Raw genomic sequence first — 72,089 nt, forward strand, 5'->3', positions numbered from 1 at the left:
TACTTTCTTACTCCTTGTGGGATCTTAATGAAGCTTTTCCTGTCCTGTTTGTTTCACTTTCCCCTTAATCTAAACATTCTCTTTAACACGGAATAGAGGTTCTCTTTAAGACAACACAGTCCTGCATGTTTCTCTGTTCTTCCCATTCAACCTACAGGCCAGCAGTAAAGACAACACAGGTGTAACAGCCTAGCTTGCCATAGATCATTAAGATGAATGGATCATTTCCTTCGAGCTGTTATGACCCCAACAAAGGAAAATAAAGAATGTCAGACATTACAATTCTGCGGTCATTTTGTTCTCCTGGGGGCTTAATATTTACAGGAAACTGCAGATCTCTCCGCTGATATCATAGTCATACCATTAGCAGAAGTTATAAAGTGAGCTAATAATAAGGAGAGATATTGGACTGCATCACAGTCGAAGTCTGAGCCGAAATGACTCACTAGGGAGCCTGCGGATTACACGCTGGCCATGTTGTGATGGCCCAGATACCATGTTTTCAGTGTCAATTCCATTTTGAAAAGTCACTGAAAAAAAAAAAAGAGACAGCCTTCAGCACATTATAAACCCTTCATTTTATGCACCATTGCATATTTTGATACAAGTTCTTCTCAGCTTTGCTCAATAACCAGCCCTTCTTTTATCTGAGACAGAGAATGGGCCAATAGTATGGTGACAAGACGAAAAGATACACAGAAAGAGAGAGAGAGAGAGAGAAAGAGAGGGAGAGTGTGAGAGACATAAAAAAAGTAGTATGAGGAAATTATTTACTCAAGGATGTATGCAAATACCCCACATCATTGATTCAGCCCATCTGGTCACATAGCCGTACTTTTTAACAACACTGCATCGCTGGGATGCAATAAAAACCATTGTACCTAGATTTGAAGTACCAGTGGTACAACTGTAGGTAATCACACATCTACACATATGCAATATCATACTGTAACTTTGTTCCAGCAATGGATGAGGAAATGGCCTATCATATCAATTCCCAAATAAAGCATCTTGTTCCTTCTTCCATAACATCCTGTCTATCCGTAATAACGGATAATTATCTCAGGAAAACAAACAAACAAATAAACTTACCAAAATACTCAAAGTGGTAAACATGAAAACATACAATTTTGAAATGCATTAAAAAATCTCACTTCTGTGAAGTCTTACTGACACATTGTACTGAGAGTTGCATGTTCTGATAATTTACACTGGGTGGGTTACATATATATTGCAGGCAGAGTCTACAAACGTATGAGACCCATATTCTTTGGAAAACCATTCTCTTCTCTGCGTACATACAATGGTCAAAATTACAATAGAGACCTATAAGAGGCAATACATTTTGAGTTGCAGACATATGGTGTACAGGAAAATTTTCACTTTAACCTACTTCACCTGCTCAGCCTTATCAATCATTTCTTGTAGTACAACAAACACCACCATTGCTCAGTTCCAACAGTCTTGCCGATAAGCCACTGGCACCAAATGACCCTCTCTATGATAATCCTGGCACCCTGCCCTTTCTTGGAACAGGTGAAGAACAGGATCCATCATAGATGAAGGACAATCTTGTGATTCTTTGCTTGGCAAAAGCATTCTGTTACAACTTCCAACTAAACTCCTCATAACTGACTAGACTTTGCTACTAAAGCCCTTTTTACACTTGTGTTTCTTAACCCCGTACTTTCTCTGACCCAGGACTATCGTTAGTCCCGTACCAATTTTTTCAGCTTTTTACACTCGCCAATAAATCCGTACTAAGCTCTTGTCCTGGGCTGAGGAGAAAACTGACCTTTTTACACTCGTATTTCTTAGCCCCGTACTTTCGAAACCACATGAATATTCATGATTACGCTGTGCACTGTACAAGTACACGCACGCACCGGCAGCACTTGATTACCTCATTTCTGATTGGTCAGTGGGGGGTCGCACTTCGTCTCTGTCGCTTAGCCCCGGATTATTTTTTCGTTCTGTTTACACTTGTTCGCTTGGCACCGCATTTGCGGGGTTAGCACCGCAATTTCGGTGCTAACCCTGCTATTTTGCAGGACCAGATAGTACGGGATTATCGGTGGGGCTAACCCACTTTCGCAAAAACAAGTGTAAACAGAAAGTGGGCTATGGAAAGTCCGGTACCAACGGAGGGGCTAAGGCCCCCCCCCCCCCCCCCTTAGCCCCACCGTTGGTACAGGACTAAGACAAAATTTGCAAGTGTAAAAAGCCCTTAAGCAACTCTCAACTACCAAGGGCACCTCTGTCTTAGATGCTGATCATTTCCAGGAGGGAACTGGACAGCAGGCACACCAAGATGTCTAGAATCTTTCTCTGTGCCATCCTGGTGTACTGACAAGTTTACAGCTTTCATCGATGAAGAGGAAGAGGATAAGGAGACTAGTTGTCCAGAGTCAAGGATCAGTCTAAACACGATGAGGTCTCCTGAAGCCTCCAAGAGTCTTCTGGAGGCATCATATTGGAGTCCTGGAGGATCCACTACCATCAGCTCCAGTTACTCTCTGGCAGTCTATGGCTCACCAGGAGCCACGTTGGCGAATCTCCAAACCTTTCGGTCTGCCAATGGCAGAGATCACACTTGCAGATCTTTTTTTTTATTTTCCATGTCTCCCTATCTTTACTGCCTACTAATCACACAAAACATAGACGTGGGATGTAGACCAAGAAGCTGCAGGTGGAACATGCTGATTCACCACAGGGGAGATGATGTTACCTTGACATCTCTAACCTGCAAGATGATTCCATTTTGTGAGCACCACTTTCCAGTTCTCCTTAACAGTGATGATGTCCATGTTCATCACCACCTGATGTCCCTTTTGGAAGCAGTTGAGTAATGTGGCATCCACTCCTAACCAGCTGCCAGCATTGTGCACAAACACAACCCTCCTACACAGCATCATCTGTAGAGTTAAGTCACACCTTTAGATGCAGCATTGCCAATGTTAGTGCATTATTCCAAGTCGTGTGTTTCTGATCAACAGTTCAGCTGAAGGAACAGCACTGGAGGAGGAGGGGTGATGGTCATTTCTCCTCCGCTTCCTTTTCCACGTCATTCTGACAAATGTCCTGCAAGGCCTGCAGCTTGTCGGCCAGTGCTTGACCGAAGGTGAGCCGGTATTTGGGACTGTGGTGGTCCAGTAAGGAGTAGATGGTCTCAAAGTAGGAGCTGGATATATCCTTGGAGACAGTGTCGAAGCTGTGTCCAATGATCTGCATGAAGAAGTCAGACAGAGAAATAAACAAATTACAATCTATAAAGGCGAGGGGTACAATGGGCACATATTTCATGAGCTCCAAAGTTGGAATGCAAATAAAGGTTTCATCTCCCCCAAAATGCTAAATCCTGCATTCTTTTTCAACCAATCCCTATTCTTCTTTTGTTTGCATATTTAGAAAGAGATGGCTACCTCAGTATGCATGACAGACAGATGAAGATAAAATGACAAAGAGTTGGATCTCCTGGTTATTAACAAAGTGGAATGAAGTGTTCATCTTGGAAAAATTTACATTATTTCATGAAATAGCTCTCAGTAGCTCTTAGCTTAATTTTTTTTTTTTTTTTCATGCATATTCTGAATTACACATTGGGCCGAATGCATAAACGCTAGCAATTGCTTGTGCTAGCCTTTTACTCGAATCTGTATGCATAAAAACAAGCAATTGCTTGCGAGCAGAAGCTCTTGCTAGCAAGTACAAGCAATTGCTTGCTGTCCGCAAGCAATCAAGCAATTGCTTAGAGACCAAGCATTTGCTTAAAAACGTATGCATAAAACATACCTTTTGCTAGTTCTTGCTAGCAATTGCTTACGATTTTCCAAGCTCTGTAAAATGAGTTTGAGCTTTTGCTTATCTGGGACGTTCCCTTTTAAGTATCATTTTCATATTCATGGAAGAAAGACAACAATTGTGAAGGAGTGGTATAAATCTACAAGAAGAGTAAGAAATTTTTCATTTCAACAACGGGAATGTCCAGTGGTTAGCACGCAAAATTTGATGAAAAACAGGTAGGATGTCTCACTTCGGTGGAGAGCAAGGAGACGTCTCTCCACGTGCAGATGCGGGCTATTGTAAGCAGTGGTGGGAATCAGCCAGTAATACGTGTGTGTGTATAGTTGTGTGTGTGTGCGTCTGTGTGTGCATTTATGAGTGTCATTTCATAGCTCTTCTGCTATGTCAGGAAATGTTTCCGCACACACATGCCCTTTCAAATGCATGCTGCCACACTCGCCTTTGTTCTTGTGTTCGCACAAGCGTGACGCTATTGTTCGAACCCTAAGCAATTGCTCGCTGAATGCAAGCAAAAGGTATGTGCACAAGCAAAAGATTATGCATATGTATTTAAGCAATTGCTTGAGCTACACCTTTTACTAGATGAGCTTGTGCATTTGCTTGAAGCAATTGCTTACAAGCAATTGCTTGTTTTATGCATTCGGCCCATTAGATAGCACTGAGTCTAAAAGCTATTCCACCAAGACACATACAAAACATTTATTTGATATCATTTGATTGAAAGTATGGAGAGTATTATTTGATGAGCTAGTAGTTGTGAATACGTATGTCTGGTTGGTGTCAAATGTTAGAAATTGTAGAGAAGTTGTGGAAAGAAGATATCATATTTTCAGCAATGTTATTTGACTGTGGTGCACTTCACCTGACCTTAGACATAAGTATGTTACTAGTCTTCTTTGAAGATCTATGAATATACATGAGTTGTTGTTTTTAAATTTTCCCCAGAGGTTTCACAAAAATCGAAGTTTAAGAAATGATTCAATTTTAAACTTAATGAGTGGTTAATGCTTTTAGCAACCACAGAGCAGAGGCATTAGAATCAAATGATTTCAACCTAAATTTGAAGGCTTTTCAGATGTTACAAAGGAGTCCAAAGTTTTGGGATCAAAATGCATGCATGGTTGATTAATGAGATGACATTGCCTATAGATGCATTGTGTTACCATATGTTTCAATGGGGCTATTTTTAGTTGCATTCATTTCATTTCCCGGGCCACCCCCACTGTGCATCTATCCATCTTTCACTGTGTTATCTCGGCATGGAAGGTGCGAGTCTCACAGCTGCTCATTCCACGTGACTTCATCCAATCATATCACGGTATCATCCAGCCAGCGTGCGTTCCCCAAGGGGTCTACAAGGTACCTTTGGTGACCAGCTCATAGCCTGAGGAGTACATGTACAGCTTGTATTTCTCTACCTCATTTAAAGGGGGACATTAACCTTCCAAAATAAATACGAATCATGCAAGTCATTAACCCATTGAAGACTAGTCTCAAGTATACTTGGGCAGGTGTCTATGGGAAATGAATGTTAATGCAAAATTAGATTGCCCTCAATGGGTTAATGAGTATCACACACTGTCAAACAGCACAGAAGAGCAACCTGCAGTAAAGCCTACATACCATAAAACCACAAACTTTCCTGGGCATAAAACTTTTGTCAATTTTGCATGGAGCCAAGATTCGAAAAAAGAAAATGCCTGCGAAAGCTTTTTTTTTAAAAACAAAATGAACGGAATGCCAATGGCAATTCATGAAAGTTTCATGCTGTGAAAAAGGTTGTCAGCTTCCATTAGTAAAAGTTTCGTGGAGTGAATGTTTCTGGATATCACAGTTAAGGATACACCACGTAAATCATGGGAGCTTGACTTAATTCCAACACACTTCTTGCATTTGGTAAACATACATTTGTATTCTACACACAGTTCCTAAAAGATCCAAATATTTCAGATTTTTATGAGTATTGAGTATCATCATAACATGTACATTACAATTATAAAGCAAATAGGAAATAATCATAAGCCAAAAACTTTGCTCCCATATTTGTATTATGTTCACATGTTGGCAAAGTCAGCTGCCCTTTTATATGTCTACAATAGCAATTGCACGACTCTAACCCCATACATAGGCCCTACGTGGAGGGAACACTGTAGGTGAGAGATGCATGCATATATGCAATGCATAGTCAGACTTTTTTATATTCGACGTAAATTACATTATAACCATCAGCAGCGAAACTGCATACTATTAGGAGGGAATACAAAAGTGAGAGTGAAATAGCTTTAAATCCCTCGGGATGGGCTTTACGGAGGAAAGGTGATAGTGCTTCTCCGACAGCAGTACATATTTCCATTCTGGACATCGATCCTCCTACCATATGACCATAGAGAAAGCATGCCTTGTAAGTCAGACATCCGAGGAAGGCATCCTGTGACATCTTTTCATAAATCATTTTTCAATATTTAGAGTCATGGCCCGCACTTTATCACCTAGGAACATACCTGTATCTCATATTCTCGTATATACTTCACTTGTAGGGATGTATTTTCTGACCTTTCACATTTCATAGGATAGTCTCTCCCTTTTGAAGAGAATCATGGGAAAATTTTCTTCGGTAAGGGCCGATTGCACAAAACAAAAACAGAAAACTAAAGCAAAACACAGGACAGGACAAAAGAAAATAGCATTTAACAACACCAATAACAAATGCTGATGTTTGTGGTAGGCATAGAATATAATGACTGTGAATATTGCTCATACTTTCACTTTTTCCTATAAAACTCATACTTTCACTTTTTCCTATATTTAAAAAAAAAGATCCTTCTAAACATGACTTTCCTGAGATCAGATCTTATGTCTTGTCTATATCCTTCCTGTGGATTCAGAAAAGTCAAAGTATCAGTTAAGATGTAAGGTTAAAGGGACCAGTACAGAACAATGATGAGTTCTATCCAATAGTGATGTCACATTTCTACTACTGTGTGGCTATTTTGACAGGTCCCATGCAAAGTATTACAAAGTAATATAAGATTTGATGGCATGTTAAGCTCATCTTGGTACACTCAAATCGTCAATGATTACATCAAATTCTGTCAAGATAATTCAATCTGCAGTTACATGTAATCATCCTCTATCAAAAAGGACTTTGAAAGAAACACAAGGCACAACTGAACCAAAATGCAATATGTGCTGTGTAAACATAAGATAAAAAAAAAAAATTGGGAGGCCTGCAAAGAAGGGAGAAATTACTACCATACAAAATGTCAGGAAGGGTCAGGCTTAAATCCCAAAAGCAACAATACGAGGTATGGCTTGCCATACCCCTGGCAGTCACAAAGGGCTGTTACACTTGATATGCAATGTGAGCATATCCTCTTGGGAATGTCAGGCACTGAAGTCCAACTCTCATCTATACTGTACAATGCACATACGTAGACCTCCAGCTTGCATGAATATCTTTATAATGGAGTGTAAGAGAGAAACTGCCTATTAAACTTCTGCAATTAATGTCTTATTAAAGCTGTCACGCTGAGTGGTGATTTGTATTTTTGATCATGTCAAATTGTGAAACTGAAATAAAATTACACATACAGTAAAAAAGTGCTGAAGATCTCTGCTAAAGTATTCCTAAACCTACCAGTATGAGGGACGGCAGCACATTTTTCTTCATAAATGCAAACTGATCATCATACATTTGACTGTCAAAATTACAGTCTGATTTATATCTAAAAATCTCAACTTTACCCATACATTCTACTGATACACAATGGTTTCTTTCACATGTTTGTTAAATACAAACTCTATATCCAACAACTTTATTCTCAGGATTTCTCGACGACGTACTCCAGCTTTAGAGAAATATTTCTCGGCAGCATAGCACCTTAGACTTTGGAGCATCCGGGACTCAAGTGCAAGACAGCCAAATCTGTATTTAGCTCTGTCTGGAACTCGAAGCCAGACAAACAAGAGGTAGGTGTGCTCAAGTGGGGGAAGAGATTTGTTGGGGGCTTCAGTCCATCACACCCAGAATAACCTGCCAGAATGGCCTAGTCTTTTTCCCAAGCCCACACTGTTCATCTACCAACATACATATTTCCCCCTTCTAGCTCAGCGAATTGCAATTTACCCAAACCCTGAAGGGAAAAGTTGACCGTGATGTTAAATAAGATATCTTGAAGAGTGAAAGGAGTTCAGTAAAATCTTTGAAACTTTGGATGCATTCAGATGAAGTGATATGAAGAGAGCTATCAAACTATCAATATAACTATTCCTTTGTGCCCATTATGGGTACCTCAATAATTGTACCTCATGCACTTTAAATGTACATGTATCTGTGATAGTAAAGAGTAACAGTAAGATTGTTATCAAACCCTCAATAAGAATCGTTACTTACTCTGTATCGTGGAATACGAATGAGTATCATATAACCTGTCAATCATTACAGTTACAAAGAATAATAGCATTCTATGATACTAATGTTTACTGCCTACTAGAGTTATGACAAGTACAAAGTGAGTATAGTTGCCTCGTACTCATTTGTCAGTTCGTTTATACCAGTTTCATTGCAATATGGATGTTCCTCTACTTATTACAATGTGAGCAGTGAATAATGACAGGGGCATTGTAAGAGAAGAAAGCCAAGAATGTGAATTATACAATGACAATGCACCAAATGCTCCATTAAATTGCATGCAGCAACTGACTCTGTCTATGCTCACTTATCCACTCAATGCAAAGTTGAGTTCACTACATTTATATAGACCAAATTCAAATGAATGAAATATGTTCAGCTTCATTGAAATCACACAGGTATGCAGTGAAATTGTTAAAAAGTTTTGCACATTTTCTCCAGAACAATGAAATTAAGTATAAGCACATTCAAGTTTGTACATGTCTTATATGCAAATTAGATCAGATGCTGATGTCTTCATCACATAACTCTCCCCTTCACACACACACACACACACACACACACACAAATACTTCAAACAAATTGCGTCATTAGTTTATATAATTTTGTGGTACTGTAACTCCAACCCCTTATCCCATTAAAGTTACCATTGATATTCATTACAAACTAACAATAATTGATACAATTGATATTCATTACAAACTAACAATAATTGATACATGAGATGATTGTGTTTTCCATTTATATGGCAAAATTGAAAATGTAATAATGCAGGTCAAATGGAAACTGGGAAGGCAGTGACATCATCATCTAATCCAATTTGCATACTATGCATGCAATTAATACCATTATTTTGTAAAGATGTCTGAAATATATAGGTCCCATAACTCATGTGTGTCATATTTTCATGGAACTTCTGGCCTTCAGTCTGTTTGATCTTTACTCTATACAGTATCTATACAAAAAACAACAGCCTTAGACATGGTGTCGCATTGTACTATTGAGACATCAGCTGAAATTTGTCCAGTGATGTGAGGATCTCAAGCACATAAAATGTTGATTAACCACTTAAATTAATGACTCGGGGAAATAGATCAGATACTCTGGTGACTTGGAATTCAGTGACCTAGGAAAAGCATTCCTCTCATCACCCATGCACCTGGAAGACACTAAAAGGAATTAAAAATGTAGTGAATCACGTTTGAAGAAGCAAAGGGCCAGTTACGAAGGCTTGCACATGATGTTATCCATTGCCATCATTCCTCCTTGATGTCCCTAAGAGGACCCGTTCATACACAAAATTTATGTTTTTAAAAAAAAATTGATTTCTGCATCGAAATGAAAAAACCTTGAATTCTTGCGAGTGGACACAATAGAATCATTTGGACACAATAGAATTGTTAACTCTCTCAATAGGCAATGCTATGCAAAAATCAATCCAGCTCGATTTCTTTTGTGGAACTCTTGTAATAATTTGCCCTGCATGGCATGTGTGAAAGGCACGTGAAGAGACAATAGATTTTTGAAAAAATCCAGCAGTGGAAGTCGCTACACAAGGTCCGCATACTCAAGTGCACAGGGTCACACTCCTGTCATTAGGGGGGTTCACACGTACACCAATTAGCGGGATACAAATCTCGAGATTTGCATCGTGATCGCTATCTCGAGTTTTTTGCACGTGTGGACAGAAAAAACCCGAAAATTAGCGCAATAAGCATCGCGGTGCTAATCCCAAGAAATCTTGTGCTAGTTCCTCAATTAGCGGGATAATTCGCCCCGCGCTGGTACGTGTGAACAGTCGGGATTAGAATCTCAAGTTTTTACATCCATTCATACAATGCGCACATCACAACAGCGCAACAGCGAGGCCCCTGTGAAGAGCTCCTTCACCTCTTTAGCGCACCACAACAACAGCGTGCGAACCACACCACTGACACGTAAAAAACAATGGGCAAAGAGAAGCGCGCGCAGGCAGTGATAGAGAAGGGCGCTGTGTGACCCAGTTTGCAGGCTTTGCTGTCGGCAATTAGCGGGATAATTCTGTATGTGTGGACGCTTGCAAAAAACTCGAGATTCCGAGCACGATCGCTATCCCGCTAATTTGGAGTGTGTGAACAGTTGCAAAAAATCTCGAGATATGGAGCGATCATCATCCCGCTATTTTGTACGTGTAAATCCGGCTATTGTTTAGGCATGCGCAGTCTGGATATTCATACCACTTCATTTGCAGCCACATGAATATTGGCATGTGTGAACAATAGTAAAATTATAAAATAGATTCCTGCATCGTGATACAAAAACTGACAACTCCTGTGTCTGAATGCTTCTATGAGGTATAAACTGAAGCTTTGGGCAAACATTGTGTGGACTTCAACCCCTATCCATTTCTGACAAGCTGAGAACACTCTGTAGCCTCCAGAGTCAACAGTATTCCGGAGAAATTAATTTCTGCAAACACTCCTTTCTTCCCAAAGTGGTTATATTTTTTCCCCAGTTCCTGCTTTCTGTTTCAAACTGGAAATGTGCATTATGATGCAATGGAAACTGTGTATCCCTCACGATGTTGCAAAATATCTGCCATACAGTAAATAAACCTGATTTGACTCTGATAAACATCTTATAAAGATATGAACAAAATCCTTTGAGAAATATGGTCATTCAAGCAGAACATATAAAAAAAAATCAAACTTTTTGTGTACAAAGATTGAACAAGCGAGGGTGCTATCACCAACAGGGGGCAGAATCACCAAAAACAATGGCCCGAATTTGCGAAGATGGTACAATTGAAACCATGGTTTAAACCATGGCTTCAATTTCAATCATGAACACAATTTCAACCATGAACATTTCGACGACGAAATGACCAATTTTGTAACGAAATAGGTCATGCGACACTTGGCGCCCCATAAAAAACTATGGTCTTTGTCCATGGTTTAAACCATGGTTTCAATTGTACCACCTTCGTGAATTCGGGCCGATAGGTCTAAGTTTCGCCATGATGCATATGATATTATGTCCATTTGAGTTTTGAAGAAAATCCATCAAGAAATGTGGACGATATCTTAGAACAAAAAATATATTAAACATGGTGGTGATTTTTGATCCTGTGTAGGGCGGAACATTGGGGGCAGCATCTAGACAACGTCGAGAACACAATTAGTGAGTCTTGAAACCTAGACTAATCTTTCACATCCCCTCCCCCTTTTGTGCATGGGTACGGTGTACCTTCGTCTGTAATAGAATATGACCGGGATGAAAGTAATTGGCCATAGCAAAGACATGTACAGCTTGACTCCAGACATTTCACTTCTATCGATACACCGCAACTACAGTGTAAAGTCATTAGACAGATCATTAACATTTTCTAGGCTGCCAAACAGTCTATCAGGCAAGAATGTACAACCCTAAATCTACCCCCTTTGGTGAAGATACCACGCCAACATAATGATTATACCAGCTCATACACATTTAATGCGCACAATCTTCCTGGATGCTTCTGAAGAGGGTTTCCTGGAATGTTTATCTACAGTAATACGTACATGTATGTGGCTTTGTTGACGGAACTACAATTTGTCACTGTGTACACATTTCCTTTATATATACTACTGTGTCTCTTCCTTATGTTTCCACATTTCCCCAGCTATCTTCTCAAAATGATAATTAACAATGAAACAAGACTCACCAAACAAGCTTTTGTAAACACCATTCTCTGCATTTTGTGAAGTACAATAAATGCATTGACTTAACCAACATGTACACAAAGAGGACGAAATAAATCTTATGATTAAAGGTTAGATGAAACCTTTCACAAGTTCACAGCGTGGTGATACGCTTTATACTTGAATCTTTCATTTCAGATTTTGGGCATATATGGGATGATTTCTCATTCCTTTGGGCTCCTAAAAGTTTCCTTAGCAGGATGACCCCTGCCTCATCAACTGTTTGCCAGCTGCGTCAGATCGAGTTGAATTATGATGCCACAGACAGAACTTGAATCATCTGCATACTGAAACAAAATCATTTTTGTGCGTATTCTGTTACAACTTGGGTACCGGAAGATGGTGTACCACCCCTCTCACCTCTCAGTGATCACTGTAACACAGATAAAGTATATCTATACTGTATGCTGTAAAGACAGACTTGAAACTACCAGTAACAACAACTACAATGTACTACAAAGCAACAAAAAAAAAAAGGACAAAAAATCAGGTACTACATACGCCTACTACTCAACTCAAATTGTGACTACTCTTCATATGCCCAAACAGTGCATTGTACTGTATGCTATTCACACAAGTGAACTACATCACATACCAGTAGGGGTAATCTACTTCTTAACATCACTATATGTCAAACTTCAAGAGTTATCCAAACAAAGGGCATGCCGCCACTAAACACTGCCGGAAATAATGAGCTGGATATCAAAACGAAATAATAATCTCCTGCACGTATAAATATCTCATCACTGATGCACCATGGCAAAGAGACTGCTACATTGACCCCCTACTGGTCCATGAACATATTGTCCAATTATCTCTGGGAGTGATAGACAGATGCATCCAGGGGAGAAAGGGGGGGGGGGGCACTGGGAGGAAATCATCTCCAGCACATGTAGAATACAGGTCTTGATGAGAGAAGGAAGTTTGGTGCTGATGAGTTTGTATGATATTTAAGTATTTGCCGCATCTTTGTTGGAATTGCACTTTGGGATATCTGTGCATCTCATTCTGAAATATCTTTCAACCCACACGTTTTGAATTACACTGAATAGAAATGATAAAAAAAAAAATGCAGAAAAACATGTTGAGAAAAATGTCTCATCCTAATCAGGTACTTAGGTTTTGCAGGCAAATTTGAACACTCACTATTGGATCATCCACACACTTCTCAAATGCATTTGGTTAGTCATGGTCTGGGGAATTTCCCAGTAAAGTTTTGCCTTTTGGGTTATGGGTATGAATGATAATAATCTAAAGTGTTTGACCTCTATTTAAAAACACAGAGTGAAGGCCGAACTTAGCTTAAATTTCATTTACTTCTGTTGACACATTCTTCAGATACACTGTATGCAGGGCTGCACACTAACCCACTTTTTCTACTCGTCCGACCTGTCTGTCGGACCAGTAGGTATCCATAATGCATGCAAACTAGTAGGCCTACAGGTACTCCTGCATACACATGTACACATGTGAAAGAAAGCTGCACGTTTGATTGACAGGTCTTGTAATGCTTGTAATGCTACAGTCACACACGGCCGGGTCACAAAATGGATTTGATCCGAGTGGATATGAGCCTGATTAGTCCCGGAATGGAGGGTATTTTATGCTACAGTCACACACAGCTAGATTTCAAACTGGGCCCATATGGAATTAAACCTGTATTGACCCGGTTCGAGCCGTAGAGACCCGTATTGACCCGTATCGAACTGTATAAAATTCCGCTTTAAATCCTTAACTGAATCCTTTCCACCCCTACCGACCCGTGTCAACCCGCAGCTTCAACCCGTACCGACCCGGATGTAAACCTTGTCATCGTCCGTTGCATGAAGGCAATGTGGTATACGGCAAGGGTCCATATGGTTTTACGCTGTGGGTTGCAGCAGGTCGATGCGAGTCAATGCGGTTCAAACCGGGTCAATTCGGATATCAATACAGAATTGAAATCCGTGAGAAAATTTTGAACATGACCAAAAAATTTTCACTGCCGTACCGTAGCCCCCCCGGAATCCATCAGCAATTGACACAGGTTACGATGCGGGTCAATGCGGGTCTCTATGGCTCAAACCGGGTTGATACGGTTTTAATTCCTTATGGACCTGGTTCGAAATCCGGCCGTGTGTGACTGTAGCATAAGTATGCAACACAGCCGTTGTATGGAATACCATTTGCAGGTCATGTTGGGTGGGAAGAAAGACTCATCTCAGACTCTGAACATTCTGCTATCCTCAACCTGATGACAAAATGTCTCAGAAACATAATTATACAAATGAGACTTGTTTTTCTGCTCTGAAAGCGTATTATGCTGAACCCATAGAGTCCAACAACCCACAGCTTTCTATAGTTTGGTGCTCTACTTTATTACTGTATTATTATTTGTTTTTAATTCATTATATCTGTTTTAAAAGATAAAGAAAAAAAATGCTTCAATTTGACCATTTGTTGTTCATATAGAATTGATTGCTTTGAAAGCAGAATTTTCAAAGCTTGTATCACAGTTGTAATGCTATTAGTTATGAGACACATCAAATGGCAATACATTTCAAAAGATTGAAGTTCCTGTAATAATTGGCAAATCTTGGTAAGTTTCTTTCTAGTTTGCACAGATTTACTGAAATGAAACAGTTTCATGTAATCTGTCTCAAACAAGATAGGGAGTGAAAGTCTGATATCAAAGCCTACTTAAACAAGATGATAATTTCTGGAGCAAATTTCCCCCAGTACGTGTACTTGATGGATTAAGTAAGTGATGCAGACTGTGTTACCCAGTCCTTGCCCCACATCTTGCAGAGGAATTAGGGTTTGAGCTTTCTGGGCAAATGGGTTACCTAAGACCTACATTGTACATAATGTACCTCCCTCTATCCATATGTAGCCTCCATAGTCATATTCAAATCCTGTCGCAGGGCCACAGCACTTCCCGAGTCTTTCCAGATGGGAGGACATACTGACACGCAACATTCGACACCAACTGGTCCCTCTTTCAAAGCATCAGCCTGCAAAACATAGTGAAGCTCAATATATGGAAATGAACTGCGTGCCCGGGATATATAACATGGCCTTAAGTTAAGAGCCATGCCAGAGCAAAATGTCTGGAAACATGAACACTTTGATGAGACATTCTCTAAACATTCTGTTTTAAATGTTTATTTGTGTGGAATAATCATAAATGTGTTTACGGGATCCTGTTTGTACAAGGTGTAAAAGTGCAGAAAGTAACAAAGCACACACTCAAGATGAGAAGTGTATGTCTGAAGGTCTTCAGTGAGATGAGATATCAAATAGATCTGTATTCAAGGAACATATCACCTCATGGATCATCAAAATGAGGATCCTTGGCAACTATCTTGTCCAGTCTTGTTGTTCAACTTTAATAATCGTCTGATCAAAAGAGAAGCTTGAAATTTTCCAAAAAGTTTTGTGAAAATAGGTTGCAAATCTTCAGCAATACCTACAATTGTATTATTAAAATAATGACATAAATGTATAAACACGCATGCAAATAAGTTTTAGACAAGAAAATGCTATATAGACCATAATATTGGCAATCAAATTAAACTAGAACACTGTTTTTGACAGATGCTAAAAGACCATACCAGTTCCCCTTTATTGATTAATAATATCACTACAACTGACATAGCATCAGAAAGTCTTCATAATTTTGCTTGTATAGATCATTACTATCCTGTTATATCATGCATCTGTACAGTAATTTGAATATCAGCTAAATTACAACAAAATTGAGTCAGTATCTCTCTGAATAAGGCATGATATCGAAAGGACACTGGGGATGTAACATGAAGGTCAAACCCACTCTGTCCTGACAACGGAATGCACTTTTGCATCCAATATTGTGGTTCACTGAGCATGAAGGAGATGAGCCATAAATTGTTAGTGGTTCATTCGGCGAAAACCGTGAAGCGGTGTTATGCCAAAGTCATATCTGTTTGCAAGTCTGATGGCATAGCTCAATGCTCCATCTACGATGTATGTACTTCTGTTAGTACTCAGATGCCGTTGTTTGATCCTCCTGTTACTAATAATACTGAGAAAAAATTCTTCAAATCGCAGACTCAAATGGGAATGCACTATTCACCAAGACTTGTCCAAAATTCTACGTGAAGCACATTTTCCAATCACCATACAATCTATTCTCAAGTTAAAATGTTTATAATATGAGACAGGCTTATCAATGTAGGTTTTGACATGACTATCAAAGCAAATTGGGTGTCGTCAGACTCAGTTGCATTTTAATACATATGCAACATAATCTTTGTTATTGTACAGCATTTCTTTTTTGCCATGCAAATTTAGAGAACAAAATCAGAAATATGCACATTTGGCAAACAATTGAAATTATTCTACTCTTTCAAATAAATGTTTTCCAAAGTTAATTTTGAACTCAAATTGCTTTATTTCACGGTATGAAATCACAAACAGATGTCTATAAACAATCCATAGCTCTAGTAACATTCATGAATGAATAATGCCTCTGGTACTCTGTGGGACAAAGGCATCAAAAGAATATCCACTTGGATTAAAGGGATCGTGAATACAGGGTAGTTTTGGTTGAGACCTAATTTCAGGTTTCTAACATTTTTTGGTGAGATAATGAGAAATCTCTTCTGAAATATGAAAGAGCATGTGATTCTATGAGGAATTCAATGTTTATTTGATGAAAATTGGATTTTAAATGGCTGAGATATCCAAAAAAGAGCAATTCTAATAAAGTGTGGGACCCACTTTATTAGGATCCCTTTGTTTTACTTTGTTTTTGGATGTTTCAGTCATTCCAAACCCGATTTTCATCAAATAAACTTTAAATTCCTCTTAAAGTGGTATGCTCTGTACTATATCATAAGTGTTTTCTTGGTATCTTGCAAAAAGTTAAAAGCCCAATTCTCATCTCCACCAATACTGTACCACCCCTTTAACATGTACTGGTATATTACTGGCAGGGCTCGACCTTAGCGGGAGCCCGGGGACCATTGGCTCCCCAGAATCGCTACGGGCTCCCCAGAAATGTATGAAAAAAGCCCGGCTGGCTCCTTAAGTTTTTTGCCGTATAGCCACACGTTTCAAGACAGAATCATAGTTTATGTACACAATCACACTATTGACGAGCGCGAGCGGCCCCGGCGCGCGCAGCGAGCCCTGACGCTCGAAGTTATTATCCCTGCAATTGCAATATAGACTACACACTGAACATATTTCATTCTCCAGCCGGCCCACGTTGCCCGCATGTGTGTGTGTCTGTGTGTACCCGACGTGTGTGTGTTCCTATCTTCTATTATAGAATACTAGTAGTGTGCGCACTTGCAATTCGCTGCTTGCGTACTGTGTACGCCGAATGGAACTTCGCGCGCCTGAATCCCTGTCGCCCACGGACCGTGGATGTTTACATCGATCGCCGTGGTATCCCCACGTGTGGCCGGCTGGGGAGCGTGAGTACATTTAGTAGCTTAGCTATCACATATTATATCCCTCACAAATTGCTTCTCGTCCTCTGATTGGTCGAGAGCACTGTAAACAACAAAACATAATTCTACCATACAAATCCGCGAAAGACTATACTCCCTAGGGAAAATGGTAAAAACTATACCACGCTGGTGATTTTCGCGCCTTTTTTGCTTCGCGTCGCGACGCGAAATATTTCACGTGTAAATGAATGGGTATCGCAGCACCTTTGCTTCGCGAGAGATTTCATGTACAAATGAATGGGTATCGCGGCGCCTTAGATCACCATTATGCACTTCGCGAGAACCACAAGGCACGCATACACTCAGTGCGACACGGGTTACGTTAATAGACACGGGTTACGTTAATAGAAAGACTCAGAGAGACTCTTATAAAGCCCTCATTCTACCTAAAAAGAAAAAATTGTATTACGTTACAACAGAGTAGGCGATATTGTAGATCTATAATTAGACAACAATAAGCAAGCTAGGGTTCTTCGACGTACCGTAGGCCTTTGGGGAGTTCATGCTTCGCCGTTTGAAAGTTGGTCTCGCAGTTCACTAACTCGAGCGACCCACCCAAAAGATGTTGACAAACGAAACTGCAGTAGATAGTAGGCCTGCTTTAACGTTAGCGCTAGTTAAGCCTAACGTTAGTTCTACCTGTCTAACAGTAGGCCCTATTTCCCGTAATCTCATTCCTAATAATTATTTTTAGAGTGTCTAACGAGTTAGTTAGAGTCTAACTTGTTCACTGTTTACGTTAGAACACCGTACAAATCACACGAATTTACAGTGGCACTCGATGCTTTAATTGCTAGAATTTTTCCAGTGCCTCATCTAACCTTATTTACTACCCAAATTTACAATGTGTACTTGCATTTTAACAGGAAATGATAGTCCATATTCATGTACAGACAGCTAGGTAGAAAGACGATCGACAGAAAACACAATCAACTGCAGCTCACAGTCACATCGTTGATCAGCTCGAGCACGCACATCACCGCATCCGCACTGACTGGCAACCGAACGTACTTGTTGACAGATCGGATAGGCGTATTGCATGTATGAAGCGCGTAGTGAGTTTGCAGTTTGCGCATGTTTACCAGTACGTTGTACAGCAATGCGCCGAGTACACTTCCCTTCAGCGGCTGAGCGCGCAGTTGTCTCTTCATAGTACGCGTACGCGCTGCCCTCCTGCTGAGCTGCTCTCCCGAGCGTGAATGACTAGTCAATCTTCTTGAAAAGTAAAGCAAGATGCCCTTAAAAAAGAGGTAAATTACAGAATACCAGTAGTTGAATACTCTTAAATTCATTGGGAGGGATATAAAACAAATATACCAGGCCAATTTTTCGAGGCACCGGTTGAAACTATGTGCCTTCGGTGACTTCAGTAGCACTATTTTCTTCGGGGCTGCGCCCCTCAGAAAATAGTGCTACTGAAGTCACCTCATGCGCATAGTTTCAACCAGAGCCTCTCAGGCCTGGTATATTTGTATACTGTAGCCAGCTGCCACTATAAATAGTACCCTATTTTGTTTTGAGTCGGGGTAGAAGCACTCCGTTGTGCAATGTCTGCTTCTTTTTCTCTTCTTCTTCCGCTTTTCCCTTGCCTCCCAAGTATGAAATGATTTTTAGAATGTTGTGTGTGTGTTTTGTAACGTTATTGCATCATTTTTCTGCAAGGAAGAGGTGAGTTTCTGTTCGTGTATTGATGAGCACTGCAGTAAATGTGCAGGTGAAAAGCGTTCGAACTTTCTTTCCCGAGTATCGTGGAAACTCGATGCATTTCTAGGCCTATTAAAGGAGATCTCATATAACAGAATACTTATAACAAACTATTTTCCGATCAAAATGAATTAATTTCCTTTGTTTTGTATCATTTATTGACGATCCCAAGGATCTCGTCGCAATACAGAGTTTCCAATGTGTATTAATTTTCGCGTAGCTTTCGGCTGCAAACTTTTGCTAGGGCCTAATCCTACTACTAAACTTATCGTTCTATTTCTGTCGTTTCTCACACCTCGTTTGGTACGATTTCTTCCATTTTATATCACTTTATCCGTTCCCTTTATACTTTGAAATATTTAAACAATGCTTTCAAGTGTCTCGCACTGTTATTTTCGTAACAGCGATTTCTCCGCTTTGCTGCAATACTTTTGCTAGGGCCTAATCCTACTACTAAACTTATCGTTCTATTTCTGTCGTTTCTCACACCTCGCTTGGTACGATTTCTTCCATTTTATATCACTTTATCCGTTCCCTTTATACTTTGAAATATTTAAACAATTCTTTCAAGTGTCTCACACTGTTATTTTCGTAACAGCGATTTCTCCGCTTTGCTGCAATACTTTTTCGAATCGAAGCGACGTGTGTTGTCTTTTCTAAATATTTGTGTTGTTGGGAGGTGTTGATACTTTGTATTTGTTATTTATTTTCCTCGGTTTTTATCTCGAGGGACTGTGCGTGTTTCTTAATGTTCATAGGAAAAGGCTAGAGGGCCATTCTCAGATTAAGTGTTCAATTCCATGTGAGTAAAACCGAAAAATCAACCACAAAGTAATACATTCAAAGATGTGTTTTCGGAAACTTCAAAACCGGTCAAATACGAAACAAAAAGTGGAACATTCTAAAAGATGGCCATTCATTGAGTAAAAATGAATTGAAATAGAGCATCAATATTCATATATGATTTTTGATCACCAAGCAGATACGTTACCGCAAATTTACATGTTGTAATGGACTCCTAACTCTGAATTAAATTTATTGTTTTGATCCAATTTCTGTTCAGGAAAAGACATCTGTCCCCCCTAAAGATATTGGGGTTTTTCAAGAGGTAAAGATGTTGTCATCCTATGCTAATTGGTAGAAATTATTTCTGTGTGGTAGGTTGAAATATGCTTTTTGCTGAAATGAAATATAACCTTAAAATTCACTTTGTATTTTTAGCAAATTTCACTTACAAATAAAGTTTCGAATCCCACAAATCATGCAAAGGGAACGATCCGATCTGGAATTTCACAGGAAACAGATATGAATTGCTTTCCTGGGGAAATAACTATTGGAAAAACATCGAATCACCTTTGGTAACGTATCTGGTAAAATAGAAGTAATAATTTTAGTTGTGTATGAATTATTAAATATCACCTGTTTAATTATTTACCTCATGAATTGATGTAAAAATGAATGATGTAAGCCCAAATTAGCCACTATAAACATTGTACGTAATATTTAAACTATGAAATGTAGTGGAAAAGAGCCCTAAATGTGAAAGCTGATTTCTTCATTCACAGAATATTCTCATCTTACGTCTGAATGTATTTATCCATCTGACTATTATAAATATTCATTAAGTTTTGATGGATAATGCAAACAAGGTTTAAAAAATATATTTTTGCAGGCACTTAGAAGGAAGTAGGTACAGTCTCTATGAACTCGATATGCTAAACAGTTGTTTGACCTATGGTAACGTATTTGGCTCATCCCATTTAATGAAAATGAATAAATAATTGTTCAACTTATCAATGAATCTTGAGTAGTTCTTCATATGTTGAAAAACACTAAAATACATATGCAGCAGAACACTGAAACTTTTCTCGGAAGCGTTTCATAAACTCCTTTTTACTCTTTCAAAGTTTGGTAACGTATCTGGCGTACCGTAAATGAATCTGTCGGTGAAGTTACAGAGCAATTTCTACTGAATATTCTTCATTTGAACATAACTTTAATTTTTTATGGAAGCGTCATTCTATGCAGAATTGTTTTATGAACACTTTGTTTTACATAACATTATTTGTCACCGTGGGTGCCCTGAATTATACGTAACGTATCTGCTAAATCTGAAAAGCAAAAAACTGATATGCTGAATCTCAGCTTCGTCTTGTAAAATAAACGTTCAAAGTTGTTGTATAGAATATGAAAGTGGCTGGGTTTTATAGAATAGAACTTTGGAGTTTATGAGCACACAACGATTTGTTTGTAAAAACATTTACAATTTCTTTTCAGCATTTTGATTATGTGGTAACGTATCTGTCGGAAAACTTGGCATTAAGTTGTGAGACACTGACGCAAAAAGAAAAATCATGTGGAGGTGTTGATCTTTTTCACCTCTATGTCCTTTTGGTGTAAGAATATAATCCTGAGGTCCAACAAAACGAAGCATGTAATGTGTAGGGATGAATTTTGACCAGATTTGATCCCCAGAAAGCACAAGACCAATGAGCAAAATTCGGTCACGTGTCTGGGGTAACGTATCTGTGGTAACGTATATGGTCGATCATATTATTATGAGAGCGATATCTACCAAATATTTCTCACTTGTGCTAAACTTTAATGTTGAATCGATGCGTCATTCCGAGGAGTAATGTATAATATACAATTTGTCTGACATTGCAATATCTGTCGCAGTGGGTGGCGTGAAAAGTATGTCACGTATCTGTCCAAATAAAAGTGTCGAAAACCGATATTTCAAACATTGCACCGTATTCTCAAAAAAGAGCTGTTGCACAAAAAAGTTAAGTACTTGCAATGTATGAAGTATATCCTCAGGGTTTCATATACACAGGGTCATTGCATAGTCTTGTTATTTTCGCAATGCTGTAACACTAAAGAAACTGGTAACGTATCTGGCGGTGAACTTGGCGACAGGTTTCAAAAGGCTATAAAAAAAGAAGTTAATAAAAATCTTGGAACTTTTTGAGTATTGTGATTAGCACATATGATATGCTCATCGTCCATGAAAATGATATTTGGAAAGTGTGTTTGTGGACGGAGAGGAGCAATAAAACATAATACTGAAATAGCCGGCGACACTGCGTTTTGGGGGTCTTAACGAGGTTTAACAGCAAAATTTTATACAAAAAGGCAGACAACCGCATTTGATCGTGTTTATTTTTAACAAATAAAGTCCTCCTGATATATTATAAACATTTAAATAGTATCTAATAGGTTTCAGGGAACCGCAAACTGTCATGGAATGTCGGCGACACCAAAATTCCGTATTTGAACGCTTTTACTGAGAATGGGCCTAAAATGATCTGAGTGATGTCTGATGGTGATGATGAAAACTACGCTGGTATAAAAAGACAGCTTACTGCAAATGCTGAGCGTACTTGCCGTTCGTTTTATTTCACTTTCCCTCTTATTCTTCTTCCCCCTTACTCTTCTTTCCCCTCCAAAGAATGATAAAAAAAAGAAATTACATACACCTCACAACAAAAAGATCCACGATCTACCAACCTTCGTAAAGTTAAATCTAAATGTTCAATATCAGCACAGAATAAGGAGAAAACATGTCATGAATTACAATAAATTAGAGCGAAGAGATTGTGAAATACTGAATACGTGCGCGCAGTCTCTTCGGCTCGAAGAAACTTGACACCCACCCCGCTCCCCTTGTGGAAATTTCCACAAAAGCAGGTGCCACACCCAGGTGCGTGCCAGACGAAAGAATGCGCGCACTGGAATAAACAGCGTGTAAATATCTTGAAAATATCGATCTCGAGAAGAACCAGCTCAGTTGAATTAAAGGAATCATTGCAAAGATACCGTGATTCTACAATTCTATAGCCTTTCTTTTGGTGCATAGCAGGAAACATCAGTCGAATATGGTGTACTTAATCGAATATCTTATGTTCCCTGAACAATAAAAAAAGAATCGATTAATCAGTCAATTAAAAAGGCAATCACAGAAATACTTAAAAGGTCTCGTATGCCCAGACAAATTCACTATGAAGTAGGTCCAATGAGATGCAGTCATCACATGGTTAGACAGCAAAATCATGACAATTAATTTCAGTTCATGCTCATCATAACTGCATATTACTTTTCAAAGTTTTGGCTATCAACATTCGTTCGTAGGTGTTTTTTTTTTTTTTTGTTTTGCATGTTTTTCCTCGTGAAAGACGTAATGACTTCTTCGTATCGAATGTAAACTGCATGTTAAATACCGTAAACAAGCCATCAGCTCAGCTATGGCACATTCGATCCATCGAACTTGCAGTAACCTCTATAGGCAGGAGCACATGGCGCATTCCTTTAACTTGAAAGTACAACCACGTGTTTGCACATTGGCGCAACCACACACAGCGCGGCATTTTGCGATCATCGTTATAGCAGACTTTCCGATTCCAGTCAGGGTAAAAGAAATTGGAATACCGGTACTTTCGGAAAATACTGATGTTTAAAAAGCTTGAAAACAGCGCATGATTATGTTTTATAGTAAACAATAGTTGGAAACACCGAACAGAGTTTTGCATTCACTCACACAGAAGCTTTCTTGAGAAGATGAAAGCATCCCCCTTCCCTGCTAGATAGTGGAAGCTTCCATAACCAGCCCAGCAAGTTTCTGGAGGTACATACATGCACTTGTAGTCTTGTACACATGCATTGAGAGAAAGCAATCAATCACCGCTGAACATTGCGTAGTTTGGATTCTTTATCGTGCTAGTGACCAGCTCGATACTTCGGCATGTATCGTAATGTTATGTTAAAGAGCTTGTAGGCCTTATAAGTCGACAAGTTTAAATCAAAATGGCAAAAAAGAGGGAGGTGGAAAAAATACAGATTCTGGTGGAAAATATGGATTTTGGAGCTGCTGAGTACGGATTTGTGCTTCCAAAGGTTGGCAGCTCTGCTGATCAATCAACATGTGGCGTTACATAATTGTTTCTAACCCACACCTTGCAGCTAAAAAAAGAAGAACCGAGAAAGAAAGATAATAATTATGAACAGACCAGGGTAAGAAATTACACAAGGGAATGGGAGAGGGACCACACAAAACACCTACACACACACACGCAGGTGCACGGCAGGCACAGGCACAGGCACACACACACACACACACACACACACACACACACTGTGACTGTGCTAAAACCCGTTAGATACTAAGAACCAGGTATCTCCGGCTTGTGTCTGGAGAAATGCATGTTATATCTAAACGAAATCTTCTCCACCAGGTTAATACATGTACATGTAATAGACCTCTACTGCTGATTGTGACTGAGGGAAACGTGGCTCTCTAAAACTCAATTTGGCTCCCTAAAAAGGTCCCTGAGGAGCCCGGCTGGCTTCCTAGAAAAAAAGTTAAGGTCGAGCCCTGTACTGGACTCACAAAATCAATTAAGCAAAAATAAAATCATTGAATATTAAAACTACTCTCCCCAATTTTTCCTGGAAGCAAAGTCCTGTGAAAGAGAATACGACTTCTTCAGACTGAGTCAGAGTTTCCTGCAGTAATCCATATCTAGTCCTAATTTCATTTTCATTTCATTTATTATGTATTTTTTTCAATATGTTGTTTCTTCAGAACAGATAATAAGGGCAAGGAAAAGGCAACAACTACTTACATTGAGGATTTGAGGTGCATTCAAGAATGTCCGCTTAGATGGTTTCTATTGAGATAATGTAAATATCTAAAAAAATACCATGCAAATCATAACAAATTAGAGAACAGGTTTGTTTATTTGTCATATGCAAACATTTGTGTGCGCATGTTTCATCCACCTTCAAAATCTCTGCTATAATGCCTATAATTTTGCTCAGGTTTCATATTTGTGGCACAGCTCCAGATGAAGTAACCAGAGCCAATGCATACTTGTGTAAATGTTGTGTTTTCTAAGTTCTAATTCATCAAGGCAACATTAAGGCACAAAATTAAATCCCCGTAGTGGATGTGAAAACATTCTCAGAATTGAACAGTAAGTCCAGATGCAGTGATTTAATTTTGTGCTTTAATCAAATGAATTACATGTATGTCATACGTTTGAAAAATATCCATAGCCCAATTTCCAATCTAAATTTCTAGCATGAGAGAAAAACATGATGAGGGGCCTAGACCCAAGACTACATGGTTTTTAAGACTTCTATGCTCCTGTGCAGGCGAATAAATCACATTAGTCATTACATAAAGGCTTATCAACCTGCCTCATCTATCATGCAGATTAAAAACCTTGTCTATTGAAAAAGCCTTACAGGCAACCACCCTTACTTTTAACTTCACATGATGGGCATTCTAGCTGCAAGTGAATATCTTTGAATAATAAATTCGAAGCAAAGCCAGTGCTACCGAGTGCTTGGGATGGCAGGTTTCCTCTTTTGGCAAATGCATGTTTACGAACTCCAGATAACACATGATTCAGATATAATCACATTGCAATGCTCGCAATATTGGCATGTCAATCACACTCTGTTATCAACATCACATTTCAAGAGTAAACTCTATATTTTTATCAAAATGAATCTACTGAAAATGACTCTTTGAAAGAAACATATAGTGGAATCACTCCGTCTGGGTAAAATGTCATATGACAACTGTAACTGCCCTGTAATAAACTACAACCACTGTAAAATCACAGCGATTTCATGTGTATTGTATAAATATGTAATATACATAGTGTACATACAGTAAGCTTGGCTGCACCCCTCAGTGCACAGTTCTTTTAGAGTCACCTCTGACCATACCTTAGGTTTAATTTTTAACCAGAAACTCTCATGGCAAAGTATGTTTGTACAATGTATACTATCAAATGCAAACACTATCACTGCATCTGCACTGCATACAAATGCACTTCTACTCTGGTACGAAATAAATGTCACTTATAACTTCATACTTGTATGTTATGCTTCTTATTAAACTGGTTGAAGATACTTGGGTTGATACTGAAATCACGGTTGATACTGGTATGCAGTGCATTTTGTTGCCTTTCATGAAATCATATAAAAATACTGAAGAAAATATCACTTTCGTATTCATATCATGGCAATCATATTCTATGTTTAGCGAGCACTCAATAACAATTGAACTAAACACACTGTAACTTGTTGATTACTATGAATGACCAGTCTGTTTAGGAACCATAGTATCAATACACTCAGGTCTAACTGTTCTAGATCTGGAAGCTGCTGTTTACAAACAAAGCAGGCAAATCAGTCTCTTTCAAATCTGTGACGGGAGAAAAGTTAATCACCACTGCTAGCGATGAATTGCCCTTTAATAATCCTTCCGACCGGCGGAATTGATTAGCCTCCTGCACGGACTGATTTTCACCCTCTACTGGTTGGTAATCATCACCACCTAATGCAGACAGAGAGAAGGCATCCAGCTTGCCTTGATCCAAGATAGACAGTCATTCATCAAAGTGTTCTCGAGTCCCGGCTACCACCAAATCAGTTCACGTTTCAGCCATACCACAGCTTCTTTCTCTGCCGAGGTGCAAGAGGTACGAGAAATCTACTTCCTGCTCTTTGAAATACTACCACAAATCAGAAGTGGTAAACACGATTGAGAGAGAGAGAGAGAGGGAAAGAAAAAGACAGACAGATAGATTAGAGAGAGAGAGAGACAGAGAAAGAGCGTGTGTGTGTGTGATGGACAAAAAAATAAAGATTGATGGATAAACAGACAGTGAGATAAAAATAGATTTGCACATTCATCACATTAATTATTACAAATCCCTGCTAAGCCTTCCTTATATTGTACACAATCTCATCGCAGACACTGTTGCCAAACACCTCATATTTTCACTGTTTTCCGAGGTAAAGCACAATCTACCCCCTCCCATCCCCCCCCCCTAAAAAAAAAAGAGAAAAAGAAAAAGAAGATGTAGGAGGTGAGATTGCAATTTCTGTGGTAAAACATGATCCTGTGGATTACTGTTCATATCTTACTGTGTCACGACATCATTATCTAGAAGGATGTATGTATTTCTGTACCAATCTGCACACAAAGCACACAAATGGTTAAAGGACAAGTTCACCTTCATAAACATAAGGATTGAGAGAGTGCAGCAATATTAGTAGAACACATTAGTGAAAGTTTGAGGAAAATTGGACAATCGATGCAAAAGTTATGAATTTTTAAAATTTTTGTGTTGGAACCGCTGGATGAGGAGACTACTACAGCTTGTGAGTCATATGCGTACAACAGTATAAAGAAAATGTAAAGAAAAGTCAACATATTTTCTCTTTTTTTCGCGTAATAAAAGAGCACTTGATTTGCCTCTTTCTAAAGGCAGGGGGAATAATATTACCCATAACATATGTCAGTAATGAGTCAAGGGAATACTTTTTTCAAAAGATGAAATTTTGTGAAATTCTCTTTATATTTTCCTTTATATTGTTGTATGCCTGTGACATCATACACTGCAGTAGTCTTCTCATCCAGCGGTGACGGCACAAAAACTTCAAACATTCATAACTTTTGAATGGATTGACCGATTTTCCTCAAACTTTCAATGTGTTCTACAAATATTGCTACATTCTCTCAATCCTTACAGTATGTTAATGAAGGTGAACTTGTCCTTTAAAGAGGTAGAGGTATCTGGCAGCACTTTAATGTCAGTCATGTGCAGGACAAGAAAACTGACAAATTAACATTCCTCAGTCCTCTGTCACGTTGAAGAAGGGGGAAACAAAAAGTAAAATGCTCTAAAGCTTGAATTGGGACATTACAAACTCCAGATGTCGACTTCATCCCACTGCTGTAACTAACATCAACTCTATTCCATTTCCCCAACATCCCCCCTCTGTTTTATCCCCCCCCCCCCCCCCGACTCTTGACGTTACAACTGTCTAGCTGGGATATAGCTGTACATGTACATGTATCCCTGAAATGGTCCGTGCCAATGGTCAGGACGCTTCAATTCAAAGCCAAGAAATGCACGCCTCATCCGACATGCAGATGTGACATTAAATCTGTCTGATCAAATCAGAAAAGAGCTGTGTGCCTTAGTAGAAGCCCTGGTGTCATGGGGCAAAGCATGCAATAGGGAGGCTGGTCCGACTTGCACATATTCGGGAACCCCGGTAATGAATTGTGCACAGCTTTATCACTGATCTCTAAAAGCGTGAGTACACATACAGCTGAAGCATCTATACACTGGAGTCGAACATATTACTGATGAGAGTACGCGTCAATACACATATTCGCTGACACAAATTTTCTTTTCTAGCAGGCCTACATTATTTGTTTTCAAGCATACCCCTTTGGGGAGCCAGTAAAGATGGGTTCAATCTGGCCAACCTCCTCTCTCTATGCTACTGGGTCTTTAACCCCATGCCTCATTCTTGTGAAAAAAATACAATCCCTATAGAATTAGCACATGGCAGGCCCAGTTGCCAGTGGTAAAAGGGTTTAATTTGATGTCACATGGTTTTCACCACTAATACCAGTGAGTATGTACAGTACATGTATAATGCATTATTGACAGGCTCAACGTCATTTGGTTCAAACTAAACCAACTTCAAACACTGACATTATCACTAACACCAACAGCATTTGATCTCAGTGCTTTAAATGTGACTTTCACATGGAAAGGTAATGTTTTACCCTGTATCATCTCTTCTTTTAAAGAAAAAAAAAATTGAAGAAATTAATAATTTCTTCATTTTTAGTACTTGAATTGTGAATATTGGTGATAATCAAGATATCATAATCCCACAAGTGTATCTCAAGTAAGCATATTGGGCCAAGTAAACTAAACCGGATATTTTCAAACAACCTGCAATGGCAAGTGCTATCGAAACTCTATTCAAAGGTCAGAGAATTGAGCAATGGCCTTCAGCTCTACAGTGTATGTGACAATCGAATAAACGGGATATGCTGGTACAAAGTGAATGTATTTCTCCTACAAACTGAAAGACATTCTGCCCAATGAAAGGCAATAAATCACATCCCTATCTGGATGAACTTGAGATGATGTCATACACAGGCAGTTTGTCACAGGCCTCACTCCATAATGGCTCTAGTGCCCTTTGGGTGAGGTTCAAGGAAAGTGCCAGTTTTATTTGTCCCCATCCATTGGGACTTTGCCTTTATTGGAACTGTGGTTGGGTTTTTCATTATGTCAGCTGTATTGAGAGTGTTTGGGGTCAGAGGAGTCTAGAGTCGGGTTGAGAATGTGTTGGGGGGAACAGGCAGCGAGAGGAAGGTTTGCAAATCAAATCATGCAATTCTTTTCTCCGGGAATGCGATGATTGGTAGAGTAAGCAGAAAGGTACGGCTGATGCTATATTCCATGTGGTCCTGTTGACTTGGTGAACACTTTGTGAAATGTTACAGCATTTGAGCATATTCATGTCACCTTAGCGCGTGATTGGTCCCTGTTGTGTTCACATGGCCACATTGGGATAGGATTATGATATCTTGATTATTACCAATATTCACAGAAGTAAAAATGAAGAAATCAAAGAAGAGATGATGCAGGGTAAAACATTACCCTTCCATGTGAAAGTCACACTTAAAGCACTGACATCAAATGCTGGTATTGTTAGTGATAAATTCAATGTTTGAAGTTGGTTTAGTTTGAACCTATTGTCGTTGTGCCTGTCAATAATGCATTATACATGTACTGTACATACTCACTGGTATTAGTGGTGAAATATCCATGTGACATCAAATTAACCCTTTTACTACTGGCAACTGGGCCTGCCATGTGCTAATTCTATGGGGATATTTTTTTTTTTCTCACAAGAATGAGGCATGTGGTTAAAGACCCAGTAGCATACAGAGAGGAGGTTGGCCAGATTGAACCCATCTTTATTGGCTCCCCAGCAAGGTACACTTTGTACATACATTTGAAAACCACAAATAATGCAGGCCTCCTAGAAAAGAAAATTTGAGTCAGCGAATATGTGTATTGACGCGTACTCTCATCAGTAATATGTTCGACTCTAGTGTAGATGCTTCAGCTGTATGTGTACTCACGCTTTAATAGAGATCAGTGATAAAGCTGTGCACAATTCATTACCGGGATTCCCGAATATGTGCAAGTCGGACCAGCCTCCCTATTGCATTTATTGCCCCATGACACCAGGGCTTCTACTAAGGCACACAGCTCTTTTCTGATAATTGATCAGACAGATTTAATGTCACATCTGCATGTTGGATGAGGCATGCATTTCTTGGCTTTGAATTGAAGCGTCCTGACTTGGCTTTGAATTGAAGCGTCCTGACCCTGTAGTTTAAAATGTTATGCTTATGCCAATTATTGCTTCTTCTCAGCAAGCAATTTCCTCTGGTTCTCTAAAGATATCTCAGGAAACACAACTGGTACTGCAGGCCTATGCCACTCACATCATGCACACCAATGGGCAAACATTACAGAGAAGTCATGAATTAAATGTCATTGAAGTTAGCAATTTCTAAATATTCCTTTAGTACTCAAGATCTTATACATGCTGGTCCTGGTACTGTCAAGATCTAGATACCAGTATGCAAGGGAGACATTTTTTGCACAAAATGATTGTGATCTGATCATGAGACAACAATTTACTCTCCATTTTGTATTCCCTTTCACAAACATGAACTGCCAATCAGGAAATGCTCACAAATACATTGTACTTTCAAAGCACTGGTCTGTGTAAACATTGGGAGAAGAAATCTCAATTCAATGTCAACATCTGCACGCATTCTCATCTTGTAGAGTGCAGTGTGCACAGTTCAGTATCACAACTAAAACATGGGAGTCAGCAAACATACAGGGTAATTTTCCTTGCTCTGGTGGTTGGAGTTAGCTTTAGATGTAGGGTGTGTATGCTTTATGTGTGCTTGTGAATTTCAAACCAGCACATTGCATATATTGCGTATGTGCTACAATTGTATACATGTGTTTACGTGTGTCTGATTGTCTGTGTATGTGATACTGCAGGTGTGCTCTGTCGATTCACCATGTGAGTCATTGACCATTTATCCATTACTCACGACTTGTCATGCCACTCTTGTAATGCAATATATCTCAGAATAAGACTCTCAGGCGAAATATATGAGGAAAGAATTAACTTATTATGCTCTCACGCCACATAAAATCTGGTCAGCCTCAGGGAAGAGACAATTCTAAACAGGGGAAACACCGCCTAGTTTCCTCTTGGCAAAAACTTGAATAACAGGTGCACAGTGAACATATGACATTTTAATGACTGGGTGGCTATAAGATTTGTCATATGTACAACGTTGTAAACACACCAGGATAGGAAATGTCACTGCAAGAAGGTTGTAAGTCCAGAGACACATTCAGAGAAATGTTCTGTCAGATTATGTAATGCCAGGCTAAAGATTGATAATGACAATCTCACATTGTGTGCCATTTTTGACAGCAAAGCTACAGTATCAGTTATCATAACTCAGGCTCGTTATTAGAGGTCAAACATGACATCTAAGGGCCTTCTCCTCTCTGTGGTCACAATAACATGAGGATTTGTCATAGTCACACCAAATGAGTGATGTTCTTGAGGATGAATTCCATGCCCTCAGTGTAACAATATCTTGAAGATAGCAGGGGGCTTCTGCACTATACACCATTTTACTTAAGATGCATTTCTAAATGAAAAATTATATCATAACTCTATACTCATAACTATAACTCATAACTCTGTAAGTTGTGTTCAAAAAGACTTGATATACTTATACCACACAAATTTTAACCATAGCTTTATCTTGAATCAGTTTTAGTTTTTTTCTCAAATAACAGTTAAAACTAATCAGTAGGACTACACATTATATGCCTTTTTTCATGAATCACAAAGATACTATAAATTTTCAACTTTCTTTCTTGCATACTGCTATATACCAAAACTATAGCACCTTCTGTTTGATACATCTGGCTTTTACTGAGAGTTACAGCATGACGTAAATGTTACAGAATATCAAAGTAGGCACATTGTAAACTAAAAAAGAAAAAACTCACATTTTTTGGTAAGAAAAAAAGGTGTTCACATTCTTCATGGCATTTCGATAGTATCAGTGCAGGTACATGTACAGTTGTATAACTAAGATGAATGATGATTCACTCGTAGATTTTTTTAGAAGGCAGACACTTTGGTGAATATAACAAATTAATATAATTTGCCAGTAATTAATACCTACCCAGCCATCTTCAGATTGCTACTGACATTAATATGATAAATAACATACTGACATTAAACAAATCCAAACCCTCGCAAAATTTGTCTGGAAGTTTAAAGGATGTGTACAGTTCTGGTTGAGGTGAGGATTTAATAGCTTCTAACAATTTGCGAGATATTCAGAAACCACTCTATGAGATGTCAAAGAGCATGCAATTCTGACAGGTATCAAAAGTTTATTTCATGAAAATCAGTTTTGAAATGGCTGAGATATCCAAAAACAAGGTGAACCAGAGAGATCCTAATAAAAGGCATGGCCTGTCGCCTTTTATTAATATTATTATCATTCTTTTTTTTTTTTTTTTTTTTGGGGGGGGGGGATATCTCAGCCATTTGAAAACCAATTTTCATTACAATGAATCCTTCCTAAATTTACATGCTCTTTCATATTTCATAAGAAGTTTCTCATTATCTCACTTAGGAATGTTCAAAACATGAATTCCCACCTCAGCCAGTACTGTACAGTCCCTTTAAATAAACATCAACCGATCTCTTGCTTTCATCATATATTACGGATTGATTTTTTTTAAAGTCATTTAATGGCATTTTTTTTCTATGATGACCCCTAATGCCAATGGTGTTAGCTGGAGAATGAACAAGTTTTTAAAAAAAATCCCCCCTAACAAACAAATAAAACAATTACATGTAACCAAGGCCTACCTACACTACGAATCTCTGGACCATATAAATTTTTATTGATTTTGACCCTAATAATATGCAATCTTTTTCTTTCTTTCTTTTCATTTACGTCACTGAAAGCTCCATGTTTTATACATAATACTACTGAGAACTGTGTGAACTGCTCAAATCAGTTTGAGAGCAAATTTCCTCAGAAAATCATCATACAAATATTATACAAGTATGGTTGGACCTACTACTAATCGACCGCCTAATGTTTATTTGCTTGATAAGAATATTTAACACTGAAATTCACGTTAAAAACTTGACCTACATGATTGAGAAAATCCAGCTCTATCAAACGCCGTTGTTCCCTTTTCGATTCGAAGTTTCAGTGCAAAAATATCGCCGACGAACTTGCGTGGCCTCGTTTCAGCTCCCCGCGGTAAATCGCATTATTAGGATCGACCGCTGTTTTTGCATTGACAATGCACGCAAACCGAGTTGTATTGAACACCGTGTTGTACGAAGCTTTTTAGAAGCCTTTTAGAAACTTCCATAGACATTACATTGTGCTGTCATTACGATTCGGTGAAAATATTCATTCAAAATTTTGTCCTTGATTAAAACCATTAATGAACAGTGAATTATCGCGTTTTCCCACACCATCCTCATGTACATTCAAAGCCAATCCATTTTTATGTGCTTTGCGCGCAGAGAAGTGCGTACTAAGTGTTCAGTGCGCGAATTATACGCGGTCGGTTTCAATAAGGGTGGTCGATATGTAGTAGGGCTACCATACATCATGAATACAGAATAGCAACTTCTCCTTCAAAGACAGTCACAATGGTCACAAATCGGGACACAATGCATGATGTAGGCCCTATAGAACATTAACGTTAGAACTATTAAACCTGGAATCAATATTCACATTTTCATTCCTGTACATAACATCCATTTACATGAAAACACAGAAACCGATAAAGATACGCGAAAGCTTTTTATAGATCTACCGGTGCAATTTCTTTGTTTATACTGGTCAACCGCACACATACCGCATAACATGTGTGCTGGCCAACACGACGCTCAACGGAGCAGGCATTTACTGTCAACACTAGGCCGCCACTGTCCCGTGACGGCTCGTGTGGTCTTCGTACAGGTACTCACCCGAAATCCCTGAACCGTGAGCTCCACGCAGAATGTGTCATCTTCTTTGGTTACGATGTTCAGATATACTATATCATCACTCGCTGGTAATTTGGACGATATTTCCACGTGCTTCACAGCGAAAGACACTTCTTGAACAGCCGCCTCAGCCTCTATTTTCATCAATTTAATGTCACTTTCGTTGAGGGAACTCTCGTTATCGTGAGCCATTTTGCTGAAGTGATACAAAGTTATGGAACGCCAAATTTGTGTGGTGTTTTGGTGTGCGCCTGCATGTAATGCATGAGGCAAAGATGTTCTGCAAGCGAACGCGTGCTGCATTCAAGCATGATTCAAGTATCCGTGTACGCGTGCGCGTGCGTACCGCTTCTTCATGAGCAGCTGATGAGAGTGCAGTGTACAAGACATACTCTGTTTCATTTCAAGCTGTTCGTAAAGTTACGAAGAGTTTACAACTTACGATCAGCTGACAATGATCAGTTCTAATGTGCTATACTTAGGCCTATCAGAATTTCCACTATTCAGCAAAAGAACTGATCACCAGTCGCTCTAAGTCGTTCGTAGGGCTTTTACGAGCAGCTTTATGAACCCCCCGGGCCCCGTTGCTAGTAGAAACTTTGGGCACTCTTTCATCAAAGTTTTCAGCATTAAAAAGTTTCTCATTCTCTGACAAAATCAGTTAAATCCTTGGTTTTGATTGGCTGAAAAACTCTGGTCACTGATTGATTACTATTGCAATGGTCAGAGAATGACAACTTGTTGGTGCTGCCAACTTTCATGAAACGGTGCCCTTGTCAGTAAAATAGATGTGAAAAGAGATGGGAAAGAATTGAGAGGAGGACGAGGGGAAAGAGAGGAAATAGTGAATGAAAAGGAAGAGGAGAGAATGGAGAGTGTGGGGGAAAAAGAGGCCATGAAGAAGGAGATGGAAGGGAAGAGCAGCGGGGAAGATAATGGGGAATTGACAAAGGAGGTTAGCCAGAAGACGGAGACGAGAAGGGGTGTGAGAGTCACTGGGCGGAGACTCTCTCTAGAGATATAGGGAGTGGGAGGGGAAAGAAGGGAGGAGACAGACGATAAACAAGGAGCTGGAGGCCTGGAAGAGGGCGGCGGAGGGTAAAGGGATGGAGAAACAAGGATGGGAGATGTTATTTAGATGCCCCGAGCAGAGGCAACGGATACCATGATGAAGATGGGATTGGGAAGGGAATGAGGATCGAGGAGGAGGGAATTGGATTTGTGACGGGTGGGGAAAGTAGGTAGGAGGGGATTACTATGCATGGATAGGTCACGAATAAGGGAAGGATGACTAAGGGAGGTGCGGAAGATGAGAGAAGGGGACGGGATTTTGGATGAGGGCTGGGAAGGACCAGGGGAAGGAACTTGGAATAGGAGGGGCTGGGGAGAGGAAGGGAAAAGATAAGGAATGGGAAAGTGAGTGGGGTGCGTAAAAGGGGGTCTCTGGAGGAGAGGAAAGATGAAGAATGAAATGGAATAGGAGACAGGGGAGGATAAATAAACGGGGAAGAACCGTGATTAAGGCCCTATAGACGTTCAATAGGCCTAAAGGGAGGAGGAGAGTTATGAGCATGCACACGGAAGTAAACTGTAAAGACAGGGTTGTTCACGTCCTCCAAAGGAATAGTAGTATTCACCCGGAGTATCCCCATGGCCGGCGAAACCGGGGGTGGGGGCGTGGGGGGGGGGGGGGTGTCTCGGCCACTTTTTGTGCACCATACAAAGGATTAAAGGTGTCATCACTTCGGCCCCCCCCCCCACTTTTTTTTTTTAACCCGGATGTACGTAAGTGGCACTAAAAAGAAATAGATAGAGATCTTGAAGTGTGAGCGCATTATACGGTTATGTTTTTTTTTTTTCCGCTGAAGACCTTCTTTTTTTTTTTTTTTTTTTGCTTGTCAGCTGAAGAAACCCGGAAGTGCAAGGAGAGATGAGCAGTACGAGGACTTTTTTATTTTTTTTTGCTTGTTAGCTCATGAAACCCGGAAATGCCCCCCTCCCCCACTTTTGAAAACGCTCTCACCGGCGGCCCTATTCAGAGGATTCTGCGAAAAATATTGCGGGAGGTCCATATCGAGACATTACGGTGATAAATCTCCTTCCTTTTGCCAAGATTTGTCTATATAGGGAATAGGCAGATAGCCATCGAATGATGTCATGATAAGAGCACTTGACTCACGCTGTATCTTCATACACTGTATACACATGAGTGTGTGTATGACTATGGTTAAGAATACTTTCTTTGTAAAATCCTCACAGTTGCTAGATTTTAGTTAATTTTCAACGGCAGACTGACTCCATCTTGTGGCCGGCGGGTTTCGTTTCCACCCTTACAATATTTACCCCCTCCCTCGACAACATGCATTTGTCATGCGATATGTCAGTATTTTCAATCATTGATACGTAGGTCTATAGACCATTCAATCTCAATATATATATTAATTCATAAACATAGGGACTATCAAAGTGGGATATGTGATACTGCTGTTTTTATTGTCACATTGTTATTATGATTATCGCTGTTGTAATCGTTATCATGTTTTTATCACTATGATAATTTTCATAACCATATTTCGTCGTCGTTGTTGTTGTTGTTGTTGTTGTTGTCATAATTAGCGTGATATATACCGTTTTTGTTGTTGTTGTTGTTGTTGTTGTCATGATTAGCGTGATATATACCGTTTTTGTTGTTGGTTGTTTAGTCCTCCACAGTGCATAAAAATAATCGAAGTTATTACTTGCAGTACATTTGTTGTCAAAGCTTTCCATAGTTCACCGTGATTCTGATGTAAACACAGGGCCATGTTATGCGATGCACACACTGATGACACGTGCTATGTGGATGCGCCAGCCAACTATACTAACAGCGAACCGGTATCGTGTTTGCTAGAAATGCTGCGGTATACGAGGAGGGGGCCCTACGGGGGTTGCGAACACACATCCGTTTTTTCGCCTTTTCTGCAGTCACCTAGTTTGTATCAAACTCCCAAATCTCTTTTCTTTGTCTATAACATTGGATTCATCCTCAATTGTGTTGATAAGTGAAATGAAATCATAATAAGTCGTCATCGATAACCTGTGCTGTGCTGATCTGTGACTGTGTTAGTCATCGCATGCCGAATTTCTCTTCCGCTACGGCGCGCCCCTTCACCGACTGCTGAAAGGGCCCCGAGCTGGGCGGGGGGAGTTGCCCAGCCCCAACAGTGCAGTGCGGCGGTGTGCTCTCTACAACTTTTTCTGAAAGCTGTTACCAGAAGTTTGTCCCTCGTGACCTTTGTAATCATGTTCGAAGTAGTTTTCAATCATGTTTTCAAGTTCCCGCTGGATTTGGTGATACACACGCATTTCAACAAGGTGGGTAGGTAGCGTGGTATGTAGTCCCCAGATTTTATACACTCAAGGCCCAAAGGGTATCCGGATAAACTTATTTCGTTAGTGGTACATTTTAGTAGGGGAATGTTCCTGTACAATGCACCTACTGCCTGGACTCTACTAGACTAGCTAGCTACAACGTGTTGCAAGAACTTCCTTCAAGCATAAAGTACCGGTACTGCTTGTGTACATTTGTCATTGTGGGTTTTGTTGCTAAGTTCTGTTCAATTGGAGAAACAAGAAGTTCTGTTCGATTGGTTCTACTATTACACACTTCACTTTCAGGTAATTAATATTTACAAGGGCGGATCCAGGAATTCTGTAAAGAAGGGATGCCATTACAAAATTACTGTAAGGGGGGGGGGGTTTACATAATGAATGTCAGGGTGTCTAGACACTTAATGAATATGCGTACTGTAAATCTGAATATCTGTAAACACAACACAACACCCCTCCCCATTTTTTCTTTTGATTTCTTTTGTTTTAATAAAAAAGGGGGGGGGGGCGCCCAGTATACTGCACCCCCTGCCACTATCTTATGTATGAAGTGAAGGCCACTACTCAGTGTTAGTGTTAACCCCGTTGCGGGGCAGTTATGTTAGTGTTAGCGCCAATGTCAAGCTGTTCATGTTTATGTACTTGATTGAAATCAAATTAATGATATGTTCCTGGTAATTTTTATTGATGAATTTTTAAACATTGAGAATATGTCATCCTTGTAGATTGATATGCCCTTGTACAGTCGAAGTCAGAAAATGGTGAAAATGTATGATAGAAAGTGTGCATGCCATTGCCCTTATCGATGTCATTGCATGCATTGCTTTCACAATTTTACACTATTAGAGCAGAAATCACAAAGAGCTCATTAGAATTATCCTAACATCCAAATTTGCCTCTAGTTACGATCGTTATAGATTTGACAACATGCTAATTTTGTGCTGCAAAGTCATACATTGTCTTCATAAATGTTAATACAGTTAATAATATTTTACACTTATGTAATTAAATGTGTGAAATAGCACTTGGTCGATGTTTCATATCATGACAATCATAATTTGCCTATTCTACAGAAAAAAGATATATTGACATGAATTAATTTCCACCTCTTGCATTGTGTTCTGCAGTATCCGAATGAAAAGATGGATGTAGTTGGGGTGAAAATAGAGGAGCAGCACTACGGTGAGTGTTTGTTATGACTATTAGCGTAAAGATTGATTCTAAGTCTGCTGTTCCCATTGATTTCATACAAGATCTGCCAGAGTTTGTGCAGGTTCCTGCATGAGTTAGAGCCTGCTAAATATGTATTTATAATATACGTGAAAAATTGTGAGGGTATGACATCAACTTGCTCATTTTAATATTCATAAGTACTGGTCAAGAAATGTCTTTCGAAAAAAAAAATGTGATATTTACAAATGTCATACCTTCTTGTTTTTATTCAATTTTTGTCATTTTTGTATCATTCTGTAGAGAATTTTTTTTTCTCTTTCTTTTGAAGTTTATTTATTTTTGGGGTGGATTTCTTCGTTAAGCCATTGAGGATGAGTCCCGAGTATATACTCGGGCAGGGGTCTTTTATGGAAAATGCGTGTTGTTCCAAAATCAGCCCGTCCTCAATGGGTTAATCTATCTCGCTGTATGATCACTTTTTGCTGCTACCATCTGAACAGACTCTCACACTGCTGTACACTACTGGAGAAGAGTTATGACATGTCGGAACATCCTGCCAGCAATCTTCAAAAAGGTACAGTGTTTTGAAGGCAGGCTTTATTGGTACGATGTACTGCTTTCTTATTGCTATGGGTAGGTCCATGGTTGAGCTACTATTGGGTGATCAGTTGTGAGGTTACAAAGTAGTCATTAGATGCAGCGTTTGTTCAGACTTAAGGAGTCAACAATGCCTATGCCTGAATACACTATATTTCAACATCTGCTAAAGAATGATTGATGTTGCACAAAGGCCCAGATAGCATTCATTTATCTATCAATGTATCTATTTACTTCTTTATTCATATATTTAGCTGCTAATCTAGTCATGTAATAATATATTGAAGACAAATTTTGATCATCGAAGGGAAATGCATCCCTAGCCATATATTTAGTAGGTCCTGTGTATCAGGTCATTGACTCTAATAGAATTTGAGTTTGTTGAAATTATAGAAATGCACATCATAGTAGAGTTCAATAGGTTAAACAAAGAACAATCAACAAAACAAGATTATGCAAAAGCTAATATCTTTGGAGAGAATTGACTAGTGATAAATGCAGCACATACACATGTAAGTTCAGGTTTTGATTTGGGTGATGTTGATTCAGTGTCTTATGATCAGTTTTTGGTAGATGCCTGTCTTGATCTACATGTATATTCCACTGTGTATAATGGCTGACTTTGTGAACCTTCAAATACTCTGAGATTTCCTGATATATTAGTTAGACAGGGAGAAACATGTTTTCATCAATGTTTTGATGATTTTAAATAATGAAATTACCGGGTACCATATAATTTAATCACACAACACATGTTATCAATTGATGTGACATGTATACTGAGAAAATATAAAAGTTTTTTTTTTAATAGCTCAAGAAAAATAATGTAAAAACGTGCTCCCAGAGGTAATACATCACTCAATTCATGGACTCTCTCTTTGTTCTCTGTGTTATTTTCTGTAACAGTTTCCAATCCTTGATGTAAATGCAGTCCTCCTTGAAGAAGAATGTTGGTATCACAAGAAGGAGGAGGTGCTACGCATCAAGAGCCGGAATGTAACATGGCATGAGTATGCACAGGCTTGGGAGGAATCGGAGCTAAGGAGGAGCAAAGATTCGTCACAATGGTAATAAAACCTTACACCCATGCCACTGCCATAGAATGACTGGATTTTTTTTTTTTTCATTGAGATCTTTTTTTTTTTAAATTCTGTCTCAAACTTAGAGGAAACTACATCCTTTTCTTTCTTCTTTAAAAAGACCTTTTGTAATCTAGATTTTCTTTGAGGAAGAGCAGTTTTTTTTTTTGCACGCCTGAATGATGAAAACAGTATTGTAGGTTCCTGATGTGACCTGATGATCATATCCGTATACCCATAAAGAATAGGTATTCATACATACCCAATTTCACTTGATTTTGATAGTAAAATAAGGTCAACTCTGCATTACGGATTGATGTAGCACTGACATAAGTTAAATTATTACGTAAGTCAAAGCAAATTCTAATAGGCCAAAATATGAAAAAATATTTTTTAAAGTCATCAGCTTATTTTCCCATCCATATAAATTTGACTTTATGTAGAATTTACTGCTCTGAAACAACAAGTCATTCCTCAATAGTGCTCGGTTCATTAACCTCTTGTCAAACTTATAATTTGCAACCTTGTACAAGGGTGCATTATGGCATGTTCTTTCTATGTCCATATATGTAGTTTGATATCAAGTTGTCTTATTGTGTAGAACATGTAGGGAGCAATGTGTAGGATCTCGAAAAAATCTACTATTCATTTTAAATTCAGCAGATAACATATTTTGTATCTTGTTTATTTTTGTTGTTGATTTTGTCTGACAGGACAACAATGACTCAGCGTGGTGGGTTGGAAATCAAAGTGTTCGGAAAATTTGGACGAGTGGTGGAGTACTTTCTTCATGGACTAGCCCAAAGAAATGGAATGAGGGTATGTGATATACTGTGGCAAACATTCACATGTGAAATAGATATCATTAAAATATCTGTTCTTTCAAGGTTTTTTGAGAGTTTATGTGGTTTTACCCAAGCTCAGTCATGACTTACTTGACAGCATGTACAAATAGCTTGTGTGATATGAAGGCATTTGTGCACATTGTACATGTGCTTCCAGAGAACTTTAATGGCAAGTTTTGCTGTTGGGAGAAGCTGTCTGAAATAAAAATTCATAGAGGAAAGTTCCTAAACATCATGAAACTGCGAACTAGTCATAAGTTTGTAGAATCTAAAAGACTTGATGATGGCAATACACTTTCTTTATGAGGCATTAATGTCAAAATTGATTGATAGACAGTGTGAAATACAAGTTGTTTTCATATTTGGTGTAGAGATGGGGATTAGTTTCTGTCTTTGCCATGATTATTAAAGGGCATAAAACCAACTTGAAAGTCAAATTGGGCAAATGAGCACTTGTTAACATCAGTTCGCTTAATAATGTAATTTTTGACAAAGTGCAGTACTGTCGTACCTGATATGAGTAATATTCAAATAGTTCAGGAGTTTAAAAAGTGGTTAAAAAGATGTACATATGCATTCATGTGGTTCACAATAGAAACTTTGTTATTTTTTCTTATTTCATTACAGGCAATCTACCATATGGAAGATCTTTTGCGTGATAAACAGCGACAACCAGTTAAGGGTCCCTTCATCCATCTGCCACTGTAGAATATCATTCCACAGAGTCCAAGTGCAATAGAGAAGAGATTCAGACTGCAAAAAATTCTCAGTGGTAATTTAATGCTTGAAGAGATACAACCTGCTCAGGACACTGAATTGAGTATCCTTGTAGTGTGCTATGTCCAAGTGATATTCGATACAGCAGCTGTGTCACAAATTTCATAGACTCTCAGTCAAACACATAACTTGTGATATGCCTTCATGCAAGAGTATATGTGACCCTGCACCACAAAACCAACAAAAAGTCGCCAGACATGGATTTTTGGTTAAGGACAGATCCAAAAAGAGCAGACTCTAAGCTTTAAAATGATGTATGGCTCAATTCAAATGGACTCTTCTATAAACCTATCTAAATACTGGAAAAGAACACACACTCTGGAAAAGTGTGAACTGCTAGAGGCTCTGAAGTACACGGTCTATTCATCTTTATACTAAGTCGTACTACCTGTGTAATGAATGGGACAAAAAAAAAAAAAAAACCAGGATGTAAACCACCTTTGCAACAACAATTAAGAGATTATCAGATTAAGCTTAAATTGAGCATGCTCTATCACCACATTCTGTCCATGATTAATGTCAACATTCAGAGCAGTAGCATTATCCTTTCAAAAGTTATTAGAGTTGAAAGTGAAGAGTGTGCAAAGGATTTTCAAGAAATGAAAGGGGGCCTCTGAGACGTACCTGATCACACTACTCTATCAAAAAAGGTAGTAGAAAAACTGCTGAAAACCCACTTTCCCATTCATTTTAACTCTAGAATGATGTAGAAGAAGAATAGCTCTTTCAGAAAATATGGAAAGCTAAAAATTGACTTGCTTGACCCATTTTACCTTTTTTGGGTCCTCGCGTAAAATGACGGTGTGCAACTTTTTGTTGGTTTTGTGATGCAGAGTCACACATACAATAATGAGTGCAGACTGATGAAGGTCAAACTGAACTCTACCTCTTTGATCAAGTTCTTGAGATCAAACTGTTGCAGACTGAAAATGTGCGAACAAATTCGAGTGAAACTTTTGGGAAACGCCTCCAAACTGTGGCTGGCAAAATGTGATTTGAGAAATGTGTTTCCCAATATGTGTACATTTACAAACGACTTGTTTTTGTACGTCTGAGACACAAAAGTCATTTAGAAATCAAGCATTCCTTGGGTTTTGCACTCAATAGGTTATGTGATTATAAAACTGTCAAGCCTAATACCGTGTGTTTTAGCTCAATCTATATCTCCTGAGAGAAAGAAAAAATAATAATAGAAGACTAAGCAGGAGTATTTGTGCATGAACCACCTTTTCTTGATGCAGTGATCCACAAGAGAGTCTTACAGAAAATGATGTGTGACATCATACTGTCACATGATCTATGGCAGACCTGTCAGCGAAAACCATTCTTTATAATATGCTCTGTCAGACCACAGAGTCTTGGATGATTGTGTCTGTTTAATGTATTCTTTAAGACCATTTTAATGTATCATGCACTGTGCATGCTTAGTAAGTCTTTGTATTTACCAAGCAGTTATTGTTGTTTCATTTATTATTATTACATTTTTTTACTATGACTGTTGCTTCCAATACTCCTATTCATTTTGTAATCATTTTTGTATTAAAAAAAAATCATTGATAAATTGTAATATCCCTCAAATCAACTTACATCCATAATACCATTACGTCTCACTTCCTGTGTTAAGGGAGTGTTTGTGGAATTGTGTAACTCAATCTGTAAATTCCTTTGGAAAAACAAAAAATCAAACTCCAAACATATCAAATGCTCAAATATCATAGGCTAATGATTAAAAAATTTCATTATTTTTGGCAAAGGGTATGAGGATTTTTGTCAGAAGAACACTGTATGCGCCATACATTAAATAGCTAGTCTAATTTTTCCCAACAATTTTGCTAGTGGTTAAGATTGGCAGTGGTGGAGAACAGGAACAGAGAAATCAGGAAGTGCACCTATCCATTCACACGGTAGTCACCCAAGACTTAGGCATACTGAACTGTATTATCATGCACCTTGTTCGTGTACTGTGCACTGCATGCAAGTACATGAACATGCACACATCGCTTGCATGTTGAGATTTGTGTTTCCACATGTTACTAAATTCCCAAAATTTGCAAAAATAAAACTGCAAAATATGTAGTCTATACAGTATGCAAATAATGTTATTTTAGTTCACATGAAAATGAAATATTTCCATCAGGGAGTTTAGACTAGTGGCAAAGTACTGGTACCACCAAGTGCTATATGACTATCATGATGCCCAGCATGTTTTATGTGCAATTCTCAACCCATTGAGGAGGAGTTCCGAGTATACTCGGGCAAGTGTCTGTGGGAAATGTGTGTTGTAGCAAAACCCATCCTCAATGGGTCTATTTTCAGGAACTGTATTTCATTGACACCAAATATCATTTCCACCATGTACAGTAAGTTGGTTTCTTTATGTACGGCAAACTCAGGATTTGACATTGCAGTAATAATCCATGTCTATTGCCCTATGTCTTCAAGATGATCTGCTCAATTTTGTAGGATGCTATTGCCTAAATTGATGGCATTGTATTGGTAAAAACATAACAAGAAGTTATACACTTGTATTCATAATAAGCACATACTGTATAAGCTGTTATTTTCACAAATTTCGCAAATCACAGTTGGACCATGAATTTAACAACATGCGAAAATGTCACCATACGCTAAGGTAATAGTGCACTTATGAAGGCTTCTGTGTCAATTTGCGAAAACAACATCTCGCGAAAATGTTCGTGACCTCCTCATTCGTGAAAATATCTGTACGCGTAAATAACAGCATATACAGTATCTGATTTAGGGGAGAATTTTCCCTGCTTGATCATGACAGTGTGTGTTTCAGTAATGAATAATGTTATGGAAAATGTTTGCATACAGGGTATACAAGTGTGCTTTTTATGAGAGGATGTGTGTGATTCCAATAATGTTCAAACGTTTTTGGAAGAAGTTGGACCAAAATACTCTTTGCAATTGTGTATCCAATTTCAACTGTCATGGATGTGGTAATGAGACAGTTATTTGTGCCACACATGTAAAAAAAAGTGAAATGTTACAAACAGAATAAAACACATAAAAATTCAGGTGATGTACAGAAGATAGTGCAATCAAACAATTTGCCATTTTGCATAAAATCATGGTTTCATGTCATATCCTTTTCAGTGGTCCCTGTGGACACACAATGTCTTACTCTTAATAAGTAAAAGAAATTATGTAAATGTGTAAGTAAATCTTTGGCCACAATTATGTGGTGTATTAGTGGGCATTTCTGATGACATTGTACATAGCTAGCCATCATAATTTCAATATCGGGTCGCTATTTTGCTCAGTGTGTGTGTGTGTGTGTGTGTGTGTGTGTGTGTTGAACATTAACACGGAGGCCTTTATATGGTATTAAAGGACAAGTTCACCTTCATTAACATAAGGATTGAGAGAATGCAGCAATATTAGTAGAACACATCAGTGAAAGTTTGAGAAAAATTGGACAATCGATACAAAAGTTATGAATTTTTAAAACTTTTGTGTTGGAACCGCTGGATGAGGAGACTACTAAGGCTCGTAATGTCATATGAGTACAACAGTATAAAGAAAATTTAAAGAAAATTCAACATATTTTCACTTTTTTCGCATAATAAAAGAACACTTGACTTGCCTCTTTCTAAAGGCAATGGGAATAATATTATCCATGACATAAGTAACGAGTCAAGGGAATGTGTACTTTTTTCAAAAGATGAAATTTTGTGAAATTCTCTTTATATTTTCATTATACTGTTGTACGCATGTGACATCATACAGTGCAGTAGTCTTCTCATCCAGCGGTGTCTGCACAAAAACTTCAAAAATTCATAACTTTTGAACGGATTGTCCGATTTTCCTCAAACTTTCAATGATGTGTTCTACTAATATTGCTACATTCTCTCAATCCTTATGTTTATGAAGGTGAACTTGTCCTTTAATTTTGCTCAATGTCAAGTGGGATCTCAACTGCTTAAACAGTATCAGAAAAGGCCCAAGTTACAAAATGTTTTTGACACCCACTTGATATGCTGTATATAATGAGACGTATTTCATTCTGATTCTATATTGTCAGAAGGCCTTCAGTGATTTTGTATGAAATTGGGTTTCTTTATGTCACTGCAGATGTATATGTTTATCTCTCTAGCAAATATGTTAACTGATGCAAGTTTTGGTACCGTACTTAATGTTCTTTTCCTATTATGCAATGAAAATGTATCATTCAACAGCTGTCTTCCAGCTGGAACTGCAACAACGATGAATTTATAGTGATTTACTGCAAAGCAAGTCTTACAAGAAATCACATTTCGCTTTTCCTACTTATATTTTCTCCCATCTATCGTGTCAAAAGTTTAATGATGCAATGTGCAGTATTTACCTTCTAGCTCTCATTCATCAAAATGTTTGCTCTGTGGTAAAATTTGCCACAAAGCCGTTGCCCCAACTTATGTTATTCCTAGTGAGCTTTAATTTGTGTAGTTACCTCGTACAATACACCCTTTCCAGCCAGTGTGACTGTCAACCAACCTGTTTGGTTTCTGTAACCAGAATGCAATTTTAGTCATCCGTAATAGATTGACACATTTCTTGCCAAGAAATAGTTCAAAGGAATACATTCCTATTTTCTGCTTAGTGGTGATACAATGTGTATATTAAGTCTGTAATTATTTTCATTCCAACAATTCCTTCAGTCCTTAGGGAAAATACCAATTCAATTTATACACATAGTAGTCAGCTTTATCCTTAACAACAACAAAATAGACCAAATACATATATTTTTTTTTTCAAGCCATCAATAATGGCCAAAATTATTGTAACATTATAAAAAGAAATAGATTGTTTTTGAAGTTCCAATGATAGTTGTTTATCACATGATGTGACTCTTCATAAACTCAAGAAATACAGTCAGCCTTGTCTAAGTTAACCTGGCACATGTCTAAACAATGGCTGAGTCAAAGGAAATCTTCACTCAGGATAGATATGAACATTGTGTTCATTATCTTACATAAGTCAAAATTCACATGAGTTAGAAATAGAAAGGCTTTGTCCATTTCCAATGGATTGGACCTATTGTAGGTGAGGTTGACAGTAGCTTGTCTTTATTGAGAGTTTTTTAATGCTTTGTAGCTGTATCTTCGTCACCTCAGGGTAATATCTTGATGTTTTGTGAGAATAATTGCTTCTCACATACAAAGATGAAATGAAAATGGTGTGTGCTTTTGTACAGTCAGGCCAGTGTCACTTGCCTGAGATAGCACTGTGAATACAGTGTAGCTGGATAATGAAGATCATCTTCAAGCCTATGTCATGTCATATTCCATGATCTCTCACTTCAATTAATGACTGTGTGTCAAAGGTAGTGCAGTGGAATCTTGTTCTAAGGATCACTGATTTGATAGACATAAGATCAGAAATTCTATTTATCGTTGTAAAAAATGCGGACATAGATGAACTGCTGGTCCAAAGGAGTTTGTTATAGAAAGAGTTCATTGTACATGTATACTTTTTCAGTAAAGAAGTGTATGACATCTGTTGCTATATTTAAATGCCACATGTGAAATAAATCACAATGAAAAAAGGACACAAGTAAATGGCATTTGAATGCAATGTATTACTCTTGAGAAATATTGTTCCTGTGTACTAGCAAAATGTTATGTTGTGTTTTTGTAAATGTCTGCTCTGTCACGTGCATGGCATTTATCATTTGTGAGTCCTTATGACAGTAATTAACACTTATCAGTTATAACTTGTTGATTTGAATATTCGTAACTGATCAAAAAGTGTTTTCCAAAATTTTTTGGAATTTCAAAATGTCATAACTTTATTTCTTATCCAATTTTGATCGTTTTTACTCTGTTCTGTAGGTATTGTATTATGTTTGTTATGAAATTGATAAAAGTTTGAAGTGGATTTTTCTTTAAACCAGAGCTTCTGAGTCTCTGTGATTATGCAGGATCCCATGGAAGTCTCCTGTGTTTCCAATCCCAAAGAGCAATGTGGATTGTGTGAAAGCAGCAACATTAGTAGAACACATCAGAGGAAGTTTGAGGAAAATCGGACAATCAATGCAAAAGTTATGAATTTTTAAAGTTTTGGTGTTGGAACCGCTGGATGAGGAGACTACTAGAGCTTATAACGTATGATGACAACAATATAAAGAAAATATAAAGGGAATTCTGCAAAAATTCATTTTTCATGAAAATTACACATTCCATCAACTTGATACTGACATATGTTAAGGGTAGCAATTATTCCCCCTGCATTCTGAAAGTGGTTAGTCAAGTGCTCTTTCATTATGCTAGGAAAGTGATTTTTTTTTTTTGGAATTTTCTTTTATATTATTTTCTTTATATTGTTGTCCACACATACGTCATAACCTCTAGTAATCTCCTCATCCGGCGGTTCCAACACCAAAACTTTAAAAATTCATATCTTTTGCATCGATTGTCCAATTTTCCTCAAACTTTCACTGATGTGTTCTACTAATGTTGCTGCTTTCACTCAATCCACATTGCTCTTTGGGTTTGTGTTCCCTTTAAGGATCATCAGTATTTAGGTGCATTGTTTTAATGAATCTTTGAATGAGTATTCATGCCAAAAGTATGTCTTGTAAATCAAATTCAATTACATATACAAATATATATTATGTACAATGTAGGCTACAGTATATGTGATATTAGATTTTCAAGTGATCCAGTCATTAAAATGAGAGAATGAAACAATTTCACAATTTCACAGTTTAGCTTGTTTGGGACTTTTTCATGCAACTTCAATAACCAGCATATCTTCTGTCATAATTTGCTAACCGAAAATTTCCTAAAAAGGGTCTGTTTCAAAAATGTGTGCAGGATCATCGAATTCAAATTTGAAAAAAAAAATGCAAAAGCCCTCTCATTTTACCCTCCCACACCCTCCCCACCAGGTTGTTGCTCTCCCCCATTCGTGTGTGCTCCCCAGTGTATTGAACATATTCAACCCCTCCCCCGTTCCCGAAAAAAATTCCTGCATTGATAGGGCCTACTTCCATGATAAGTTAGAACATTCATTATAGACACGATGAAGATCAGATATTTTTCTTCATGGCTGAGACATGTGTCAAACCAAACTATTGAAGGTGAACAATCGGGTTGTGAACAATTATTTGATTTTTGCTTTTAAGAATACATTCTATATACCCCTCCCAAACCATAGCCTGCTCAGCCGTACATTGATTTACTCCCTCAAAATAATATTAGAAAGGCCCACGACATATTTGCAATCTTGTTCCCCCTCCCCCCCCCCCGATTTTGTGTGTGTGTGTGTGTGTGTGTGTGTGTGTGTGTGTGTGTGTGTGTGTGTATGTGTGTGTGTGAGTGTGTGTGTGTGTGTTGTGTGTGTGTGTGTGTGTGTGATACGTAGCTCGTCTGTTTCCTCTCCAGCTGGTGTACCTTGATCAGTTGGTACGTTGCCCGAGTTGTGTTGTGTGTCTGTATGTATGCTGGTTCACGTGGTACATGCATAGAGATGGGCGTCAATCCCGCCTGATATAGTCTACTGCGAGTACTGTTATATTGTATTTCCTCGTACTGCGTAAAAATTAATACTGTAATGATTTTGACTTCTGTGAAAATTCGCTCATCATGTTCATGCTTTTCTTTATAAAAATGAACAATTTTGAATTATTTTGAATTTGTGTGGAAGCCAGTACAATTTATAAAAGAAGAGATTATAGCACAAAGTACGGCTCGCATATTTTCCGTACATTCGACGACTCTTTGCAAAGACTGTTTCTTGCACAAGCACAGGCTCTACAATTGAGTTGACGATCGCTGCTAAAATGAAGTTTATGTTAACGTTTTTGAGACAGTAAGTTCATTCATTTGATACTTTACCCTTTGTCCTACATCTTGTTCGTTTTCCTAGCACATGCATGATGTTGTAAATGAGCGAGGCAACAAGGAGGCGAACATGAATACTGTTTGCATGATGCTGCGATATAGTGATTGTGTAGTCCCACCAATTGAGATATATGTCGCTCGTTCGGTTAGCCTTTCTTTGCATCATATGCATTGCATGAATTGCAGTTGTTGGTCACGCGCACATCCGCACGCACGTAATTTGTTTGCCCTTATTGGAATGACTTTGTTTGATTTTGATATTGCAATGATAACAAACTGCTCAAGTTCGTTTATTTGATTAGATATGTACATCTTACCAGGGGAAAACGGGCTTCATGAATCAAACATGCTGAATAAATGAATGATAAATTTAATCAGCAAATGCAAACTTGTAAACTTTGTAGCGGTTTCCAATATCTCTGTATTTTTACTGTCTGGCTGCTGTCAATTATGCTGTCTGACAACCCGGTGTACCCAGCATTCTGTCAATATCCACGCGAGCTTTCTTTGTGCGCCGACACATGACAGGTGCGCACTACATTCTTCGCTTTTGTCATCGTGCCGAGGTACGCGTATTTCACATTCCAACAGTAGACGGATTTTCATAAACACACCCCTTGTTTTGCTGTCACGGAAACAAGCTACCAATTAGTGGCGAGCTGTGCATTCTCACCAGCTAATTACCACTCTCAAAGCTCCTGTCCGTGACACGTTTTCTCCGACCACGCTGTTTCATTTTTCCATGCTTCCTCACTTCACGATTAGCTTTCATCCAGAGAGCACGATCTAATCGTCGAAGTCACGTCCGCATATCACCTTTACTTACGGATTATTCTCAATTCGGAATATCACACCTTCCCGGATTTTATACTTCGCGACTTTCGCTACATTTTATACCGCGATTCGCCCTTTCTTCATACTCTACACTCCAACCTGGGGATTTTTACATCGCTTCATTCAACACGATCTACCTGCGCTCTACATTGCACTGCATCGGTCCTGCTAGCGTACTGTTCGTGGTGTGCAGGCTCTACCAGGGACCTCGCAGTTTCATCTATCCAGCGCCCCAGCGGTGGACTCTACCCTCGCTTGTGCTAGCCGCGGCACCCAGAGGATACTCCACGCTGCTGCTGGATATTTTGTACATATTTCTATGGGACACTGTCGTCTTCGGACACCCTACAATGTAAGTGCATTCGGAGTTAGTCCATATTATTTCATATTATTTCGGGAAGTGCAATACATCCTACAAGGACACTGTTCACCTCTACTGGTGCCCTGGTGCTTTCGACACTACTCTAAGTGTCATACGGTCGTCTACCCTTCCTGTTGGTGGTACCCCCAGTCCTGTCGTCCTGTTCGCCATTCGGTGAGTTGTTAGGTATTACATCATAGGCCCGAACCATAATACCTATATTATCCAGCTGCTGCCGCGGTGTAGTGAGCGGAATACTCGTCGTGGTTGTCTCCCTTTTGGCGTTGATCTCCAGAGTGAGATGCTTGGGATCACGCGTGGAGTTGTGTGGACGAGCGGGAGCGTGGGATGTGGTGTTCCGCTTGCGTTTGCGTCGAAGATTGCGACGCGGGCCAAAGTCGGGGGTGGGCGAACGCTCTCCGAGAGTGGTGACGGGGGGCTTCACCGCCTGAAAGTGCTGTGCAGGCGGGGGCTTCGTCTTGTTGGGTGGAGGAGGGAGGGCGCTGACTTCGGCTCCGATGACGGTCGAGGAAAGTGTGCCGTAGTCGACAGCCCGGTGTTGTCGATCCGAAGTGGGAGATCGGCGACCAGTTGTGTCGCTGCCAGAGGGGCTCGTCGCCGCTAAAGTCTGGCTGGGCTGTTTCCCTGGTGCGTTGGAAGTGATTGGTCTCTTTCGCCGCGAGCAGGGTGAGCAGCACTGCCGGGCGGCGTCACCAAACTTCCAATGGAAGTAGCACTCACTGCCAGCGTGTCAGATTTGGGAAGGGGTTCGCTTCCGCGGCGAGCTGCGCGGCCCGCCTCCATGGCCGCGGTTGCCGCCTCTGGACCGCTGACGAGAACGAGGACGGTATTTCCGTTGCGAACGGCGTGATGTTCGCTGAGACCGTCGTTCGTCCATGCGTGCTACCAGTATGAACAGCTGCTCTGTTAGCAGCAGGACCTGCGCCGTGAGGTTCGCTATGACGTCCGCCGGAGGGCTGGTGGTAGCCATTGTATTCGTCGAAGTGAAGGGTGAGGACGTAGAATGGGACGTGAAGTTGGCCCTATACGATCACGTCGGGGTCACCAATATAGGTATTATGGTACGGGCCTATGATGTAATACCTAACAACTCACCGAATGGCGAACAGGACGACAGGACTGGGGGTACCACCAACAGGAAGGGTAGACGACCGTATGACACTTAGAGTAGTGTAGAAAGCACCAGGGCACCAGTAGAGGTGAACAGTGTCCTTGTAGGATGTATTGCACTTCCCGAAATAATATGAAATAATATGGACTAACTCCGAATGCACTTAGGGTGTCCGAAGACGACAGTGTCCCATAGAAATATGTACAAAATATCCAGCAGCAGCGTGGAGTATCCTCCGGGTGCTGCGGCTAGCACAAGCGAGGGTAGAGTCCACCGCTGGGGCGCTGGATAGATGAAACTGCGAGGTCCCTGGTAGAGCCTGCACACCACGAACAGTACGCTAGCAGGACCGATGCAGTGCAATGTAGAGCGCAGGTAGATCGCGTTGAATGAAGCGATGTAAAAATCCCCAGGTTGGAGTGTAGAGTATGAAGAAAGGGCGAATCGCGGTATAAAATGTAGCGAAAGTCGCGAAGTATAAAATCCGGGAAGGTGTGATATTCCGAATTGAGAATAATCCGTAAGTAAAGGTGATATGCGGACGTGACTTCGACGATTAGATCGTGCTCTCTGGATGAAAGCTAATCGTGAAGTGAGGAAGCATGGAAAAATGAAACAGCGTGGTCGGAGAAAACGTGTCACGGACAGGAGCTTTGAGAGTGGTAATTAGCTGGTGAGAATGCACAGCTCGCCACTAATTGGTAGCTTGTTTCCGTGACAGCAAAACAAGGGGTGTGTTTATGAAAATCCGACTACTGTTGGAATGTGAAATACGCGTACCTCGGCACGATGACAAAAGCGAAGAATGTAGTGCGCACCTGTCATGTGTCGGCGCACAAAGAAAGCTCGCGTGGATATTGACAGAATGCTGGGTACACCGGGTTGTCAGACAGCATAATTGACAGCAGCCAGACAGTAAAAATACAGAGATACATATGTATTGGAAACCGCTACAACTTAATTAAATTTAAGTTGTATTTACAAGCAACATTAGACAACAAGAACTGATTGTATTTTACACAAAGTCATTAAGCATACCTTAGAGTGTGATGAGTAGACTCTAGTTTTAGATTAAGTCTCAAGTAAACTAGATTTTGAGAGATCTGATTATTCTCATCATCGCCGCTTAAAATACCATTAAAAAAAAACCAAAATCTGATTTTGTGGATCTTATCAGCACCCGCACGTTGCACCAAGGTTTTGTCAAAATGGGGGTAGGGGGACATTTTGTACTATTGTAGGATAATGTTCGAGAGAGCTTGTGTGTGTGGGGGGGGGGGGAGGCAGGTATGGTATTTTTGACTTTCATTTGCCTTGTGTGTGCATTTTGTTACAGTGTACAAACAAGACAAATATGCAGGTGTGGATCTAGTTTTTTTTTTTATTACTGGGGGGGGGGGTGTTGGACCCAATGATGATGGATGATGACGACCACCTCCCCCCCCCCCCACCCCCCCCCCAAAAAAAAAGGACAAAAAAAGAGGGGTTTCACATTTCTTGCTGCCACTTCTCTTTCCCAAGGTTGGCTGACAAAAAAAAAAAAAGAAGTGGGGGGGGGGGAGGACCTGCCCCCCCCCTCCAGTCGCACCAGCCTGTGTGTACGTGTATGTGTGTTCAAAGACCAGACGACTGGATAGGGTATACTCCATGAGATGAGTAAGCCTATTGAAAAATGTGAAACTTTTTGTGTGTGTTGAGCTATTAAAAAGAGTTGCCTGATGTCTCAAAGTCATACAGCTGAAAATGTGCAGTGTAATTATGATCTAGACTATGAAATAGTTAAAACAAGTATTTTCTCTCTATTTTCTGCCTGTTCTGTTGTCCAGTGGGGAAACAGAGTGGAATGCCACCTTCAGATGCCAAGGACAGTCGGACGTCCCACTGAACAATGAAGGGAAGGAGCAGGCCAAGAGGCTAGGGGCTTACCTCTCCAAAGAGAAATTTGACTATGTCTATTCGAGCGATCTGAGCAGATGTCTCCAGGTGAGTTGGTTCTTTGTGACATGCAAAATGGTTTCATGGTACTTCCATCTGAATGTATGATATTCTGTATAAAAAAAAAATAAATAAATAAAAAAATGAAAAAAAACAAATAAAAATCTACTTTTCCCAGTAAGTTGTTTTGAATGTGAACATTGAAAGCATTTCATGTATTGTTATAAGGATGGCAAACAAATCTAGCCAAGCTTCAGCTGTATACTGTAAAACAAGGAATGTCCGCATGCATTTTGATTTCGTGAATTTTGCGAGCGCGAAGATTCACGACATTAAAAATTCTTATTTACAATGTATATGCATTCAATGTTAGAGGCAACTCATGAAAATTTCATGCCACGAAAAATGCTGTCGGCTCCAATTCGCAGAAATTTCATGCCGCGAATATATCATATTTTACAGTACCCTCTTGTTTGTTTACCATTATTATTTTGCATTTTCATTGTACACAGCAAAATATTGTCTAATGTATTGTCTGTATATTGTCATTGTACACATGTCCAGACTGTCAAAGAGGTGATTGATCAAGGACCCAATCCTAACATTGAAGTCATTCAGGACAAGCGACTGAGGGAAAGAGTGAGATATGATTTATTTTGAACTATATTAAGCGTAATATAATATGCTGCTAACTCTCTATACTGAAATCTCAAGGCAACTTGGGTAATTTTATAACAACAAAATGCCAGGAGATAATATGTATTGTATATGCCATATATTTAGCAAGTCTAATTTTTGGTGAATCAGGACTTCCCAACAATTTTGGGAGGGGTTTATTTTGCAATCATGGAGTACAGCAATAAACAGAGAAATCATTATCATTCCCTCATTTTCAAGAGGCAAAATTAGTGATCCTGCATTCAAAACAAAGATGCTATGAAATTAAACGAAAGAGCATTGAGAATTGCTGATTTTATGATGCATTCCGAAATATTTCCAAGATCATTTCAATAGAGCAGACATTCAGCTACTTGTAACTTTTACTAGTTGCAATGTACAAAATACACTTGAACAAACCTGATATTTTGACGCATGTATGATTATGTTTACGGCCATGCATGTGTTTTACTTAGCTGCTATGTATAACAAGTGGGAATCTGAGCTAATATTTTTGTGTGCTGTTAAATTTGTGAGGGGCGCCCCAAAATGAAACCCTTACATAATCTATGGGCCATATAGCAAATATTAATTATGCATGTATATGCATTGGACTTTCCATCATGTATGTAGGCCTTTGGAGTCTATGAAGGTATGTCATTTGACATTTACCTGCAAGCCCTCAGGAACTGTGTTGGTGAGTTTGTCATCGAGGGAGGAGAGACACCAGAGCAGGTAATAACATCCATCTTTATAGAAGGAAAACAGACTAGCTTGTAGTACTCCTCTCATTTTAAACATTTGCGTTTTCATAATCATCTGCTATTACATACTCATCTACTTGGGTGATCCAAGGGCAATTCATTTCATTTTTTTTTAGTTCATTTCATTAGTCATGCATCTATTGCAGTTCACTTCCAATACATATATTAGGAGCTCTGTGTGGGGTACATGATATCCAGTAGATGTGCTATCAATTGATCAGCTCATAATATCCTTGTCTCCAGTGGTCTGTTTCCAGTTTGCAGTGTAATTATTGCACTGTCACTTTATTATGTACTGTTTTGACCTGGTGTGTGCTCACCTCTTCCATAGAAATTAATTTTCTGAATCATCTTGTGTGAACCACATGCATAAGTGTAATTTTTCATTAAGGAGTGTAATAGATTGAGAAAGAGAAGATTTTTGTAATATTATCCGAAAGTGAGAAGTTTGGGACTGATTTTATGGATGTACATTTTTGTTTAGAGCTTGTGTCATTATGAACAGTTGATATCAGTACACTCATAGTCTTGTCTATGTTAAGCATAAAAAGAAGTAAGATATGAAATATTAATGAAACATATGAATTTTTTTTACAATTTTAATTTCAGGTATTAGCCAGGACAATTGAATTCCTGCATGACATGTGCAAGTATGTGAAGACGCAGGAGACAAATAAGACTAATGCGGCCAAGAGTGAGATAGCAGCGAGTGGAGCAGCGGAGGGAGGGAGCGCCGCAGCCGAGGCTGGTGGAAAGACCACATCAGATGTCTTCATCTCCGAGTTCACCGGAGAGAACCAGGAGGCACGGAGCCTCCCGCATGTGCTGCTCTCGACTCACGGCTTTGTGACCAGAAACTTCCTCAAGTACCTCTACTGCATCGTCAATGTCGAAATCCCGGAGGGGGACTGGCTGATCGACGACGGCTGCCCCAACACCTCCCTGAGCACGCTCGTCGTCGAAACGGACAAAGACGACAAGTTTGACTTTGAGAGACTTAGGTGCTACTTCATCTACAAGGTGGATCATTTAGGATAGAGTATGTTGCATTTACCAGTACTTACAACTGAGATCTTGCTTGAATGTGTGAATACTTAGCCCATGAAAGTAAGGGTTTCACTCATGCAACTATGTGCAGTATATTTATTGAATAGTAGGTTTGTGACTCAATTCATCCATGTTTGATAATGTGAAATATATTAGGTGTAAGATGTGTTTTACCATATGTAGATTAAAGAGGTTTGTTATCATTATTGTGAAAGATATAGGAAGACTCAGGAGACTAAGAGAAGAAGAGAGATTTGTAAGCTGATGTCTCTTAGTGCATAATAGAAGGGTACTTTGCTGGTGTGTGCTTCATTGTAGGTTCAAATGCCCCTCGGTTCATCTATCGTTGAAGTCCATTAGTAAACATGTGAAGTATAGGATTATTTTTTATGATAGCTTCGTACTTGCTTGCACTATGATATGAAGCTAGTGATTAGGAACAATTCATTGAATACAAAATATTGTGTACCAGCTCATCAACATTTTTAACAGGTAATGTAGACAAATGTGTGTAGAGCCCTTTACAGAGAGATTTTTCAGTTTCTCAGTATGATCAAACAGTGTGGAAGTACAGGTATGTTTCATAGAGCTTATTAGTGTAGTAAGTACCAGGTACAGTATAGAATATTTTTCCTGCTTGTGACAGAAATTGAGAATCTGTGGTGCTGTTGTGGGTAAATTCTTGTCTACAGAGACATTTGGCATTTAACAAAGAAGAGAGCAAGAGTCTTTAATAGCCAAATACCTCTGAAATCAAGTTTTTTTTTTTTTTTTTTTTTACTTGTGGCATAGGAATAATTTGATTTTCAATGAAATCTTGAAATCCTGAAAAGGCAGGAGGTATGTCAAGTCCTTCAAGAGAAGTGCATCAGAGTCCACATCATGGGACCAGCCATTGTTTACATGAAGAGGCTGCAGAGAATGAGTCTTTAATAGTGATTTGAATCATAGCATTCTTTGGCTGGACAGTGATATGTGTGAGAGAATTCTAGGTAGACACCATCTAGGAGCCGAAGATTGATGTATCAAATGACAGTTGAAAACCACTATGCAAGGACTCCATCCTTATTTTTTTATTTTTTATTTTTTATTTTTTTTTGTACTGTGAGGAACACAGGGAGCACACAGCTCTCCTTAGATTACTTTCACGTGCCTTTTGAATGAAAAGCAAGAATCAGAGAACCCCAAGGTTACACATTTGTAAGTTTTCAGTATGCAGTGTGCATACAACTCCTTTTGTCTTCTGAAGTTATACAGTCAAACACTGTGATTCTATCGTGTAGCATCTGTAATGAACTTTACATTCGCTTTTCCCATACGTCTATGAATGAAACTTGTCTTGACAAGTTACTATTTGCCTAACATTAGAAATGATGAATGCAAAAACAAGAAGTAATTTGTGTTTGCTTTCTGTAATACATGCATATCAAATTATTAGGCCCTGAAGAAGGCTTGCTTGTTAGATTTTACAGTTCTGGTGGAAAGAATATGAAGGGATAACAATACCAACAAGGGCTTAACTTGGAGTCTGTGGCCATTGTACACAAGGTCTTTCACTTGTTGTCTTCTCTCCTAGGGTCTTTGTAGTAGCTACATAAAGCAGGTGGCCACCTTTGGCAGGTGGCCATTAAGACAGGTTGAAGTGTATTTATGTACTTGGATATATCAATGAATAGATCGCTGGTTGAAGGTGATAGCATATGTAGTCTGTGTGAAGGTTATGAACACAAATATTTTTTGCAGTTGGTTTTCATACCTGCATTGTATTTACTTTTCAAAAGACATGCAACTCATTGTACTTATTTATCACAGTCTTCCCATGTTTTTGGCTTGTTCATGTGCTGTTCTCAGCGTTTGGCCCAGAGGGTATGTCAAATGTCAAACCCACTTCATTGCCTTATTCCTTCTGTTTTGTTTGTGTGTGACAAAGTATTTATGTATTAGATGTTGCATTGCTAGAAATTGTAGAATGTGTATTGCATATTGCAATCTTGTACATCAGAGAAAATTCGTATGCAGGGCAGTATTTTCAATGTTTTTTGTAGTGAAATATAATGTCTCCTTTTTAAAGCAAATGCAGAAATATTAGACTTCTATAGAGAGTGCAGTCTTGGAATTGACAGTTCTTACCATTTACAGTGTATGATGCCTTTCTGGTGCTATAATCCTTTATGCAAACATTGAGGAATAAGTGTACATGTTTATGATACATGTATCTAGTTCAGCACAAAACAAATACATGCTCTTAGATGTTCAATAACTAAGGATATTTTTCATTAGTAGCACTATAGCTGCAGGTCTCCCACAACCAATTCTATTCCTTGATTCTCTGACAAAGACTGGTCACTTCAGAATTGAACCCATAACCCAAATATTACTCCTGAATAATAAAGTTAACTTGTGATCAATTGACATGTCTGTTTCATTATCCTGTTGACTTCACCTGGGTCCTGCACTGTAGATCTTTTGATGATATATATGCATGAAACCATAGTTGTATCGTACATACTCATATAAGAGAGAGAGAAAAAATCCTTCAAATGAATTATTGGAAGAGTGGGGAAGCTGAAGTTTGAAATTGGAATATGATGTACCATAATGGCACAGTACTTTCTTCACAGACAACGTGTACTCAGTCTACTCCACTGTTACTGTCCACAATTCTTGAGCAGAAAATGCTGTTTGTCATTAGAGTTGCTCATGTGCAGTAGCTGAAAGGAAGTGTGAAAGAAACCATGTTAAATCAGCATTATGGGCATTATATCCCTTGTTTTGTTGAAGAACCATCACACTTCTTGATTAATTATGAATCATTTGTTGTCATGCTTATAAGAACAGTCTCAGTGAACAGAATCCATAAAGAAAATGTCCAACAAGAAAGCCAAAATTTACTTAGTAAGCAGGAGCAAATCATTTTTGGTAATATTAAGTGGTTTTGACAAAGTGATATTGATACATGATGGGCCTACCTTGGTACAATATTATATTGAGCAACTGACTGCTGTATTTGAAGTATAATAACAATATTTTTCATTCTCTGAAGCAATAATTTATTACATTTTTGTATCATGTTACCAGTAAAAAGCTGAAGATAATTCATCAGCTTAATTTGTTCACTTTTTATTTGTAGATGTTAGTAGGTATTTGCTATTTTGATTTAACTAAACTTGAATTGTTCTAGTTGATGTGTCAGTTCCTTATTTTGTTTTACTGCTTCAATGGCAAAGAATATGAGAAATACTTTTTGTGTGACTATAATCATGATAATTCCTAACTATGTGCTGCTGTACCTCCTGTCAAACAAGAATGAATGTGGAAATGTAACACAACAGTGCATTATTAGCAGAAATTGGAGTAAGACAGACAATTAACTTGCCTAACATAGCAAAAACTTACACATGTAAAGAGGAGTTCCATCCTCTGAAAGAGAAACAATGGAGGATTTTGAACTGAAGAGCTCATCAGGAAATTATTTCAGGAGTCATTCAAATATTCCATTGATTCTTAATAATGCAGTGGTATTCTGAAAACCATGTACACTGTATATCAAATGTTTTCTGAAGAGTAATAAGCACTAGTATTCCTAAGACCATAATTATCTTTTATTCTACCTTGCTATCATGGGTATATTTGTTATTGGATTGTTTTATGTTTTTGCATATATTGGTTTTTAAAAGGTAAAAGACAGAAGGGAATAGGATGCATTGGGAATGTGAATTGTTACAAATATGTATTTGTATAATGTTTCTCCCATTCACGAGGCAGCACATGTATGGTATAGCTTGAAAAATGTATGAAGCTCTTGCCAGAATAAAGATTTTCATCTCTGATTGATTGCACATGATTTTAAAAAGTTACTTTTGTTTTCAGATATATAATCCCAGTCTTCCTATAGCTTAAATTGTGCTCCTGCTTGTGAAAGTGAAATGGAGCAGCTTTTGTCCATTGGTTCCCATGTGTCTGTGTGTCTATGTCTGTGGTGTGTACATTGTAAGACATAATTATGTCTAATTTTGTATTGCAAGACTGTTGTATACTTACTTGTAGGTTTCACAAAAATTTCCTATTTGTTTTATGACTACAAACTTTAGAATAATGTGGAAACAAGTCATTTTTGAGAAAATGGCCGCCCAATTCTTATAATAAAGATCAAAGAGAGGGAGAAAGATAGAGAGAGACGGGGGGAGGGGGAGGAAGAGAGAGTGGGGGAGAAGGATGAAGGGAGAGCATGTTGGAGACTGTTGCAGAAGTTGGACACACACTGATGTTTTATAAGGGAGGTTGTGGTATATTCTGTACCCCCATATCCCTGACTTTACACCGTATGCGTGTGAGCTATACCTGCATACATACGGGCAATTATATGTCCTTTATTATGTGTAGACTTCGTGGTTACAGCTCGTTGTTCCGAAGGTTCGTTATTCTGAAGGCTCTGTAGTCCGAAGATTCGTTATTCCGAATTTCATTTTTGGATTAACAAATCTCCGGAATAATGAATCTTCGGAAAAACACCACAAATGTTCGGATTAACGAACCCTTGTTCATTTTCAGATTAACGAACCTCTGGGTATAGGGAATTTGTATGTTTCGGATTAACGAACCTTTGGAATAACGAACCTTCAGAATAGCGAACCTTCGGAATAACGAACAGCACCCAGACTTCGTCACGTCCCGTGTGGGATGCCTACAGCGTGATTGAGGGTGGGTGGTATGGCAAGCCGTTCGGGTCATTGCGTCAGGTCACTACACGTACTTCGAAACACCTACGCGTGCCTGACCACACGTAACGTGACGTGTACCCACACTATGGCAAGCCGTTCGGGTCAATGCGTCAGGTAACTACACGATGGCGTTACGTGTGGTCAGGCACGCGTAGGTGTTTCGAGGTACGTGTAGTGACCTGACGCAATGACCCGAACGGCTTGCCATAGCCCGCAGGACTCGTACAAGCACGCATGAGCGCAGGCAGGCCCCCACGGCCAGGTGCAGGTATGGTGAGCCGCGCCTTTCGGCGGCGGCGGGTGGTGGGTGCGGGGCGCGTGTGCGGGGCGGTGATTGTGCGAAGTCGACGTATTTAAAGGCAAGCTGAATCAGCGGAATTGAAGAAAGCTCAAGGAATGCTATTTGGAAGTATTAAATGCGATGCTTCCGAGCCCCGAGGAAAATGGGGAAATTCATGCTGACATTCGTAAGGCAGTGAGTAACAAAAAATTAATATCAATGTTCTTAAAAAGAGGAGTAGACTAGTAACACTGGCAACAGACAAGTTCAGAAGGGCTAATCCAGATATGACCAGACTGTCCGTAGACCCACATATATATTTATATGTTTGCAAAATGTTAAGCAACAGAAGTGTAGATCTATCGATCTTTATAGTACTAGAATGTAATGTGTAGACAGAGCTCTCATTCAAATACAACTGATTTGTATTTAAAAGAGAGCTCTGTCTAGACTTTCGGTAATCCACCACTGTCTTGTTTTAACATTGCAATGCCAACACTGCACTGCAAACGTGTCAGTGGTTCTACTTCTGAAGTCCTGCCTATGACAATGTATAGAAACTCTAGTAGTAGAGAGAGTTGGAACTGTGTATTTGTCAGATTAGACCGAGGTTGCAAGGACAAGGTATTTTTACCTGTATATCGTGATCATGCATAGGGGTGAACTCGTTAATTTGTCATATCACTGCAGCCCCACAGCACAGGTGCAGGTTAGCGTTTGGTTAGCATAGATAAGAAACTAAGCCCGCAATCAAAGGTGGCTGACCCGGCTGCTGTCATCCTGTCGCTAATTGTAAACATTGTGCACATATACAGACATAATATAAACAGTAGACTCTACCACTAGACAGTGGATATTGCAATTGTCTGCTTCAAGAGATGGAGCTTCTAACGTAAGTTTATGGGTGCAGTCTATTTGGGCTCATCAGGATACGAGGTCAGATGGCTGGATTTAGTATAGCTGCAATGCAGTGTTGTCTCAATTGAAGTTATTTATTGCGGATATTGCATTGTCTTGAAGTTGAATTGTGAAGTAGGTAGGTCTACCATAATAGCGTAACCGCACCAGCGACCCCAACCCGTACAGCGCCCCGCACCGGGGTTAGGTCTACCGGTACACTTGTATATGTTTTGTGCTGTACTACTTTAAGGGACTGTATGTACAGTACTGGTTGAGGTGAGAATTCATGTTTATAATATTTTTTGGTGAGATAATGAGAAACCTCTTTATGAAATAAGAAAAGGCATGTAATTTCAAGTAGGATTCAATGTTTATTTGATGAAAATTGGTCTTGAAATGGCTGAGAGATCCTAAAAGTGATCCTAATAAAATTGACAGGCCACAACTCAGTTTTATTAGGATCTCTTTGTTTTTCCTTGTTTTTATATATCTCAGTCATTTCAAAACCGATTTTCATCAAATAAACTTTTGATTCCCCTTAGAATTGTATGCTCTGTAACATTTCATAGAGTGGTTTCTAAATATCTCGCAAAACATTACAAGCTGAATCCTATACCTCAACCAGTACTGTACAGTCCCTTTAAAAGCCTACACTATACTGTAGTTGGAATGGTCCAGGCAATTTTGTCAAGAAACATTGTTTTAATGATTATTCCAGTAGAATTTTCATATAATTTCTTTTTTCTTCGTATCTGCATTTTACTCTAAATCAATCAATTTCTTCATTATTGACAATTGTATTATTTGCACACATATCATCATGTGTCAAGAAATATTTCAAATTCATTGTGTGCATGTATGCATACAGCGTATGTGTGTGTGTGTTTTTTCAAATGAGATCATATAGAATACAATGTGACAATTCATCATGAAGTCATCATACTTTGAAAATTGATTCTGTGAAAATCTATGCGAGTAAGTGAATATCCTTGAATTTGTTCATGATGATATCATTGCACTTGCAGTGGAGAGACAGAATACAACAAGCAGGGTTTACTACAGGGCCAGACGGACATACCCCTCAATGAGACAGGATTCCGGCAGGCTGCTGCTCTGGGGCGATATCTCGCCAGGGAACCATTCAGCAGAATCTACTCTAGTGATCTGAACAGATGTGTTCAGGTGATTTTTTTTTTCTTTACAACAATACAAATCATCGTATCTACATGTATGTACAATGTATATATATATATACAGGTATCCGCATAATTAGCAGTACTAGAAATATAGTAATAATAATGTCACAATAGAGGAATGCAGTAAATGCCAATTGCCTTGACTTTGATGCAAAATCTGAATTTCGGGGGCCTCCCCCTTTGTCAGGGATGAAAGTGCTTATGAATTTTCACAGTGATATTAATAGGTATTAACAGTACTGTTAATATCACTGTGAAAATTCATAAGCACTTTCATCCCTGACGAAGGGAGAGGTTTCCGAAAATTCTGGTTTTTAATCAAAATCAAGGCAATTGGCATTTAATGCATTCCTCTATTGTGACATTATTATTACTATATATGTATGTATGGTCGAGTGAAGTGTGATTACGTTCCAAGGGGAATATGTACAGCATTGAATAAATATATGCAGAAGGAAAGAGAAGAACCATGAGGAAGGCAGAAGAACAAGGATACTGAAATGGAACCACTAACATTTGTAGTAGGGGTAGGAGAAGACCAAAAGGGGGAAAAAAAGTGCTGCTACATTCCAATATTTAAACTCATAAAAGTTAGAAATTATAATATTTAAGCGAACCTGTATGCAAACAATCTAATCCAGCCTGTATTCTCCAGTCACGTCTTGTTTATTTTCTCTTCTATGCAGACGGCAGAAGGTGTCATAAAGAATGGCAAGATTCCTCGACCAGGCATTATCAAGGATGCTAGACTGAGAGAAAGGGTAATCCATGTTTTGATTTTACTTTCAAAAGCAGGGGGTGGAGGGGGGAGGGGATGATAGGCTACTTAGCAGGCAGGTATTGTATCACTTGTTCAACCCTAGCCATGCTTTGTTGGCTGATTAATACATTGTATGTACCTGAAGAAAGTGCTTTGTTGGCCAGTTTGCACTGAATGTCTGGCCGGTTTGCACTGTTGTCTGGAATCTTATTGTCAATGCATAGAGATTGCATGCCTTTTACCTACTGTAATCCCTCTAGGATCAGGGCCTCGTTTTATAAAAAGTTGATATGATGGCAACTCTTGCTGGAATGGTAATTGTCGTAATGACAAGAATCCAGCTTCCTCATTGGCTGTTGCTATTGGAAGTTGCCATTACAGCAAGAGTTGCTATCCTAACATCTTTTATGAAATGGGGCCCTGGTCCCTGTTGTGTTGTCATGATCTGCCTGTGGGACTGAGGCACATTACTGCTACACTTGAGTGGGCTTGCAAATTAAAAACATGGTAAAGCTTTGATGGAGTACTGAATCCTGATGAGAAAAGCAAAGCAAGTTACTGGCAAGCTAAATGCTTTGGCACGTGAAGAGTTATGTCCTTCCAGAATATGTAATTTAATAAATGCCATTAGTTAGCATTGCATTAGAAGTCATGTGATTGTAGAACTGGCATAGTTAGATACTTCCTTAGTTTGCATTGGGGAATTTTAGGTGTGTTGATGTATGATTTCAATTTATTGTGAGGGGAAAATCATTCCATATCTTGCATTGTATCGTCACAGCAAAGTCAATTTGCCGCTATATACATGCCAACATCTGCTAACTTGAGTTGTCATTGCAAGCTACAGTGAATCAATCTGTTTTAAAACCTTTATGTGATTTATGCAATGTGAAACTGTGAGCCATGTGATTTACCAGATGTGATATTTTTGTGTACGTGCAGTAATTATGATGTGTTTGTGTTGATCATTTAAGAACAGTTTCTATAGGTAGATAAGAATTTTGATTCTCTTTTGGAATTGCAGTACTTTGGGAGTTTTGAAGGAGCGACAAGAAATAAGTATCGACAGGCTCAAGCAACCAGCCCCAACTCTAGCATATCTGGAGTAGAAACTGCCTCACAGGTAAGGTGAAAGGGAGGCGAAGGGGGATTTGATTGCTACTGACATTCTTTTTATTTCATCCATCATGTTTCCTCACATTAGAGCCTAAGTTTTGGTCGACAAACCACCATGAAAAGTATTTTCGAGCATCTCTTTAGTTAACGCTGATCTCTAACTCATAGCATCGCAATCATTTGAAGGAAAGCTTTCAAGAAATTGAAAAAGCATTAGTGTTCAATATAAGATAAGTTTCCTTATCAGTGGTAACATTCACAATGAATATGTGGCACTGTCAAAGTGGAAATTTTTGTGGTGTGGAACTTTTTGCACATTTCGCGCAACCAGACGCTTGCACGAAAGTAAAAGCATGCAAATATTTTTGCATGCCATATGTTCCAGAAGTTCATGTCTTGATTCTGCGCAATTAAAAACACTAAAAATCCATCTTACCTGGCCGAGTGCAAAAATTAGTCGCATGAAAATATCCACTTTTACAGTATATGGAAATTGAATTGCACAATCAGCTGCTCTGAAGAAAAAAGATTTCTAGAAAAGTGGTGCTTCCGTGAAATTTTTTGCAGACATTTCATCATTGTAAGGGCCATTTCAACATCATACATGTGTCATTAAAAGCATCGATGCATGACAGTGCTTCATTTTTTTTTTTCTTTTTTCTTTTTTTGCAGGTGGTTGACAGGGGATTGTCATTCCTCAATGACTTATGCAAGGAACTCCATCAAGAGTTTGAACAGAACAGAGAACGGGAAGAAATCTGTGTTACGACCGGATCCCTGCTCTCCAGGGAGGAGGATGAAGGAGTGTCTCACAGTCAGTTCGAGGTAGTCTTTGCGGCAGAGGGGGAGAGTGAGCAGAAGAGTGCTGTGAATTCGGATTCAGATAGCACTACGCCAATATCAGGGAGTGGGACTACAGCCATGAGTGCCAGTGCATCTTCTTCTGCCGATGCTAGGTCACACACAGCACGGGAGACCGCAGGCCAAGAGGACAGGATAGATACCATCTTTGTCTCGGGGATAACCGGCGTGAGGAGTGCGCCCCTGGACTGTCCCCACATTCTGGTGTCTTCCCACGGTTTCATGCTCCGCGCTCTGTTTCAAAAGTTGCAGAAGCTCTTCAGGATGGATATCCCTGGTGGCCCGGGCCTGCTTCGGGCTGGGTGCCCCAATACAGGACTGAGCACTTTTGTAGTGGAGCTGGACAGCAAAGGGAGTATATGTGACATGGAGTGCTACTTTGTCTTCCTCAGTGACCATTTGTCACATGATAACCTGCAATCATGAAGATTTTGTCATCTCTGTCATACGGGATATCCTGAACAAACAGAAGATAATTGGTCATTACATGTCTGCCAAAATGTCATATGTCTCATTTATTTCTTCTCCATTTCACACTGCTTCTGCAGATCAAAGGCATAAAACCATTTTAAGTTTATTTCATGGGACTTGCTATTGGTGGTGTCTTAGGCATGATAGCTGCCAATACCATGCAAACAGCGAGGAGACCCTCAATGATCTTGCCTGCCAACAGTTGAACTCCGTGACTTGCTCAATTACCTTTATTTCTGACATAGTTGTCAGTATCTGTAGGACATCACCTGTGAAATGTTGCAGGAAAAGTTGTTATCAGATGTACTCCTTATAGGTGGCGTCTCTGAAAAGCTGGTGCATTCTGTATCTTAGTTTGGAAGGCTTGCAATCACCGAGTACCTTGGCAGTGAGGAGTTGATGGAGGCATTGCTCTTCTGATGCCGCCTTGAGCGGGGGGAGGGGGGGGGGGAATAATAGTGTAGTTCCCAACCTCCTGTGCAATCTCAGGTTGAAGCAAAGATGTGACATAAGCAAAGTGGGTTGTTTGCTTGGTGATCCTTCATATGCCAAATTGAACTTCCACCTGTGCAAACCAAAACACTGAGTTGATCAGCCAGATGGGAGGGAGTTTCAGGGTCACCTCCATTAGTGCTGGGAGGTGGTGGTAGGGGGTGGGGGTCATGGCTGGCATAGCGTAAGCTGCCTCTTCCTTTCCCATCACTTTGGGTCTGTATCAGGGCAATTACCCCATAGGGTTATGGTTAGGTTTAGGGTTAGAGTTTGGGTCAGGGTTGTGAGTTCAGGTTTAGGATTCGGATTAAGGTCAAGGGAAGGATCTGTGGTAATTGCCCAGCGGGTAATTGCCCTAGACCCATTTGGGTCACCAATTTCTAGGTATAAGTAATGAGGGCCTAGTCATCTTGTGGTGGATGTTGAAAGCAGCAAAGACATGGCATGCAGTGTTGGACTGACTGGCCACTAGTGCAACAGCGAAGGATGAGGAAGGACCGTGGTGCAGTATTATCCTCCTGGTATGTGTAGATGATTCCTGCAATTATCGGTAATACGAAAAATCTTGTGGAAATCCAGTCGTAAAGTAATTGGCATTCCACGTCTGGTCACAGAAATTGATGGCAAAGAAGGTGTGGATGGGGTGACCTAGAATTGAGATATCCCTGTTTTTTGAGGTCGCTAGGGGACCAGAACAACAAAGTGTGTCCAGATGTTGTGAAGTGGTGTCACTGGCCACTCATGCAGAGAAAGTATGCCACACAAAACTGGTACTGGGGTGCTGAACAAAGGCAAGAGGTAAAGCAATGTGCTGGTTTGCGACCCGCAGGATGGAGTTGGATGTGTTCACTTCAGTGACATAAAATACTGCTGCTATGATGATGATCTACACAAGGCCAGAACTCATGACCCTCGCGTTATCAGCATGATGCTCTTAATGCAAATTAGATGATTCAATATTTTTTTACGACTCTACAGTGGACTCCCATTATAATGAAGTCCTCAGGACTGGCGGTTTTATTACGTTTGTTAAAACCAAACAAATAAACAATGGAAAAACAGAGAGGGGACAATGTTGCAGTGTGAATTTTTATTTCTTTGTAACCGGAATTTCGTTATAACTGTGTTCATTACAACGGGAGTGAACTGTCAGGATATTTTTATTGAATTGAAAATAATTGTATAGAAAGAATCCTTCAAGTGCTAGAACATTTCATTTATGGAATATATTAGAAAATTGTATGGTCATACCCAGAAGAGGGATGTGAAGAATGTATGTGTGCAAATTAATGAGAGAGCCTTCCATAATTGGAGATAGCAAGGAGGGCGGTGAGTTGGCTCAGTTGGTAGCACGTCTGCCTCACGATCACGTGGCCCGGGTTCGAACCCGAGTCTGGACTGAGCAATGTTGTGTGTTAGCATACCATCCCCTCTAGCAAGAGGCAAAACACTCTGTCCCTCTGATAGGACATAAAATGGAGAGAGTAACAACTTATGCACGTAAAAGATCCTGCTTCATTCATTCATCGCAAAGATCAGGGTGTTTAACCTAGTGAAGTGGTCCCACCTCACATCCAACTGGATCCCATGGAAGACCAGCTTAACGTAGCTGAATATGGGCTATCCAGCCATCTCTCAGATGGAAATGAACAAACAAACGAAAAGTTCCACATATTTCTTGAGTGTGGACTCAATTTCTTTTTCCACTATTGCAAAATTGACTATGGGTGAGAATGGCTGCATTTTGATAACAAATTTGCATGAAAAAGAAACCTAGCACTACTCGAATACTAGCCAAAGTGTCCTTGTTTATTATTTATCTTCGCACAAACTTATATTCATGTATTATACAGAGAAATATGAGTCAAAGCCAAATTATGTCATAAGCTATATAATATCTCCATCTCATAGTTACGCTTTATTGATTGAGTGCCTTTAGAAACTATATGTCAAACACAGATCATTGTCTTTATGAAGTCAAGACTGGCTGATGTAAAGTGACAATACTGTGGTGCTGTTTCATGCGTTACAAGGTTATGATTGAATGTGACTGTATTTTTGGCATGTACCATGAAAGAACAGTACACAGTATGTGTTGTGTACAGTATATATTACACAGTATGTGTTGTGTACAGTATATATTAGCTCAGAATGTCAAAATTGTGTGTGCCCTACCTCTGAAGACCTATATTGTGTGTACTGTATTTAGAATATGTTTTATATATAGTATTATAATCATATAAAAAATAGTCTTTAAGAACCATAGTATGTGAGATGTTTGTCTGTGATGTGTTTGCTCAAATTTGAATATTCAGGAGACACGGCGACCCACTGTAGTGTAATGACTAAAATATAATCACCATGCAATATTAAAAAATATTCCACTTAGTCATGAATTTATTGTAATAGGGTATAAAGTTTTTACAGTTCATGAATTCCTCAGTATATGCTGCAAGTATTGGATTTTGCAGTAATTCAACTTGTGCACTGCTTCATTAAGAATTGATAAACAGGAAATCATGTGTTGGTTTATGCAGGATTTCCATGTATAGAATAAGGAATAAGACCTTTGATCTCAGTACATTTAGAAATCAAGAAACAAACAGGTATATACTCACCTTCTCTCTAGCAGTTGTATCATTCTCAAAATATGATGCACTGTAGACATGATCATTGAAAAGGTGAAAGGACTTTTCATTCTCATGCCAAAATTATACCACGTTTTGTGGAGGGAAACTTTAGGAAAACAGAACTGAAGGTTTTGATTGTTGTAGAGGACACTGGTCACTGTCTTTTCAGACATCTGTCAATGATAGCAGAAGCAACAGCCTTACAGTTCAAGTTTTGCCAGAATGAAGATGTAGTTCTGCTCACGAGGGGTAAGAGGATGAGATGCATAAGCAATGAGGCGAAATTGTTGTCTTCTTTTTGTTACTGCACTACTCCTGCGAGCCCTACAACAGGTTTTCCAAAATCTGGGTAGGCCGTTATGGGAGCTTGGAGCAAGTTCTTCATCAAGGATGAGAGTGCAATGTGGTGACATTATTTCCATTCAATTGGCATACTGGATGGGAGGGAGGTGATCACTTTCTGTCTTGCATTTCTTCTCTTGACATGGTTTACAGGGTATAGTTTGCTGAGAGAACTTAGTAGAGGCATGCAGCTCGCTGCGAAAAGTTTGTGATATATCTACGATAATATTCCACTAATCTAAACAGCTTTCAAAGTTCTCTGCTGTGGCTGGTGTCTTCTCCTTCAGGATTTGCACAGCTTCTGTGTCATCTGGGTCTGTGTGGTGTCTCTCAGCTGATACAATCCTTCCAAGATACTTCACTTGTCTCTCCAAGAACTGACACTTTGATGGCTTGAACTTGATGTCTTTCTCCTTCACTTGTCGTAGTACCCTCTGGAGGTGGGCGATGTGATCTTGTAATCTCAGACTGTATACCAAGGCGTCATCATGATATACTGTGCAGGTATCTCCACTCTTATCTCCCCGGCTATACTCGTATGCCGCTAATGTTATTGCCCATCTCTGCACTCGTGGAGAGGCCATTTGCGGGATTGCCTTCTCTCCTAGCAATCTGAATGACGCGTAACTCATCTTGTTTTTCGTACAGCACTACTCCTGTGAGCTCTACGACAGGTTTCCCAAAATCTGGGTAGGCCATGATGGGAGCTTGGAGCAAGTTCTTGATCAGGGATGAGAAGGCAATACGGTGACATTCCTTCCACAGAATGTGTACTCGATGGGGGTGAGTTGGTCACTTCCTGCTTCGTGTTTCTTTTCTTGACATGTTTGGCAGGGTGAAGTTTGTTGCGAGAAGTTGGTAGAGGCATTCAGCTAGCTGGGAGAAGTTTGTGATATATCTTATGAAAACTGTTCATTTTACTATATGTACGGGCAGAGCGAGCAAGCCACTTTCACTTTGCCATTCGTCTGAAATGTATTCATTAAAAGCTTAAACGTGATCGCATTGTTCAAGCAAAAAAAACAACAACATTCTTATATTGCTAAAAAGCATAGAAGAAAGGGAAAATGTAAGGTTAACTAAAGGTATCTTTCAGGGGGCACACTGGATGATGCAAGGCTACCATCTATACACTAAATTTACTCATAAGTAAATATTAATGTATATTAATAACTTTAGATATTATAAGGTATATTATAATGTAAATAATTTTGCATTTTCATTTATGAAATTGACAAGTTTTAGACAAGAAAAGTGCCTTTATTGTTCAATTTGATCTTTAAGTAATTGATTAATTATTTGTTACAGGGGGCACTTGGGGGGGGGGGCAAAAACTTGTTTTGCCCCCCCCCCCCCCAAAAAAAAAAAAAATTTTTTTTTTTTTTTTTTTTTTTTTGGGGGGGGGGGGGGGCAAGTGGGCTGGTATCGCAAGCGAGTGTGAGATCCTTGTAGCTCACGTAGTAGGTGAATAACTGCAACGATTTGAGCAACTCTTTGCTGTCATTGAAAGCTTTGTGCTGCTTGTGTCCACTGCCATCATATGCCCTTCCTCAGCAAAATGTGCAGCAGTTTTAAGATGGTAGCGAGGTTTGGGAGAAATTTACCAAAGTAATTCAGTATCCCGAGGTATGACTTCTAGTATAACAGATAGGTGAAGAATTGTGGGTTTGGTGAAACAAGCATGAAATTTGGTATGCAGGTAGACTATGCCCCAGTGATGATTTTTAGATAAATGACCACCACAGATTCGACCTGTGACAAAAATGGCCGCCATTGCTCACCTGGAAGTCGATAATACAGTCAACCTCG

The 72,089-nt window shown here is 39.2% G+C and overlaps 4 protein-coding genes across 4 annotated transcripts; 3 read left to right on the forward strand and 1 right to left on the reverse strand.

The window, feature by feature from the left end:
- Positions 1-3,036: 3,036 nt before the first annotated feature.
- LOC140229160 (GSK3B-interacting protein-like) lies at positions 3,037-34,283 on the reverse strand. Its single transcript, XM_072309426.1, has 2 exons — positions 34,074-34,283; positions 3,037-3,225 (listed from the first exon to the last, which is right to left on the reverse strand). The coding sequence occupies exons 1-2, from the start codon at positions 34,281-34,283 to the stop codon at positions 3,037-3,039; spliced, it is 399 nt and encodes a 132-aa protein (XP_072165527.1).
- Positions 34,284-37,373: 3,090 nt separating this feature from the next.
- LOC140229161 (PRELI domain-containing protein 2-like) lies at positions 37,374-42,122 on the forward strand. Its single transcript, XM_072309427.1, has 6 exons — positions 37,374-37,445; positions 38,588-38,642; positions 39,134-39,207; positions 40,137-40,297; positions 41,023-41,128; positions 41,782-42,122. The coding sequence occupies exons 1-6, from the start codon at positions 37,374-37,376 to the stop codon at positions 41,860-41,862; spliced, it is 549 nt and encodes a 182-aa protein (XP_072165528.1). The 3' UTR covers positions 41,863-42,122.
- A 7,598-nt stretch (positions 42,123-49,720) lies between these two features.
- On the forward strand, positions 49,721-56,502 carry LOC140229164 (fructose-2,6-bisphosphatase TIGAR-like). Its single transcript, XM_072309429.1, has 5 exons — positions 49,721-49,749; positions 53,935-54,091; positions 54,608-54,682; positions 55,334-55,435; positions 56,074-56,502. The coding sequence occupies exons 1-5, from the start codon at positions 49,721-49,723 to the stop codon at positions 56,500-56,502; spliced, it is 792 nt and encodes a 263-aa protein (XP_072165530.1).
- Positions 56,503-61,675: 5,173 nt separating this feature from the next.
- LOC140229162 (fructose-2,6-bisphosphatase TIGAR-like) lies at positions 61,676-66,921 on the forward strand. The gene is made up of 5 exons (XM_072309428.1): positions 61,676-61,707; positions 63,438-63,594; positions 64,295-64,369; positions 65,393-65,491; positions 66,157-66,921. The coding sequence occupies exons 1-5, from the start codon at positions 61,676-61,678 to the stop codon at positions 66,769-66,771; spliced, it is 978 nt and encodes a 325-aa protein (XP_072165529.1). The 3' UTR covers positions 66,772-66,921.
- The last annotated feature ends 5,168 nt before the right edge of the window (positions 66,922-72,089 follow it).

The sequence above is a fragment of the Diadema setosum genome, chromosome 5 (genome assembly GCF_964275005.1).
Source record: "Diadema setosum chromosome 5, eeDiaSeto1, whole genome shotgun sequence".
Taxonomy (NCBI): domain Eukaryota; kingdom Metazoa; phylum Echinodermata; class Echinoidea; order Diadematoida; family Diadematidae; genus Diadema; species Diadema setosum.

What these genes read in the sequence shown, in the direction of transcription:
- LOC140229160 (XM_072309426.1), bottom strand. Translation starts at nt 34,283, where the DNA reads ATGGCTCACGATAACGAGAGTTCCCTCAACGAAAGTGACATTAAATTG. An exon ending in TCACGGTTCAGGGATTTCGG is followed by an intron (nt 3,226 to 34,073) that starts GTGAGTACCTGT and finishes TTCTTCATGCAG; the next exon opens with ATCATTGGACACAGCTTCGA.
- LOC140229164 (XM_072309429.1), top strand. Translation starts at nt 49,721, where the DNA reads ATGAAGTTTATGTTAACGTTTTTGAGACA. An exon ending in ATGTTAACGTTTTTGAGACA is followed by an intron (nt 49,750 to 53,934) that starts GTAAGTTCATTC and finishes TCTGTTGTCCAG; the next exon opens with TGGGGAAACAGAGTGGAATG. An exon ending in ATCTGAGCAGATGTCTCCAG is followed by an intron (nt 54,092 to 54,607) that starts GTGAGTTGGTTC and finishes ACACATGTCCAG; the next exon opens with ACTGTCAAAGAGGTGATTGA.
- LOC140229162 (XM_072309428.1), top strand. Translation starts at nt 61,676, where the DNA reads ATGGGGAAATTCATGCTGACATTCGTAAGGCA. An exon ending in ATGCTGACATTCGTAAGGCA is followed by an intron (nt 61,708 to 63,437) that starts GTGAGTAACAAA and finishes TTGCACTTGCAG; the next exon opens with TGGAGAGACAGAATACAACA. An exon ending in ATCTGAACAGATGTGTTCAG is followed by an intron (nt 63,595 to 64,294) that starts GTGATTTTTTTT and finishes TCTTCTATGCAG; the next exon opens with ACGGCAGAAGGTGTCATAAA.
- LOC140229161 (XM_072309427.1), top strand. Translation starts at nt 37,374, where the DNA reads ATGTTCGAAGTAGTTTTCAATCATGTTTTCAAGTTCCCGCTGGATTTG. An exon ending in AATAGAGGAGCAGCACTACG is followed by an intron (nt 38,643 to 39,133) that starts GTGAGTGTTTGT and finishes CCATCTGAACAG; the next exon opens with ACTCTCACACTGCTGTACAC. An exon ending in AGCAAAGATTCGTCACAATG is followed by an intron (nt 40,298 to 41,022) that starts GTAATAAAACCT and finishes TTTGTCTGACAG; the next exon opens with GACAACAATGACTCAGCGTG.